The sequence below is a fragment of the Theropithecus gelada genome, chromosome 1 (genome assembly GCF_003255815.1).
Source record: "Theropithecus gelada isolate Dixy chromosome 1, Tgel_1.0, whole genome shotgun sequence".
NCBI lineage: Eukaryota > Metazoa > Chordata > Mammalia > Primates > Cercopithecidae > Theropithecus > Theropithecus gelada.
In genome coordinates this window covers 14,652,339-14,723,960 of record NC_037668.1, presented here as the reverse complement: position 1 = coordinate 14,723,960, position 71,622 = coordinate 14,652,339, and the positions used below count along the sequence as shown (strand labels likewise).

The following is a 71,622-nucleotide window of genomic DNA, read 5'->3' as shown; positions in this document are numbered from 1 at the left end:
CTCTCTAGATTTGAGTCCTTGCTTCTGGAATCCTCTCTAGAGTTGAGCCCTTGCTTCTGGAATCCTCTCTAGAGTTGAGCCCTTGCTTCTGGAATCCTCTCTAGATTTGGTCAGTCTATTATCAGCCCCTTCGTCATTCAGAGTTACCTGGGAGCCAGTAGCTTTTGCCTGTCTTCATTTTTCTTACCATTGTGATATTCTGCAAACCAAACTTAGAAAGAGCTGGTCAGAAATTAAGCAGGTCCCATTTCACACATTGCACACACGGGGCCTATATGATCAGGGACATAACACTTTACATGTGTGTTCAGAATGCTCTGTGAGAATTTTTGCAGGAGGCCTCAGGTTGTGTCTTTAGAGAAGTGGCCTGGCGGGCTTGCCTGGGCCCACTGGACAGGGTGTTCCTGATGTGGTGAATTATCACCATGACATCAGCTGCCTGAAGCAGAGCAAAAAGTTTAAAATGTCTTTTGTTCCCCAGCTCAAAGAATACTTGCCTGGCTGCCCTTTGGACTTCTCCAGTTGTAACTTTCCTTCCTGCCACAGGCTGGTTGCCAAGACCATGACTGTTTCTCCCCTTGCTATTCACACACAGAACCTGCTCCAGTCTCGGAGAGGACTAATAGCCCTGTCCTACCGCTACTCCAAAACCAGAGGACTGCCCAGGTGCCTTTAAGTCTGTCCCCGTTGTGCTTCCTCCAATGTTCTTGGTGGTAATTCTTTTTCTCTTCTTCTCAGTTAGTGAGAATTGGGGGTGATTCTATGAAAAATATTCCAGTATAAATCAACTTTTCTAACATCAGCTTCTACTATATCCAGTGGCTAAACTTACCCCAAAAGATTTGGACAGTTTACTGGGACTTGAAAATAAATAAATAACCCTAAAAGAGAAATACACTTATGAAAATTAAGACACTACTTCAACTGATCTGTACAGCAGCCGTGGAATTGTGATTTGACCCACTTTACAAATGAGGAAACAAGGCCGGGCGCGGTGGCTCAAGCCTGTAATCCCAGCACTTTGAGAGGCCGAGACGGGCGGATCACGAGGTCAGGAGATCAAGACCATCCTGGCTAACACGGTGAAACCCCGTCTCTACTAAAAAATACAAAAAACTAGCCGGGCGAGGTGGCGGGCGCCTGTAGTCCCAGCTACTCGGGAGGCTGAGGCAGGAGAATGGCGTGAACCCGGGAGGTGGAGCTTGCAGTGAGCTGAGATCCGGCCATTGCACTCCAGGCTGGGCGACAGAGTGAGACTCCGTCTCAAAAAAAAAAAAAACAAACAAACAAATGAGGAAACAGAAATTCAAGAAAGATCAATCACTTGCACAAAGTTAGTAAATACAGCGCTGAGGCTAGAGCCTAGGTAATTCTGATTCTTAGCCCAGGGGTCTTCCCAATCTAACAGGCTGCCTTCTCTCATACTGTTCTTTCTGACCACAAAGATTGAACGGAGACTTCAGCTTCTGGCCAAGTTGGAGTAATAGGGACCAGATTTGTCCTCCATCTTAAACAACTAAGAAACTGGAAAAAGTATTTTAAACTGTAGCTTCAACATTGGATATAGTGCAGTACAGTACAGTGATCCCTGAGAGAGAGAAAATAAAAGAGGTGAGTCCTGTGACTGCTCCAGTTTCCTGCCTGAGATTGTCAACTGCAGAGCAGGGAGGGAGGACTCAGGCAGAGCCTGGTAGTAAGCTTGAAGAAGTCAGGGTGGCTAGACATCACAGGACAGACTAGAGAATAGATTGCTGCACAGACAGAATGCCTTGGATAGCTGTCTTCAATCTTCAGCTAAGTACTCATTAGTACATGTATTTGAGGAAATTATGCAAAGCAGGGAAAATAACTTCCCAAAAGGAATAATCTCTGTAGCTCACACAGAGCTTGCAACACTTGATGTTTACATCAGCTAGAGTGAAAATCCCTTTTAGTAGAGGGAGCATTGGTTAGAACAGGAGTCCCCAATCCCCAGCACTGGTCCATGGCCTGTTAGGAACGGGACCGCACAGCAGGAGGTGAGCAGCCAGCCAGAAAGCATTACTGCCTGAGTTCTACCTCCTGTCAGATCAGCGCTGGCATTAGATTAGCATTGGAGCACAAGCCCTATTGTGAACTGTACATGCCAGGGATCTAGGCTGCACGCTCCTTATGAGACTCTAACTAGTGCCTGATGATCTGAGGTGGAACAGTTTCCTACTGAAACCACCCAACTCCCAACCTCTACCATCCCACCCCCACCTTGTCTGTGGAAAAATTGTCTTTCATGCAACCAGTCCCTGGTGCCAAAACTGTGGGAGATCACTGGCTTAGAACCTTCAAAAGAGTGTTGCCCCCAGTGTAAACTATGGACTTTGTGTGATAATGACACGTCAATGTAAATTCATCAACTGTAACAAATGTACCATTCTGGGGAGAGATGTTGATAGTCTAGGAGGCTATGCATGTGTGGAGGCAACGGGTATATGGGAAATTTTTGTACTCCCCACTCAATTTTGCTGTTAATCTGAAACTACTCTAAAAAATAAGGTCTATTTTCTTAAAAGGCATATTGCCCCCTTAGTGGGAAAAAAATAGCCATTGACTAATAGCTGTGCTTATCCTGCCTAAAAAAATTTAAAAGCCAGCTTGAAAAGATGCAAATTGTTTTTAAATAACTTTATTGTATATTAAAACAAAGCTAAAAGAATTTTAACACAAAATGCAGAGAAACAGAAAACTATATTCCATGATGAGAAGGAAAAAAATATCATCTACTTAAACTGACTTAGAAAGGACACATCAGGTGAGAACTAAAAAACAATAGAAAGGACACAGATGACAGAATCTGTAGACAAGGACATTGAAACAAATATAACTATATTCCTTGTATTAAAGAAGCTAGGCCAGGTGTTGTAATCCCAGCACTTTGCAAGGCCAAGGTGGGTGCGTCACCTAAGGTCAGGAGTTCGAGACCAGCCTGGCCAATGTGGTGAAACCCCGTCTCTATGAAAAATATGACAATTGCTGGGCACGGTGGCTCAAGCCTGTAATCCCAGCACTTTGGGAGGCCGAGACAGGTGGATCACCAGGTCAGGAGATCGAGACCATCCTGGCTAACACGGTGAAACCCCATCTCTACTAAAAAATACAAAAAAAACTAGCCGGGCAAGGTGGCGGGCACCTGTAGTCCCAGCTACTCGGGAGGCTGAGGCGGGAGAATGGCATGAACCTGGGAGGCGGAGCTTGCAGTGAGCTGAGATCTGGCCACTGCACTCCAGCCTGGGCGACACAGCGAGACTCCGTCTCAAAAAAAAAAAAGGAAAAATATGAAAATTAGCTGGGCATGGAGGCACATGCCTGTAATCAAAGCTACTCAGGAGGCTGAGGCACAGGAATCACTTGAGCCAAAATCTCACCACTGCACTTCAGCCTGGGCAACAGAGCAAGACTCTGTTTTATTCAAAAATAGAATAAAATAAAATAGATAGAGGAAAATATGAAATGATGAGGAGTTACATAGAAGACCTTAAAAAAAGACATACATTAAATTTAGATGAAAAATAAAGTCTGAGATGAAAATACACTGGATAGGATTTACAGCAGATTAGATGATGCTAAAGAAAGATTAATCAATTCCAAGACATGGAAATAGAAACAAAGAGAGAAAAAAAAGATACAACAAAAATGAACAGACCATTAGTCAGCTGTGGTAAAAATTCAAAGCAGCTAATACAAATATAACTGGAGTCTTTGAAGAAGAGGATAGAGAGAAAGAATAGAATGTATATTATACATATTTGATATATATGCCATATGTAATATATTGTATATGCCATATACAAGACGTATATGTCATTATTATTCAAATTTGATCAGAACTATAAACATGCAGATGCAAGAAACTAAAGTAAAACAATATGTAAAAGATAAAACTATATAAGGTCTTATCATAACCAAACTGCTTAAAACCAGTGATAAATAGAAAATCTCAAAAGCAGCCAGTGAAAAAAGACATATTATGTACAGAGGAACAAAAATAAGAATCACGGTAGACTTCTTGTTGTTAACAATGTAAGCCAGAAGACAGTGGAATATCACTTTTCAAACACTTTTTAAAAACAAAAACTGTCAACTAGAATCCTACATCCAGTGAAAATATCTTCCAGAAATGAAGGTGAGTTCTTATGCTCATTAAGATGAAGTAATCCACTATACTCTATCCCTCTTACTGATTGAAACTGAGAACTCTCAGGCCAGGCACAGTGGCTCACACCTGTAATCCCAGCACTTCGGGAGGCCAAAGCAGGTGGATCACTTTAGCTCAGTAGTTCAAGACCAGCCTAGGCAACATGGTAAAACACTGCCTCCACAACAATTACAAAAATTAGCCAGGCGTGGTGGCACACACCTGTAGTCCCAGCTGCTTGGGAGGCTGAGGTGGGAGCTTGAGCCCAGGAGGCACAGATTGCAGTCAGCCAAGATCGTGTCACTGAACTCCAGCTTGGGTAAGAGAGCAAGACTCTGTCTCAAAATTTAAAAAAAAACTCAGAACTGTTGAAAGAATATGAAACGCAATTACCTGAGTGCTCTAAAGAGAAAACAATAGAATGCAGATTAAGGACCATAGTCAAAACTAAAATAAAATCTACAATAAAGATAACTTTGCATTTTTTCTCCCCTCTTTGGGGCACTTGGGAGGAGCTAAGGGTCTTCAGAGCCTGTAGCCAAGTTACCTGTGGCAAGTTTTCTGACAAGGATCTCTGTCAGCTGGCTTCCTTGTACCATTTGCTCACAGAATCTCTGTCTCTGGTAGTAGGCAATGCCAGTGTTCCTGAGAAGGCCCTCAAAAGACTTAACTGTGTTCTTCACATGCTGGGTGAAAAGGTAGCAGACACCTCCCCCTTCCTGTATCTTCTGTTGTAAGTGGGTCAGTTCTTCAGCCTGAGCCTGAATTAAGGGATCATGTATCCTAAGGTGGGAAAGAAGAGTAAAATGTAAGAGGGAATGTAGTGAATAATAGGTTATAGAAGTTTCAGAGGAGAGATCTCTTAGAATCCCTGTAAAGAACTCCCAAGTTGAATTCTTTTTTTCTTCTTATTATTTTTTTTTGAGACAGAGTCTCACTCTGTTGCCCAGGCTGGAGTGCTGTGACATGATCTCAGCTCACTGCAACCTCCACCTCTGCCTCCGCCTCCCAGGTTCAAACAATTCTCTTGCCTCAACCTTCCAAGTAGCTGGGACTACAGGTGCCCACCACCATGCCAGCATAATTTATATATTTTTTGTAGAGATGGAGTTTTGTTATGTTGGCCAAGCTCATCTCGAACTCCTGACCTCAAGTGATCCATGCACCTTGGCCTCCCAAAGTGCTGGGATTACAGGCATGAGCCACCGCACCTGGCCCAAGATGAATTCTTGTACAAGTTGTGTGACTTGCCTTTGGCAGAAGGAATGAAGAAACAGCCTTTGGTTTGTCTGTTATTTTACTAACTTTGCTTTAAAAAGTTGCCCCTTTGATTCCCCACTTTAGCCTAAGTATATTTTCTTTTTTTTTTTTTTTTTTTTTTTTGAGACAGAGTCTCGCTTAGTCGCCCAGGCTGGAGTGCAGTGGCGCGATCTCGGCTCACTGCAAGCTCCGCCTCCCGGGTTCACGCCATTCTCCTGCCTCAGCCTCCCGAGTAGCTGGGACTACAGGCGCCTGCCGCCTCGCCCGGCTAATTTTTTGCATTTTTTTTTTAGTAGAGACGGGGTTTCACCGTGTTAGCCAGGATGGTCTCGATCTCCTGACCTCGTGATCCGCCCGCCTCGGCCTCCCAAAGTGCTGGGATTACAGGCGTGAGCCACCGCGCCCGGCCTAGCCTAAGTACATTTTCATATGATATATATCAAGCATTGCACAGTACTTGGCAAAAAAAAAAAAAAGCCAGGTTCAAAAGTGTTGGGCAGGTATCTCTGGTATTAATTGAAAATTAAAAAGAAAAATCAGTGGAAAGGTCAAGAAGGACAGTATTATTTTGCATGACATGAAGATAGGCCATAATCAATAAGTAGGCTGTCAAACCTAAAGTTCTGGCTGGGCACTGTGGCTCACGCCTGTAATCCCAGCACTTTGGGAGGCCAACGTGGGAGGATCACCTGAGGTCAGTTTTGAGACCAGCCTGGGCAATATGGCGAAACCCCATCTCTACTGAAAATGCAAAAATTAGCTGGCGTGTGCACCTGTACTCTCAGCTCCTTGGGAGGCTGACGTAGGAGGATTGCTTGAACCTGGGAGGTAGAGGTTGCAGTGAGCCAAGATCATGCCACTGTACTCTAGCCTGGACAACAGGGTAAGACTCCATCTCAAAAATAAAATAAAATAAAATAAAATAAAGTTCTGACTAGTAATTTCATTACTCTCTGTGGGATTTCATTGTTTTATAATTATTGTATAAATATATCTCATAGTGATATGGTTTGGCTCTCTGTCCCCACCCAAATCTCATGTTGGATTGTAATCCCCAGTGGTGGCGGAGGGACCTGTTGGATGGTGACTGGATCTTGGGGGCGAATTTCCCCCTTGCTGTTCTCGTGATAGTGAGTGAGTTCTCATGAGGTATGGTTTTTGAAAGTGTAGCACCTCCCTCTTTGCTCTCTCTCTTTCTCCTGTTCTGGCCATGTGAAGACCATACCTGCTTCCACTTCGACTTCCGCAATGATTGTAAGTTTCCTGAGGCCTGCCCAGAAGCAGAAGCCTGTACAGCCCACAGAACCCTGAGCCGATTAAACCTCTTTTCTTTATAAATCACCCAGTCTCAGATGCGTGTTTATAGCAGTGTGAGAATGGACTAATACACGTGGGTTCCAACGTGGAGTGTGAGCTCTGTGAGTCTAAGGACAGTGCCACCTATGACCCGACTTACAGCACCCAGTAGTATGTACACATGCAAGTAGTTATTCAGTTAATGTTTAGAACCATGTAGTCCCAGAGCTGGACTGAACATTTACAGTCATCTACCCCATCTCATGCTCGAGTTTTCTCCCTGATACTCTTCTAAGTAGTTATCCGCAGGTTCTCTTTCAAACTCTATTCCTTAGAGTTACTAGAAAGTGTCAGGGGAAGTAAAGACATGTACTGGTCCCCCCTTCAATCAACTATCTGTGCTTTGGTGAGTTTTACACATTTGAGCTTCTATGATTTCATTTCAACAAAGCATTAAAAGAAGTTTCAAATGCTACAATCTACCTTATGTCTGAAACCCTCTAAGGATAGTCAATGCTGGTCCTGAGCAAATAATTCATTTTCTAAACAACAGCTGCTCAATCATCTATCTATCCCATAGCCCTAGCAGTTAATACTCCACCTAGTATAACAGTTTCTTAAAAAGTTTGGAGGAGAAACATTCTTATCATGAAAGGCACTTTGGAAAGTTTGAAAATATCTCTTATAGAAAATGCTGACAATCACCACATCTATAAATGGGAACAAATATAATAGTAACAGAAAACAGTTGTTCAGAGTTTTTTATGTGTTAGAGATGGTTCTAACTACTTGCAATTGTGCATTTAATCTTCATAACCCTCTAAGGTAGATACTCTCAGTATTTCCATTTTATAAATGAGGTAGCCTAGGTTGACGACATGCAGAAAAGTGAAGTAAATTTGACCAAGGACACACAGATAGAAGCCACATTGCTAGTATTCCAACACAGGCAGCTGTCTCCATTTTACTAATATGCTATTTAACAGAAAACCCCAGACACCTAACTGGACCATAGCCTCATTGTGTCTTAGTCTAGTTCTGTGCCTGCCTCATACATTTCTGCCCTTCTCCATGCACAAATTTTCTCTTTGTTCTACCAGCCTGGGCTGCCCCACTTCAAACAGTATTTATACACTTCCCACAGAGGTACCTCCTTACTGGAGCCTTGCAGCTGGCCTCGGCAATTCGGCCAGCTCCCTCTCCTGAAACTGCAGCTCCTCCTCCAGCACAGATTTTATAAGGTCTTTGCACTCTTCACACTCTGAGAAAAGACAGACATGCCTGCATCACGGAAGGCCAGACGTGCTACTGTGGTCACTGCCTGCAGGACAGGAGGCAGGGTCTATCTCAAGGATAAAAGCATACCCAGCACCAGGCTTTACACTGGGATTTCCATATCTTTATTCCTCAGTCTCTCAACTACTCCCCATTTTAGAGATGAGGAAAGAAAAGCCCACAGGCTGATAAAATAACTTGACAAGATGATTCAACTGGAATGAGGCAGTCAGAATTCACATCCCCTGAGGTTTGACTTCAAATCTTTTTTTTTCTTTTGAGATGGAATCTCACTTTGTTGTCCAGGCTGGAGTGCAATGGCACGATCTTGGCTCACTGCAACCTCTGATTCCCGGGTTATTCTCCTGCCTCAGCCTCCCAGGGAGCTGAGATTACAAGTGTGTTCCACCATTTCCAGCTAGTTTTTGCATTTTCAGTAGAGGCAGAGCTTCACCATGCTGCCCAGGCTAGTCTCAAACTCCTGACCTCAAATGATCCACCCACCTTGGCTTCCCAAATTGCTGGGATTACAGTAAGTGTGCCAATGCGCCCGGCCATGACTTCAAATCTTAAGGCCAATTTACCAAGCCTTACAGCCTCTTAAGTAAAACATGAACATGAGGGCATGAAATAATGACTTCCTGTGTGTTTGGGAGGATACTAAGAACTATAGGACTGATATTTCTCCTGTTTCAAGAGTTTCAATAATCCCAAAATATTTCAAAGATTTAAACATTTATCTGTATACAACTGTGTAAAACTGCATATGGAGGAGAACGATCCAAATGATATATGCCCAAATGCTAATAAGTGGTGTTTTAAAGGGAGAACCAACACGTAGTGTTTGTCATGGTACTGTTGCAGTAGATTTTTAAGAATTATCATCATGTGATCATCACCACTATCCAAAGAGGTAGTTACTACTCTATTACCATTACAGATGAGGAAACTGAGGCACAGTGACAATAAGTTAGATTTGAACCCAGGAAATTTGGCCCTAGGGCATATGCTCTTTAATTACCACACAATAATACCTTTATACTAAGGTCTTAGGTAATATTTTTCTTCTTCTCTAGCTTTAGAAATTTTTTTCCTACAATTATAATGAATGAAGTTTATTTTTTTTAAATTAGTTTTTCCACACACCAAAGCTCATCTTATCCCTTCTTTAATAAGTGGGCTTTTGGCTTTACTTTTCTACGACAGTAAGTTAGACAGCAACTTTTAGCCACCCCCCACACAATGATTTATTTTAAAATAATTGTGGAAATTGGAAAGCAAACTTAATTTCAATGTTAACCAGAATCCTCTTCTAATATCCCTGTTCCTCTCATGCCCTTGTTCCCATGTTTCCTTGTCATTACAGCTTCCCCCTTCCCTGACTATTAGTAACAGGTTTGGGGTTTTATAGTGGATTTACAAATGTGAGAGCTGACTGTGGAGAGGAAAGGGTCAGCCCCTAACCTGGCCTGGCCTTCTACTGAGAACGGCGGTCTGCTCCACTTGGCCTTGTTCTCATTTTGGCCATATGTCTCATAGCTCTGATCCTGGACGTCCACCTGCAGTTGTTTGCTGTCTGTAAAGCTGATACTCAGAGAGAGACAGAAAGGGTGTTACAAAGTCTCTGATTTTCTGGAAATACCCTCAATCTAACCAGAGCATGAGGAATGGCTTATTTGAACTTATTTGAACTTCTGTGGGAAGAGAATCTTGATCCAGGTATCATAAAGACTTTTCTCCGTGTCTGCTATTGAAGTTCGCATCTCCACATATCTGTGACTCAGTTGAGAATAGGTAGTTTTAAGTTCCTTCAAGGCAGATAAGGTATATACCATTACCTCTTTCACCTCTGGCGCAGTGCTTTGCAAATGGGTGTTCTTTAAAAAGTTTAAATTGAATTCTGAGCTGTTTTAACCAACAGTGATGTTACATGTTTGTAGAAGCTGATACTCATTGCTGAGAAGGGAAAGACAGTTTCATGCCTAAACCAAGATTTTAGTCTCTATTCCTCACTACACTCGCCCTGCAAACTTTACACCTTTGTGCCTCAGTTTTTCTGTCCTTGGCAAATTGAGAGTAAAATGCCCACTTCTACCTTTTTGGGAGGGTAGTTAGGATAAAATTAATTTTGATAGAGAATAAAGTCTGCAGTGTTTCATTTCACAGAGGAAAATGGACAATCATTTATCACTTTGGTGACCTTGCCCCTATGGGACCTACTGTATTTCTGCAGGTGATTGGCCAGGGAGTAGGCAGTAGCTTTGGATGTCAGGAATTTCTCTGTGAGGTCTCGGAAGTTCTGTTTGCATTTTTCCAGTTCAGAGCACAAGTACTGATTGGTTTCCAGGATGCTTATTTCTGCGTTTGGACCAAAACAAGTGGTGGGAGATACGGCCATGCTGAAGCTTGTGGAGGAAGTGGAATCAGAGCCTAGGGAGAATAAACCCAAACAAATAATACATTAAAAACAAATGCATGGATTATGGTAATGGTTGCACTACTTGGGTAAATTGCTAAAAATTATTGAACTGTACAATTATAATGGGTAAATTTTATAGTATGTAAATTACACCCCAATAAAGTTTCTTTACATTAAACAAAGGATTTAAATGAGTAAAAAGAAAGCAGATCTGATTCACAACTTACTTTTGGGATAAACTTTGTCAGCATCCCACAACTCTGAGAATCCTCAGCCACAAAAACAAGGCACAAGGTGCCTGAGCTTAGAGTCTAAGGTACTGTCTGTGGTTCAGGCTCTGATAGGAATGCCAGAGGTAAGACCCAGTGCCAGGTAACAGTCTGGAGTCATGATAACAGAATTAGAAGGTGGGGGTGTCATGGAATGTTAGGATCTCTGCCTTCCAGATGTCTAGGCCATGTGGAAACACAAGGTATCTTCTGAGGGTCACCACCAATGGAGACCACTCCCTCAGCAGTCATTCTCAGTACTTGTATACCCTTGTGACAATACCACAGGCCTATCTCTTTCTAAAATGTAACCATATTTTCATTGTTTATTATTGCAAATGCATAGACAACATCAAGCAATACATATTTCCTCAAGTTCTATCGTTGTCTTAAGGACTGTCATGAAGTCATTTTCTTCCTAATGAAAAACTTAACACTTTTAGATAGTCTTGTTGTCCTTCTTTGGTTCTCCAGTTTTCCACATCATTTATATTATAAGAAAAAAATACTGAATATTCTGCTCAGAGTGTGAATAATTGATTTATATGGATTTAGAGGCCAGGTGCAGTGGTTCACACCTGTAATCCCACCACTTTGGGAGACCAAGGTGGTTGGATCACTTGAGCTCAGGAGTTTGAGACCGACCCGGGCAGCATGGTAAAACCCTGCCTCTACAAAAAATCGTTAAAAATTAGCCAGGCATAGTGGCACATGCCTGTAGTCCCAGCTATTCAGGAGACTGAGGTGGGAGGATCACTTGGGTCCAGGAGTTTGCTGCTGCAGTGAACAAAGATCACGCCACTGTACTCCATTCTGGATTACAAAGTGAGACCCTGTATCAAAGAATAAAAACAAAATAAGTAATAAAAGGATTCTGGTCAATGTCTTAATATACTTCTTGCTGCAAACCAATTTTATACTGTCATCTTTTCTCCCACTGGGGAAGCATGTTAGTTTCTTTTTTCTGTTTGTTTGTCTGTTTGTTTGTTTTGAGATGGAGTCCCGCTCTGTCACCCAGGCTGGAGTGCAGGGGCACGATCTCGGCTCAATGCAAGCTCCGCCTCCCGGGTTCACTCCGTTCTCCTGCCTCAGCCTCCCGGGTAGCTGGGACTACAGGCGCCCGCCACCACGTCCAGTTAATTTTTTGTATTTTTAGTAGAGACGGGGTTTCACCATGTTAGCCAGGATGGTCTCGATCTCCTGCCCTTGTGATCTGCCCACCTCGGCCTCCCAAAGTGCTGGGATTACAGGCGTGAGCCACCGTGCCCAGCCCCCGTTTGTTTGTTTGTTTGTTTGTTTGTTTTGAGACGGAGACTCGCCCTGTAGCCCCGGCTGGAGTGCAGTGGCTGGATCTCAGCTCACTGCAAGCTCCGCCTCCCGGGTTTACGCTGCCTCAGCCTCCGGAGTAGCTGGGAGTACAGGCGCCCGCCTAATTTTTTGTATTTTTTTAGTAGAGACAGGGTTTCACCGTGTTAGCCAGGATGGTCTCGATCTCCTGACCTCGTGATCCGCCTGTCTCGGCCTCCCAAAGTGCTGGGATTACAGGCTTGAGCCACCGCGCCCGGCCTGTTTGTTTTTTATAGACAGGGTCTAGCTCTACTGCTCAACCTGGAGTGTGATGGCGTGATCGCAGCTCACTGCAGCCTCAAACTCCCAGGCTCAAGGGATCCTCCTGCCTCAGCCTCCTGAATAGCTGGGACTACAAGCACATGTCACCACCCTCAGCTATTGTGTGTGTGTGTGTGTGTGTAGACAGGGTCTCACTATGTTGCCCAGGCTGGTCTCAAACTCCTGGGCCTAAGTTATTCTCACACCTTGGCCTCCAAAAGTATTGGAATTACAGGTTTAAGCCACCACACCTGGCCCATGTTGGATTTTCACTTAACTTGAGGATGTTTGATATTCATAACTTCTAACCCCACTCTCCTCTTCTATGTGTGGGGTGCTTTGTGTTATCATCTCTATATACATATTTTGTGCTTGTCACTTATGATTTTCATTCTAACTCCACAGGTTTTTTTTTTTCCAATTTGTCACAATCACTGAAATAATTTATGTATATCTCATGTAGTGGCCGCCTAATTTGGAATGACTTATAAACTGTTACAATATGTTTGAAGCAGTTTTTATGGAACACTAATGATTTGCATTGAGCCAAAGTCATTGGCCTGAGGATATATCCTCAGACAGAGCATGGTAAAAATCAAGGTCATGAGTCTGTGGTGGTTGGTGGTGATCAACAGCATTCCTGTGCAATGGGGTTTAGTGGGATAGAAACTGAGGTTTTAAAGACAGGCATAGATAGACAGAAGAGAAGTGATCCCTGATGTACCTCTTCACTTCCTATGTATCAATTCCTCCCTGGTTTTGTGAGACTGAGATAGGGAGACTCTTATGGAATATCTGTCCTTTCCCTTCAGCTGCCTGAATTTCCTGGGCTACTGGCCTACACATGTATAACCATGGTCACCTCCACATTCATGACAAACAGAAGGAAGCAGGACCAACAAACTGCATACCCTACATGCAAACCTGAAACTATAGTGTGTGATAGTATTAGTTTTGAGATATATCAGAAACTATATTATTTTAGTCCTTTTAAATTTATTAAGATTTATTTTAAGGGCTAGCATATGGTCTATTCTATAGAACATCCCATGTGTACTTGAGAGGAAGTGTATTCTGTTTTGTTGAGTGGAGTATTCTATAGATGTCTGGTAGGTTATATTGTTTAAATCTTTTATTTCTTTGTTGATCTTCTGCCTAGTTGCTCTATCCATTATTGAAAGTTGTGGTATTAAAGTCTCCATCTACTGTTGTTAAATTGTTTATTTCTCCCTTCTGTTTAGTCAGCTTTTGCTTCCTGTGTTTCGAGGCTCTGTTAGATGCATGTGTATTTATAATTGTATTCTCTTCCTGATGGATTAACCCTTGTATCATTACATAATATCCCTCATTGTCTTTGGTAACTTTTTTGTCTTAAAGTCTCTTGTTTATTTTGTCTGGTATAAGGATAGTTGTTACTGAAGCACCAGAGGTTTAAGTCTTGCTACTCACTGCACAGAAAGCCAATCACTCAGTCAACTAGTATTGCCAGGGAAGAAGGCTTTCGTCAGGTACTGCAACTTAGGAGATGGGAGATCAGTCTCAAATCCATCTTCCCGACCAATGAAAAGTCGGGGTTTAGATAGCAGGGAAGAAATGTAACTACATACAGAAAAACAGGAATTAGGGAGAGGTAAGAAAGAGGAATTGGTCAACAGGAAGCAGGTGCCCACTTAGGCATTTATGATGGGGTGAGGGGTCTGACATCTTATTGTGCAAATGTGGTACTCTGGTAAATTTCAGTTCTTTGCTGCTATCTGGAAGGCTCATGGTTGGTTTCCTGAGAAAGGAACTCACATAATACAAATGTAACTTTCTCAAATTTCAAGACTTGAGAGGGTCAATTTCTATGTTTATTCAAAAGAAACCGTAAACATCAGTTCCATGGGACAATTGGGTTGGTTTAAAAGTCACTTCAGCTTTCTCATGGTTGCTAATTACATAATTATGTTACATTGTATGTCAAAGGGATTTTGCAGACACAATTAAATTAATCTTAAAATAGGGAGATAAGACAGGTTGACTTATCTAATCACATGTGCCTTTAAAGTCTGGGTCTAGAGGTCAGAGGTCAGCGGTCTAGCAAGTCAGAGAGATCCAAAACATGCTAGTGATTCAATGAGGAAGAAACTCTTCATTGCTGACTTTGAAGACGGTGAGTGTCACAAATAAATAAAGTCCTCAGTCCAACAACTTCATAATTAGTGCTACCTGCAAATATGAGCTAACAATACTTTTAAATGCATTTACAATATGTGGTGAACAGATTCACATTGTCTCTGCCTGCTCTTCTCTTTCGCTTTGTCCCTGCATGCTACTATGTCTGTCTAGATGAGGGGACACAAACACCAGGGCTTTGTGCAGCCTTCTCTCTTCTCTTGGAATGCTGTGGCTCTCTAGAACCAGATAGCACTGCTGAAGGTGGTTGAGTACAGGCAACTGATGGTGTTAGAAGCCATAGGCCCTTGATTAATCCAGGCTCTAACCTTCACCCACCTCAAAGTCCTAAGAGTCCTCCTTATAGCTTCCTATCAGATTTATACAGATTATTACCCACAAACCTTGCTCTTTCTTGGACCCCTAAGGCCAGGACTTCTAATATCTTCATCACTTTTGAGGTATCTGGTAACTCTTCTTTCTGGAGTTTCAGTTACTTCATCACCACTGCCGAGTGAAAAATTACCACATGACCAGCCCAAAGCGTCATATGCAAGTCAGGGCTAAACAGTAGCTGGATGGTATTTTGTCTAGATCAGCCATGGGTGTTGTCAAATGTGACAAGAATATTATTTCTAAAAGTTCTACACTACAGAAACACACTAGAACTTACTTCCCACATTAAAAGACAACCTGGAGGAGTGGCTTTTATATCTCAGGCCAAGCATTAATCTTTCCAGGATTACAACTTGGCTCCCAAAGTTGCCAAGCTATTGCTTAGACAAATTATTTAATCTCCGTTATACCAAAATCATTGCCAGGTCCCCACAATTTTTACCTGGCTGCTACACCTCTATGAAGACTAGAATTACCTATGAGTAAGAGTCCAAAATAAGCTTTCTAAATCAATTCAGAGCTGTCTCACATAATTTTTGGTTTACAATTGATGACCATGAAGGAATTCTGAGTGGAGGTGCCCTGATCTTTGACAAATCTCCTATCGGTGCTTGGTACCAACTTGAGCTATCTTTATTGCTCAAACCAATAGGACAATTTGCTGAGGCCTCAGAGATCCACCCCGTCCAGAGAATCCCTGATTTCCCAAAATTTGGTTGAGATCTAAGGTTTATTTTGCTGTACAACTCATTTTCTGGAGTTTTACTTGCTTCCAACAATGAAGGCAGGTTTTCCTGCTTCCGTGATGATGGACAGCAGGCAATTCCTTTCTGGAGTTTCAGTTCACTTCTAACAGGGAAGGAGAGTTTGATTTTTTCCTGCTTCTAGGATGGTACAGAGCAGTCTTCAGCCTGGGCCGCATTCCTAGGTAAGTAACTGAATCTGTGTTTTGTCTTGGAAATTCTCCTAAATGACTAAAGTTAAGATTAACAACCAACTGGTCATAATTTCTTCTTACCATTACAGTGCTCAGCAATCATACAAATTGTGTGATCATTAATTTTCTTAACTTTTTTTTATTTGTTTGTTTCAGTTTTTGTTGTTGTTTACTTTTTTTCCCCATTGGATTTGACCAGTTCTATCTGACTTGATCAAATCCAAAGGAAAGTTCCAAATTATGGGGACAAGGCCTCTGAATTGGATACATCCCTGTAGAAAAATAAATAAATAAATAATAAAAATTTAAAAAGAGGGAGAGCAGGGGGAAACAAACAAAAAACAGAAAAAAAGAGGAAAAAAAAAGAAAAGAAAGGTTTTGACTACCTGAGTGGCCTAATTTATATAACAAGGCCACGTTTGCTAGCCAAACCAAACTAAAAGAGCAATGTTTGTCACCTCACACCCAGGCTGCAGTTCAGTAACTAAGGTTCTGCCCATTTTTTCACCATGACAACCTGGGCTCGGTTCCTAAATCAGTTTCTCTCCAGTTTGATACTTGTGTTACTTTTGAACATTTTTTCCAGGGAGCTTTCTTAGCAGGAGCTTTGTTGGCTTTCACCCCAACTGTTACAGAACAGCTTGACCGAATTCAAAATCCAGAAGGTCAGAGGGTATCCTGGGAAGATGGTGGAATGAGAAGCATCTGGAATCTAGACAACAACTGCACTGGCAGGATCTGTCTGATGTAAATATTTCAGAACTCTGGAGCCTACTGAAGGCTTGCAACTTCCAGAGGAAGGCCCAGATGGTAGACTGTAGGTAATTTCAGCCAATTTCAGCCCTTAGCACAATAGCAGTTACCCAACACTACCTCCAAGGCAGTCAGCTTGTGTTCCTACAGTAAGCTGCACACATCTTTCAGGATCCAGAATTGGCAAAAAGGATGCTGTCTCCAAATATTGGGGGTCTGGGCCGGGTGCAAGGGCTCATGCCTGTAATCCTAGCACTTTGGGAGACTGAGGTGGGTGGATTACCTGAGGTCAGGAGTTGAAGACCAGCCTGGTCAACATGGTAAAATTCCGTCGCTACTAAAATTAGCTAGGTGTGGTGGCAGGCACCTGTAATTCCAGCTACTCAGGAAGCTGCGGCACAAGAATCACTTGACCCAGGAGGCAGAGGCTGCAGTGACCTGAGATCATGCCACTGCCCTCCAGCCTGGGCAACAGAGCAAGACTCCATCTCAACACACACACACACACACACACACACACACACACACACATATTGGGGCGCTGTTCTCTAATGGCTGACTGCAGCACAGAGACAAAGAGGCTGGAAGCTACTGTTGTACCTCCCCCCATTGTAGCAAGCTCCTCAACCCAAGCTGAAGCAACTTCCAGAAAGTTTAAAGGGATGGTTCCCTTTTTTCACCCTCCCTCAATTTTCCTCTTTTTCCCCTTTTGGGAGTCAGACGTTAAAGGATAAAATAATCAAGAATAACTGCATATATAGGTAAAATGAGGGAATGACCACACACCAGGGAAAGGTTCAGGCTCAGAAAACATCTGTGAAGACCACAACTTTATACCTCAGGCTGATCCTTGGCATAGAGACAACCTACAATAATCAAAAAACAAAACAATAACAACAACAAAAAAAGCAAACCCTGAGGAAGGGGGAGAATCTAATTTCTAGAGTTAACCACACTAGTAGATTCAAATGTCCAGTTTTCAACAACAACAATAAAAATAAATAAAAATTAAAAATGAACCAACAGAAACTTTTACTGAAAAATGCCTGATAGTCAATTTAAGATTAGGTCATGGGGGGAAAAAATGGAAAGAAAACTAATAGATAATTAAAGGAAAAAAAAAAAATCCTGCCGGAAGTTCTACTTGGCAGACTTTAAAAGAGCTGTCTTAAAGGTGCCCAAAGAACTAAAGGAAGATGTAGTAGAAGACAAGAAAACGATACATGAACAAAATGAAATATAAATAAAGGATAAAAAATCAAAAAAGAAAGAAAAAGAAGTGCTGGATCTGAAAAGTAAAATAAGTGAAATAAAAAATTAACTAGAGGGATTCAAAGTCAAATTTGAAGAAATCTGAGCAGGCAGAAGAAACAATCAGTGAACCCGAAGATAAGGCAATGGAAATCATCCAGTTTGAGGAACAGAAATAAAAAAAGATTGAAGAAAAATGAACAAAGCCTAAGTGACCATCAAGTGGACCAACATATGCATTGTGGAATTTCTTTGTTGTTGTTGTCGTTTTTTTGGGGGGGTTAGGGGATGGAGTTTCGCTCTTGCTGCCAGACTGGAATGCAATAGTGCGATCTCGGCTCACGGCAACCTCTGCCTCCTGGGTTCAAGTGATTCTCCCACCTCAGCCTCCCAAGTAGCTGGGATTGCAGGCATGCACCGTCACACCTGGTTAATTTTGTAATTTTAGTAGAGGCAGGGTTTCTCCATGTTGGTCAGGCTGGTCTCAAACTCCTGACCTCAGGTCATCCTCCCGCTTCGACCTCCCAAAATACTGGGATTACAGGCGTGAGCCACCGCACCCAGCCTTGCATTGTGGAATTTCTAAGGAAGAGGGAGAGAAGGGCAAGAGAGAATATTTGAAGAAACAATGGCTGAAAACTTCCCAAATTTGATGAAAGACATGAATACAAACACAGTAGCCTAACAAACCCCAAGTAAGAAAAACTTAAAGAAACCTACACCAAAACACATTATAATCAAACTTTCAAAAGTCAAAAACAGAGAATCTTTAAATCAGTAAGAGAAAAGCAACTGGTCACATGCAAGAAATCTTTAATAAGATTATCAACAGGTTTCTCATCAGAAACTTTGGAAGCTGGAAGGACAGGAAATCAAAAGCTGCCAACAGCCAGGAGTGGTGGCTCATGTCTATAATCCCAACACTTTGGGAGGCCGAGGCAGGCGAATCACTTGAGGTCAGGAGCTCAAGACCAGCCTGGCCAATATGGTAAAACCCTGTCTCTACGAAAAATATAAAAATTAGCCACGCATGGTGGTGGGTGACTGTAATCCCAGCTACTTGAGAGACTGAGGTGGGGGAATCACTTGAACCTGGAGGCAGAGGTTGCAGTGAGCCGAGATGGCACCACTGCACTCCAGCCTGGGTGATAGAGTGAGACTCTGTCTTAATAAACAAACAAACAAGTGAATAAACAAAAGCTGCCCATGAAAGGGAAAAGGATCAATAAATGGGTATTCCAGAAAGTCAAAAGCTACGCCAATATCAAGCCAAAATAAACTGGTTCCCTGACTGGAAATTGAACCCAGGCTATGGCAGCAAAAGCACAGAACTTTAACTACTGAACGGCAAAGTAGTGCAGACTTTATTGTGAATCCTGGAAGGGATCCAGAGCAGGCAGTTTGAGCTTATGAAGAATTTTAACTTTGTTTTGGGTCAAATTTTGCTCTTCAATTTAGTCAAGAGAATTTTTTTCCCTACACAACACAGATAATATTGTCAAGAGAATTTTTAAGGTTAGCCATGACACTAGTACGTGCCTTTCCTTTAATCTGATCTTCCTATCAATTGTTTAAAATAAGAGATCTCTAAAATCTTTTTTTCTTTTTTAATTCAGGTGTCTAATTTAAGGGATCCATCTTCAGTCCACTGGCAACTAGAATATCCAATGGTGTAATTATTCCAATAGCAATTCAACCAAATAGCCTCTTTGTGGAAAGCCCAGGATGTCATTTTCCAGGTTAACTTCCTGGGAAGGTTATAGAAGAGGCAATCCCAAAGATTCCCCTCCAAGAAAAAAGTTCAATGTAAGGAGTAGGCCACAGATGGTTAAGGATGATGTTTGCCTCCAGTAACCCACAAATTTTGGGGGGCTTCCAGTCACAGACCTGTGAGTCTGTGATACCATGTAGGCCCTCTTGAGATTGAGCTTTCCTAGGACTAATCAGGCAACAAGAGTTGAGACGACAAAAGCCTCAAAGGGATGGGATTTCTTAAGACAAACCCCAAGAACTTGACATAGTCAGAACAAAAAGTGTGCTCAGGTTCTCAGCCATTTTCAGACAGGCCACCTACTATGACTTGAAAATTACCACCTCTTACCACATACTGAAAACCAAGAGAAAGAGCTCCCACTTGGTCACAAGTCAAGCTCTCAAGGACATCAAATAAGATGAGAAAGAACCTCAACCAGTACCCTCTTTTATGAAAGAATAACACATAGAGACAAAGACAAAGGAACAGACAATTTCTGGGAAGAAAGGGATTAAACAATATGAATTGGTACCACAAAGTACCAAAAAGCACACCAGAGTCACTACACCCAAGACTAGTCACACAAATCCTTTTCTCCCATTAATCAAGATTTTGGAGAGGGAAAAGAAACAGTGATTTTTCCTGTCCACTTGATCAGATTCCACATAGAGAAGGAGGCTGGGAGCCTGGCTGGTAAAAAGTTCTTACCCTTATGACAACCGATCAGATCCTGGGTTCTTTACTGCAGCTTCCAGAAGAGCAGAGCTTTGCTATCCTGCTTACAGCTCCAAAACTGTAGGGGTCAGTGGAATCCCTCCCTCTTAACCCTCTGAAATTTCGCTCAAAAATCAAGTCACAAAAGGCAGATTAACTGGAGAAAAGGCATAAAATGTACTGACATGTACATGGGGAGGGCCACAGGGAGATTACCCTACCCTATCCACAATGGGATGCATAAGCTTATATAACATCTCGAGGTAACAGAATGAATGAGGGCTCAAAGCATGGCCAAAACCAGGTACCATCAGAGTTAGAGGTATATCCATTTATTGTGGGCAAGACAGGTTATGGGAGGGAGAGAAGAGGAGGCTTGGCTAGCAAAGTTGGTCTTAATATGTAAATGAAACCTTACAGGTAGCAGCGCTCAGAGAGAATAAACCCTAAAAGTTTCTTTCAGACCTTTACAGGTGTCAGGATTTCAGTTCATCTTTCCTAGATCTGGGCAAGGAAAGACTTAGCTGCATCAATGCAGACTCCCTACAGATGCAAATCTCTCCAACAAAAGACAACTTTGCAGGGCTACTTCTGCAGCTGGCTCTCTGAACAGACATCTTAAAATATGTCAAAGAAATGTACTTTGGGGTAAAATATTTTTAATTCCTTCACATCTACAGCCTGATGCACCTGCCGTTTCAAAGCACCATTGTTGGTGACAACTCCATTCTTCCCTACACTCAAGCCAAAAAAACAGATTCTCCTTGAGGCTAGTCTTTTTCTCATAGCACACATACTATTTTTCAGAAAAATTCTGTTTCCTGTTTGGTTAATTACAGACTTTGATCTGCCCAATCTTTCTCTTTCTTGGTCTCTGAATTTTGGCAAAGGAGTCTCCTGATACAGGCGAGATTGATTCTAATGACAAGGCTCAAAACCGTCAGACATTTAAGAGCCTTAATCTCGGGGTCAAGTTTGGGCCGCCCTTGAACCTTTTCTTTGGCCCACTCGTCAAAATCAGCCTGGTCAGGCCTGTCTTCAAGGCCCAGGGTCAGGGCCAGGTCCTCCCGATGCTTCTTGAAGCTTCTCCAGCGGGTTAGCAGCCACCCTCCCCTTCCCTGTGACCTGCAGAGAAGCTTCAGGGGGCATTTATTCAATTTGCTAGGAGCCCATGAGGCGCAGGTGCGAGGTGACTCTGTGGTTCCCACCGCACCCGCCGCCCTCCTTGGTCCTCTCGCTGTCTCCGGCGGGCAGTAACGTTCGTGAGCCTGGGCTTCGAAGATACCCAGCCAGGGAGGGACCGGTAGGGAAGGGCACTGGCCCCTTAGGTCCTTCACAGTAGGGATCCAAAAAAGGTTTGAAGAAATAGAAAAGGAGAGTTGGGAGTAGATCAAAGGGAAAGAAAGAAATCCTAGGAGATTTCCTATCTGAAAGCACCACGAAGAGAAAGTCCGCTTCATCTGGGTCAGGTCTTCACGTCGCTGGTGAACCGAGTTCTGGTCTCTATTGGAGACCAAATCAGTTGACTTTGGCTTGACTCCTAGTGAAGAAGCCACGCTTTGTCCTCCCCTGTTTAGCTCTTGATCCTGAAGCACTTGATTTTCTCTCCTGGGAGACAATCAATCTTCGATGGATTCCAGGGGTGCAACTGAGAAGTTTGTTTTTAATGCACCTACTTGAAGTAAGAATATTTTAAAGTATTTTTGCAAAGAAAAACGTTTCCTTTTGCACTGAAGACATTCAGATGTGAGGAAAATCACTCGGCTGGGGAAAGCAAATGCTGTTGAGAATGTCTCACAAACATAAATTACACATCAGCAGGTAGGTTAGACCCTCAGGTTGGGCACATTTTAAGCGCACTGTTGGCGGAACTTAAGATGAATTAACGACATTCATGATTATTATTTTCAGTTTTTTAGTAAAATTTAGTATTTTAAATTTAAATACACATTCTGAAAATTATATAACCAGCACAAGAAACCGGCTTTATGCCATATTTACAAACACAGGAAAGAAAGATGATATTTTAAATGACTATGCTTCACAAATGGCAACATTTTAAAAGTACCTAGACAAAAAAAGTTAACCCAGAATTCTATGCAAAAATAAAATTTCAAAACTGTGAGTGAAATAAGGACATTGAAAAACATACAAAAGCTAAAAGAATTCACCAAACCACGCTACAAGAAATCTTAAGAGTCCTCCAGGCAGAAGCAAAAGGATCCTTGATAAAATTGTGGACCTATACAAAGAAACCAATATTGGAAATGGCATTTAGAAAGCATGTACTACACGTTTTCTTATAATTTAAATCTTTCTAAAAATATTTGATGTAATAAATAAAAGTAATAATAATGAATCCCAAAGCTTATAATGCATAAAGTAAAAATACATAATACTAGGATAAAGGCCAGAAGGGGAGGTATAATGACACTTGAAAGCAGACTGTGAGAAATTAAAGATGTATCCCAGAAACCCTAAAGCAGCCACTGAAATAAGAAAAGAGTTATAGCTAATAAAGCAAGAAGGAAAGAAAATGGAATGAAATAAAAGCTGTGTAAACACTATGCTGGAACAACTGCTCTCTAGGCCTCCACCCTATAGAAATATACCAGGGGGCAATGAGAAGTGTACAAGAATGATGACTGCAGCATTATTTGTAATCATAAAATAATAGAACCAATGTAATTTTAAAGATATATGAAAAAGGGTTTATTTATTTATTTAACAGACAATTGAACAAACAAACAATGGAAGCAAGTCCTTTGCCAAAGGGAACACAGAGGGTCATGATGATGCTACTCCTCCAAGGATTTCAGGGTTCCCAGACGCCTAGTGCCAGACCCTGCTCCTCGCAAGGGGACCCACGAGCGACCCTCGCCACCATCCCTGCCCTGGTGGAGCCCCCGTGCGGAACACAGGATCCGAAGATGGCAGCGGAAGCGCCACAGCGGCCTCGAAAGCGACTGGGCAGGGTGGGCACAGGCTCCCTCACCGGATGAAGGCGGCGAAAAGAACGGGAAGAACCATCCCGGGAGCCCACTGGGCGTTCAGTTTCATTTGGTACCCGAGGAGGCTCGGGCTGGGTCGCCGACTGGGGAGTTTCTGGGAGCTTCTGAAGAAGGAGAGGGGCAGGGCCGGCGAAGGCCATTCGGCTCTCCGTCTGGCTCCAGAATCTCCTAATACGCAGGTGTCCGACGTTGACCACGGCGACTCACCGCTCTAATCTCTCTGGTTTTCCAAGGCCTTGCTCAGTAGTCCTGCCGGGCGGGCCCTGAGAATAGAAGGGAGGGAGGAAATTTAGTGAGTGCGCCCTTCCCCTATTGCCCAGTAGAGTGAGTAGTGCTTGTCTCTGTAGCGCAATCGGTTAGCGCGTTCGGCTGTTAACCGAAAGGTTGGTGGTTCGAGCCCACCCAGGGACGCTCAGTTGGAACTTTTAAAGCATGCACGCATTGTCAATCACTACATAAGTGGGGAAGATTTTATCTTCCCGGAGTACCAAGCCACTGATTTATGACTGATCCATGTCAAGTGCCGGCCCACCTCCCCGACCAGATTTTTTTTTTTTTTTGAGAGGGAGTCTCGCTCTGTCGCCCAACCGCGCCCTGCTAATTTTTTGTGTTTTTAGTAGAGACGGGGTTTCACCGTGGTCTTGATCTCCTGACCTAGCGATCCGCCCGTCTCGGCCTCCCAAAGTGCTGGGATTACAGGCGTGAGCCACCACGCCCGGCTACCCGACCAGATTCTTAACCGGGTATCTCCCGAAATGCCGGGTTTCCACCAGTGTAACTCAGGAATCCTGAAACAGAGAACTAGGAACCCACTTCTGGCGTGATAAAATTCTAATTCAGTCCGTTCTACGCTTAAACGAGTAATTTATGTGCCTCCATTTTTTTCATATTTTAGTAATAGGAGTCCAGTAGTATCTCCAGGATATGCCTGGATTTACTGATTGCTCTATCAATAATGTGACCAGTGGAATCACTCATCATGTTAGTGATCCTCTCCATCATTTTTTGAAAACAGTATTTTTTCCTCAGTTTGTGCATGATTTATTTAACCCTTTTCAAAATGTTTTTGTTAGCCAGGCATGGTGGCATGTGCCTGTAATCCCAGCTACTGGGGAGGCTGAGGCAGGAGAATCATTTGAACCTGGGAGGTGGAGGCTGCAGTGAGTTGAGATCACTACACTCCAGCCTGGGCAACAGAGTGTGACTCCATCTCAAAAAAAAAAAGTATTTGAGATGAGGTTGGTTTCATGGTTTTAGGATTACAAAGAATGCTGCAGTCACTGTTCTTGTACACATATCTTTGGTCATTGTGGAAATGTCTACACCGCAGATATTTCTATAGTGTAGAGAACTGGATGCATCATTGATACATTATAGTGTTTAATGCTTCTAATTTGAGTACATTCTGCAAATGTCTCTTTCACGGGAGCAATACCTAATAACATTCCAATATGAATATTTATAAGAGGAAACATGTGCAGATGTGCAATTCAGCTTCGTGCCTCTCCATGGGGCCCATGTTCATAAAATGGTGGCATTAGCTATCTGAGAGTGGAGTTTGTGGCCCTCTGACGTCAAAAGTTGAAGCAGAGGACATGAAACCCCTCAATGCACATCCTCTGTAGTCTGGCCAGAATCATTCCTAGGTTGGTGGTCTCTTATCAGGAGGAAATGCTGCTTGCTTGCTTGGTCAAAACCACAAAAGGGAGGGAAAGTATTAGGCTGTTGGTTGATAACAGTAGTGAAGCAAGTGTTTCCAAAGGTAACCCTTCGGAAAAAAAAATCCTAATTCTTAACCAGATGGTGCCGTGCAGTTCTAGGCTCTTGGTGTCCCAAACAAAGAACTGTACATGGCACATACAAAGCAGCAAAGCAAAGCAAAAGTTTATTAAGCACAGTAACACTCTCAGAGTAGGGAGAGTGGGCTGACCTCTGCGAGATGAGATCAGTATTAGTTTGGTGTACTTTGGGTCTTTTTATGTGTGTTTATTTTTCTTCTCTTCACAAGGATGCCTCATCTTTAGCCAGTGTTTGCCTTTAGATTGATAGGTGGGTGGCTTACTTTGGCCCTTGTGTGCTTGCTTGCTGCCTCCATCCCATAATTTTTAGTACACACATGAGTTTTAATGAGCTGATTATCATATGAAGTCATGTTAAGGATACTTTTTTTCTCGAATGCACATGCCTATCTCTGAGGAGCTGCCCCTTTACTGGTTTGGATCTTGCCAGCCATGAGGTCCTTGCTTGCTGTTTTTTGGGGTTTTTTTTGTTTTTTCTTGACGGAATCTCTCTCTGTTGCCCAGTCTGCAGTGCAGTAGCACAATCTTGGCTTCCTACAACCTTCTCCTTCCGGGTTAAGTGATTCTCCCACCTCAGTCTCCCAAGTAGTTGGGAGCACATGCTCACACCACCACCCCCGGCTAATTTTTTGTATTTTTAGTAGAGATGGGGTTTTACCATATTGGCCAGGCTGGTCTCACACTCCTGACCTCAGGTGATTCACCCACTTTGGCCTCCCAAAGTCCTGGGATTACAGGCGTGAGCCACCACACCTGACCAAAAAAAGAATTTTTAAAATTATTCTTTTAGGCCAGGTGAGGTGGCTCACGCCTGTAATCCCAGCACTTTGGGCGACCAAGGTGGGTCAATCACGAGGTCAGGAGTTGGAGACCAGCCTGGCCAACATGGTGAAATCCCATCTCTAGTAAAAATACAAAAATTACCCAGGTGTGGTGGCTGGTGCCTGTAAACCCAGCTACTCAGGATGCTGAGGCAGGAGAATTGCTTGAAACCAGAAGGCGGAGGTTACAGTGAGCAGAGATCACACCACTGCACTGCAACCTAGGCAAAAGAGCAAAACTCCGTCTCAAAAAATAAAATAAAATAATAAAATAAAATAAAATATTCTTTTAGCCGGGCAAGGTGGCTCATGCCTGTAATCTCAGCACTTTGGGAGGCCGAGGCAGGCGAATCATGAGGTCAAGAGATCGAGACCATCCTGGCCAACTTGGTGAAACCCCTTCTCTACTAAAAATACACAAATTAGCCGGCCGTGGTGGCAGGCACCTGTAATCCCAGTTACTCAGAAGGCTGAGGCAGGAGAATCGCTGGAATCCGGGAGGCGGAGGTTGCAGTGAGCCGAGATCACACCACTGCACTCCAGTCTGGAGCAAGAAAGAGACTCTGTCTCAAAAAAAAAAAAAGAAAAGAAAAGAAAAAGAAAAATTATTCTTTTAAACTTGTGTCATGGCCAGCACAGTGGCGCACGCCTGTAATCCCAGCACTTTGGGAGGCTGAGGCGGGCGGATCATGAAGTCAGGAGATTGAGATCATCCTGGCTAACATGGTGAAACCCCGTCTCTACTAAAAATACAAAAAACTAGCCAGGTGAGGTGGCGGTGCCTGTGGTCCCAGCTACTCGGGAGGCTGAGGCAGGAGAATGGTGTGAACCCGGGAGGTGGAGCTTGCAGTGAGCTGAGATCCGGCCACTGCACTCCAGCCTGGGTGACAGAGCAAGACTCCGTCTCAAAAAAAAAAAAAAAAAAAAAAAAAGAAAGAAAAGAAACAAAAAGAAAAAGAAAGAGAGAAAGAAAGAGAAAGGAAGGAAGGAAGGGAGGGAAGGAGGGAGGGAGGGAGGGAGGAAGGAGACAGAGAGAGAGAGAGACAAAGAGAGAAAGAAAGAAAGAAAGAGGAGGAAGCTACTGATAGTCCAGTATGGTACACTGTGATAGACTGAAAAAAATGGTGGTTATATTTTGCAGCTTCTCTCAAGAGAGTCTATTTCTCCTCTGTCTGAATCTGGGATTGGCTATGTGACTTCCTTTGGGTAAATGTTGGTGCCTTCGCAAACCTGGCAGAAGAGAGGCTTGCACATGGGGGGATTGCCTGCTTTTTGCTTCATTTGAAATCCTGAGACCATGATCTGAAGACCGCCCCCAAGCAAGCCTGCTGGAGAGATCACATGAAGAAAAAGATCCATGCATCCCACTTGTTCCAACCTATCCAGTGATACCCCACATGTGTGAGTGAGGCCATCCTAGACCATCCAGCCCCAAATGAATCAGCTTGGACCAGAAGAATGTCCAAGCCAACTCACAGAATCACTAAAAATAATAAATTATTGTTATTCTAAGTCAATAAGCTTGGAAGGGTTTATTATGCAGCAAAAAGTCTATCAAAAGGGTGATGGTAGCTGCAGGAAATAAATATATACCTTTAATTTTATATGCATAAACATCTTTGGGATGATACCTCCAAAATATAAATTCCTATATTGAAAGAGCACACTGAGTACCCAGCATGGCGGATGAAAATAGATCATGAAATTTCAAAATAGTAGGAACAGGTAGAAGATTCTATAAGCTTTTGGGAGGGGAGATGGGAGACCAGTTTAAGGCAAACAACAAAGAATCAGAATGGCATTACACTACAGTGTTGATGTGCTCCAGTCTATAACCATCAGGAACAAACTTGTAGTCAAACCTGAGTATACTGGCTCATTGCAACAGAGGAGACAGCAAACACTATGGGGAAATTGTGGGACAATTCTTCCTTTGGGAATCTTGATATTTTTATCTAGAAAGTGGGAGGAATGATTGCAGGACTAAACACATAATTGGTAAAGAATCAACAGTCTGGACAGGCACAGTGGCCCACGCCTGTAATCCCAGCACTTTGGGAGGTCGAGGTGGGCAGATCACGAGGTCAGGAGATCGAGACCATCCTGTGAATGGTGAAACCCCGTCTCTACTAAAAATACAAAAAATTAGCCAGGCATGGTGGCAGGCGTTTGCAGTCCCAGCTACTCGGGAGGTTGAGGCAGGAGAATCGCTTGAATCCGGGAGGCAGAGGTTGCAGTGAGTCGAGACTGCGCCACTGCACTCCAGCCTAGCCACAGAGCAAGACTCTGTCTCAAAAAAATAAAAAATAAAATAATTAACAGTGACTGTTAGTAGCTGGGAAAAGGGGATATTTGATCATATTATGATATTATGGTTTGGACAGTGTTCTGTTTGTGATCAAATATGATTGTGAAATAGTCTTTCTTTCATCTTGGTGAGAGGGTAACTTTGTCTGATATTGGTGTTGTGAAATTTTTAGTTTTAACCGGAGAACATCATGGCCTAGGTGTTTGTCAGACCAGCTCTAGCTGACAACAGAAGAGGGTTACTTTTTTCTTTCTCAGAAACAACTATGGAAAACAGTAAACAGCAAGGGTCCGGTGCGGTGGCTCATGCCTGTAATCCCAGCACTTTGCAAAGCCAAGGGAGGAGGATCACTTGAGGTCAGGAGTTTGAAACTGTAGCAGGAGGAGTCCTAGACAAAATCCCTCAGACACCTGATCGTGGAAGGTAAGAGCTTTGTTCAGGTGAGAGCATCGGCAGACTCATGTCCTAGAAACGGAGCTCCCCGAATAAGTAATTCCTGTCCCTCTTAAGGGGCCGTGTGAGGGGGTCATGATTGATTGAGCAAGCGAGGGGTACGTGACTGGGGGCTGCATGCACCGGTAATCAGAATGAAACAGAGCAGAAAAGAGAGTTTCATAATGCTTTTTTATACAATGCTTGGAATTTATAGATAGCACAAGTGGTGAGATCAGGGGTTGAATTTTAACAACCAGGCCCGAAATGTGGCGCCCGGTTATCTGACCGTGATTTTCACTTCTACCCATTCTTTCAACCTCCACTTTTTCAGCAAACAAGAAATTAATAAGACAATATGAGGAGTGGTCTCCTCTCTCAAAACCAGCTTGGCCAACATGGTGAAACCTCGTCTCTACTAAAAACAAAAAAATTAGCGGGGCGTGGTGGTGGGTGCCTGTAATGCCAGCTACTCGAGGCCAAGGCAGGAGAATCGCTTGAACCCGGGAGGTGGAGGTTGCAGTGAGCCGAGATCCCGCCACCCCACTCCAGCCTGGGGGACAAAGAGAGGCGAGACTCTGTCAAAAAAAAAAAAAAAAAAAGCAATGCCTTTAAAAATCTGAGAGAAATTATTTCAGCCTATCTTTTTATATCTCTATCTAGTAAAATATCAGTTAAGTATATGGGTAAAATAGATGTTTTCAGACATGCAGTGTCTCAAGAAGTTTATTTCTAAGGTAACCACTTTATAGGAGGTTTTGGAGGATATGCATCATCAAGAGGAAGGAGTGAGTGAGGAATGAACCGCCTTGAGATCCATGAAGCAGGGGATCTAACAAAAGAGAGAGGCAATGGAAATCCCAAGATGGTGTAGTAAAGAGAGATATTATGATAACAGCTCTGAGATAAGCCTGAAGAGCAAGTCATCCAGAATGGAGCAGGTAGAAACATGCTAGGAAAAATTTCTTTCTTTCTTTATTTTTGTTTGTTTGTTTGAGAAGGAGTCTCACTCTTTTGCCCAGGCTGGAGTGCAATGGCGCAATCTTGGCTCACTGCAACCTCTGCCTCCCGGGTTCAAGCGATTATCCTGCCTCAGCTTCCCGCGTAGCTGGGATTACAGGTGCCTGCCAGCCTCAGTTTCCCTAGGAGCTGGGAGTACAGGTGCCCGCCACCATGCCCAACTAATTTTTGTATTTTTAGTAAAGATGGAGTTTCACCACGCTGACCAGGCTGATCTCGAGTTCCTGATCTCAGGTGATCCACCTGCCTGGGCCTCCCAAAGTGCTGGGATTACAGGCATGAGCCACCACGCCCAGCCAGGAAAAATTTCTTGAACAAACATACAAGCAAGCAAACCAACAAAAATGATTGTGTGTTTCTATGTGTTGACGGGAGATTTACAGAAATGAGGAGAAATTGGCTAATATTAAGTAATAAATACATGGAAAACTAACCAAATGGAAAAATAAGATTATTATTGCCAAGGTAAATACTGTAAAAAAAAAAAAATCACTATCTAGAAGCTAGGAAGAGGACTCTCACCAAGAGCCAAACTTGCTGGCATCTTGGACATCTCAGCCTCCAGAACTGTGAGAAGTAAATGTTTAAGTCACCCAGTAGATGGTATTTTGTTATGGCAGCCTGACATAACTAAGACATCCAAACCTCTGAAAGAATCAAAATAAGACTTTACCTATATCTATTTGAGAATCCATCCTCTATTTCTGTTTTCTTAGCTTTAAAGAAAACTTGAGGGGTGCTACGGCAATAGATGTAGGGACCACTGCAACAGAATCTTGCAGTGCAGGAGAGAGATTGGACTCAACTCCTATTTCTGTTTCTTACGACGTTTTCTTTAGCTACTTGCCTATCCAGTTCACCAGACAGTGTTTCATAGCAAGTACCATGTACCAGCATAGACCAAACAATTCCACAAAAGCAGTAGAATAGCCAATATTATTAAGTTCCAACAATAAAAACCTAAGAATGCAATCTCTCCTCTTGTTGCCACAATAAAATAAAAAGATCTATTATATAAAGTCTCAATTAGATGAACATTTAAAATCTCCCCTTTTCAATTTTTATTTAGCTAAGGACCAACTCTGTGCCAAAGTAAAGGTCCCGCTCTGGAGGGTTAGGTCCGAGTTCTTCTTCAGCAGCTGAAGTCCAGGCTCTCTGTCACAGGAACGGTGGAAACACCCATTGTCAGCACTTTTACAGTGAACCACTTTCCCAGAATTCCCAGGGGTCAGGAGAACAGAGGAGAACAGCGTAGCACCAGCTCCTTACCTGTAAGATTCAGGGCTATGTGTGAGACCAGCAAGCAATAACATTCCCCAAACAAAAGTGAAGAGTTTGTGCTGCTATTAAATGTCAGATAGTGTGGCCAAGGAAGGAGCATTCTCTTAGGGTGTGGGACTATGACTAGGCCCAACTTCATTAGAGGTCAATTAACCATCAGTTAGAAAAATTGGAAAGGCACAAATACTCTGACCAGGCAAGTCCATTTCTAGAAGTCTGTTTTAAGAAATCCTTGCACAAATGATGAAAAGTATTTGTAAAAGGATGTTCTCTGAGTTATTTTTTATAAGAATAAGCATTAGACACAATTTTGTGTCCATTAACCAAGGGCCATTTAAATATATACTGATTCATCCATACCATAAAAAGATAAGCAGTTGTTTAAAAGGCTGAGTATGAAAGTTGTGATGATGATGCCACTGAAAATAATTACAGCAGCTAACGTTTAATGAACATTTATTAGGTGCTTAAATGCTTTATGTGTATTTCTCATCAAATGTGTAAACCAAAAGTAAAATTCTAAGGTCCCCCAATCATCTGAATGGACCTCTCCTCTAGGTCAAGGGTATTCCAAAGTTAACCTGAAAAACTAGTTCAGGCCATGATGGGAAGGAGAGGTTGGACATGCCTCTGTATACCCTCCTTCCTTTTGGAACTCAGGAAAAGCCAACCAGCATTAACATCAACACAGACCCTAAGTCTCATAAGAAACATTTACAATCTATTTTCTCTGAAGCCTGCTACCTGGAGGCTTCATCTGCATGATAAAACCTTGGTCTCCACAACTTCCCTATCTAACCCAGAAATTCCCTTCTGGAATAATAACTCTTTCAACCAATGACTAATCAGAAAAATTTTAAATCTGCCTATGACCTGGAAGCCCCCCACCCTCTGAGTTGTCCTGCCCTTCCAGATTGAAGCAGTGTAAATCTTACATGTATCAATCGATGTATTCTGTCTCCCTAAAATGAAAAAAAGCAAGCTGTACCCAACCACCTTGGGCACATGTTGCCAGGACCTCCTGAAGCTGTCACTGGTGTCTCCTTAACCTTGCAAAGTAAACTTTCTAAATTTATTGAGACCTGTCTCACATACTTTTGGATTCACAAATGTTAGATTAATCCATGAGGGAAGCATTATTTATTTATTTATTTATTTATTTATTATTTGAGATGGAGTCTGCTCTGTCTCCAGGCTGGAGTGCAGTGGTGCAATCTTGGCTCACTGCAACCTCTGCCTCCCGGGTTCAAGCGATTCTCCTGCCTCAGCCTCCCGAGTAGCTGGGATTACAGGCACCCACCACCACACCCCACTCATTTCTGTATTTTTAATAGAGATGGGGTTTCACCATGTTGGCCAAGCTGGTCTCAAACTCCTAACCTCAGGTGATCTGCCTGCCTTATCCTCCCAAAGTGCTGCGATTACAGGCATGAGTCACCACGCCCAGCCAGGGGAAGCACTGCATTTTTTTTTTCTCTTTTATAAACGAAGAAGTTGAGGTACAGAAAATTCAGTAATGTTTTAAAAGTCATGTCATGAACGAATCAAGATTTCAACCCAGAAATTGAGGCTTCACCACCAGTGAAGATTGGGGTTTTCTTGAAAGTTTTCAATTATTGGGAGTTTTGGATTTCCAGGAATGTGCAATTGTAAAAACCCAGCTTCAGGAAGTGATGAAATAGGTGCAGTGGATATGGGGTAAGCTCTGAAGCCCCAGGCTCAGGCTCTATTGAAAAATTACTTTTGCTGAAATATTCCAGTTTTTAGGACCTTCCATGGAACTTAAGCCTTTGTGCAGCATATTTTGGCATCTGATTTAAAGCTAGTAGAGGTCCGGAGGATTCCCAGGATTAAAGTCTTTAAACAGAAAGCGTGAATCTTACCTAAGTAAAAGCTGCCTGTCCCTGGGTGGGCTTGAACCATCAACCTTTCAATTAACAGCCAAATGCGCTAACCGATTGCACCACAGAAACTCTAATGGGTTGTGTCTTAAACTCATTTGCTGATACCAGAAATGGCTTTTTAACCTCTGGCTGCAGATAATCTCATATGTTTGTGGCCTGTCCAATCCCGCGCACTCCAGAAACCCAGAACGCGGGAGACAATGAAGCCAAGAGTCGAGTCTTTGGGCACGTTTGGACATTCTACCCGGCCAGAGTCAGCTGGGGGACTCCAACGGCCAAACGGCCGCCTGCTCCTCACCGTCTGCTCCTCACTGCTTCCCCCGCCTGCTCTTCACTGTCTCAAAAGTCGCCGGCCCCTCCACAGGCGACAACTGCAGCCTCTCCGGCGGAAGTCACTCGCTTTCCCATTCTTAGCCCCGCTTCACACCTCGCGCTCACAGTCATTTCCTCCCGGCCTGGGCCAGTGGACGTGCGCGTGGGAAGAACCAGAACCCGTGATGTCCTCACCACGCCGCCATTGGGCCTTCCTAGGTGGAATCCACCACCCAGGGACCTGGAGTTTGCACAGGCTGCAGCCCAGAGCCCAGGGCCCGCCTAGCACCTAGTAGGCGCCCAGTAAATGCTCGGTGAAGGAAGGCATTCCACAGCAGGGGTTTAGGAGAACCATGAATTCCTGTGTGAACATTAAGCGTTTAGTCCTACTAGGAAGTCTGGAATATGGAGACCTGAAGTGTTTCTCAAAGGCAGCTGTTCTTGTATTCCGAGAGCTAGTTTAGAATTCAGCAAAGGTCCCTGCTCTGTGGATCCCACCTCTGGAGACCAGAGGATGGTGCGGTGCGGGGCACTGCGGGTTATTATCCTTCCCACGCTCACGTCCACCGGCCCAGGCCCAAAGGAAATGGCTGTGAGGGCAAGATGTGAAGATAGTTAAAAATACCAGCTAGGGCCAGCGACAGTTGCAGAAATGAGGACTTGTAATAGTTATGAGTATTTCTTCATTATTTTGAGATGAATACAATACTTTTCTTGAGAATTCTCCTCTTCCATCATCCTAGCTAGGGTATTCATTAACAGTTAACTTTTAGAAATCTCAATATTTAGATTACAGGATAGCAAATATGGAATGTGATCTATCTAAAAAAGGAGTGAACATCATTCAAAGACAAATAAAGGACTTCATCCTGTTGGGGAAAGGGTTGGCATATTTTCACTGAATGAGAAAAAGTATGATTTTCCTATTGTCTTTATATGAACCTTAAGTATGGTTTTACAAGGAGGAAAAAAGAGGAGGAAGAAGAGAAAGAAGAGGAAGAGGAGGAAAAAAGGAGGAGGAAGGTGTACATTGATGCCACCTTGAGAAGAAGTGAACTGTGGTGGAATTGTAATGTATCAGTTTTGCTAAGCTTAATGCACGTTTCCCAGATTTGCCATCTTTAGATAGCTCTGGGTTAGCCTGGGCCACAGGAGACATTTGGAAGATAGAATTCAAGTGGCTGTTATAGGCTTTTGTATACTGGGAAGGGCGTTGTTACAGCTCAGGCATGATCTTCAGCTTCTCTGACCCTTGGACTGGTGGGTGTTTTGCTTCTTGATCTAACATTAAGGTTAGAAATTGCAGGATTCCAGCTGGGTTTTGTTACATTCAATCTGGTTTAAGTTCCCATATTATTAGGAAAGCCTTAGGGCGCTTCAGGAAAACAGTTTTTAAAAAATCAAATTTGGAAAATATCAAATGGAATTATAGGCAATAAGCATAACCCAGTGGAACCATGAATCAAACTCTCTAAAGCAGGGTTGTCTACATTTTGGCTTCCTTGGGCCACACTGGGAAAAACAAAAACAAAAACAAAAAAACAACAAAAAAGAAATGAACACTAACTGCAATTGAACTGTGCCTGTAAAGCTTGTAAACAAAATGTGTCTGTAAAGCCTGCAAACAGGCCGGGCGCGGTGGCTCAGGCCTGTAATCCCAACATTTGGGACGCCCAGGCAGGTGGATAACTTGAGGTCAGGAGTTCAAGACCAGCCTGGCCAATATGGTAAAACCCTGTCTCTACTAAAAATTCAAAATATAAGCCGGGCCTAATTTTTTGGTGGCCTGCGCCTTTAGTAATCTCAGTTACTCGGAAGGATGAGTATTCTCTGACTGAGGCAGGAGAATAGCTTGAACGCAGGAGGAAGAGATTGCAGTAAGCCGGGTCCCGCCACGCATTCCCATGGACTGTTTGCTGTTAAATATTTACAGTTGGCTCCCATAGGGAAAAGCAAAGCTTAGTTTTATTTCTATAGAACAAAAAGCTTAGTTCAGACGGATCCACCATATTTGCCCGCGCTGACAGACTGTTGGGATTACAAACGTGAGAAACACTACCGGACAATATCTTTAGTTTTCATATTACAGATGGGAACAAAAATCTGTTTGCTAGCTCATTGCCTACGCTTCCACAACAAAGAAAAAACCTACTCTTAAAACAACAATTCAGGGCAAAGCGCGAACGCAGTCCCCCACTACCACAAATTATGCAGTCGAGTTTCCCACATTTGGGGAAATCGCAGGGGTCAGCACATCCGGAGTGCAATGGATAAGCCTCGCCCTGGGAAAACCACCTTCGTGATCATGGTATCTCCCCTGCCAGGTAAGTATGAGTTTCTGCACCTCCGCCCCGCCACAGCCTCATACGTCTCACCCTTTACACACAAGGTCACTTGCCCCGCGCACTCCCGAGCCCTTCTAGCCCTGGCACACAGCTGGGACTCTCAGGTCCGACCAGCGGTCCTCAACCCGCTCCCACAGCACGGGAACTCCTTCGTGGGAAGCAGCAGCCCCTGCGCTGCCTCATCTACATAGAAGTCGCCCTATCTGTGATGTCACCGACAGTGCCTTTCCCAGTCCCTGCCTTTCTGCCACTCAGCAGACCAACCCGCTGTCGGAGCCCACAAGAGGAAGTGACGTCTGCCTCTCCCTTTTTCCCTCCCGCCCCCGCATCTGTTCTCTTCCAAAGAAGCTGGTCGTTAGCCTGTGTTGAGTAGCAAGCTTTCGGCGGCCAGATGGAGCCTGGGAACCCTACTTCAAATACTGGCTTTTAATTCGCAGACTAGAACGTTTAGGATTACAAAAGAAACCGGTTCTCTTCACATCCTTATCTTTGGGATGTAGCATTCTGCTTGAAATTGGAAGCCGCTTAATATCAGAGAGAAACCATATTTATGAAAGTAAAGAGGCTGCTCAGATGACTGCAAACCAGCCTTCCTTACTGATTTTATCACTGGTAATGTTATAAAGACAGTTGTCCAGTTTCATGAATCTTGTAGTTTTTTTTTTTTTCGTATTGTAGCAAAATATGAAATTCACTTCATAACATCAAAACCAAAAACCCACACTGATGGAAAAAAAAAAAAAAAAAAAAAGCAAAAATGAGAGACCTGTCCTATAGCCATACTTAGTGGGTAAAAGCTAAAGAGTTCAATTTCTGCTCATGATACTTAATAGAACATAGGGAACATGAGCCAATAGCTCAGTGGGTTCAGATCTGCACCAAGTACTTGTTGGATGCAGGATTCTACTGTCTCCAATAATATGTCTCAGATGGACTAATTTTTTATTTTATTTTATTTTATTTATTTATTTTTTGAGACAGAGTCTCGCTGTGTCTCCCAGGCTGGGATGTAATGGCGCGATCTCGGCTCATTGCAACCTCCGCCTCGCGGGTTCACACACACCACCACGCCCGGCTTTTTTTTGTTTGTTTTTTTAGTAGAGACGGAGTTTCGCCATGTTGGTCAGGCTGGTCTCGAACTCCTGACCTCAGTTGATCAGAAGTAGGTGAGGTCAGAAAACACATCCTGGGAGAGGCTGGCACAATGCCCAGAACCGCCATCGCTAGGCCTGGGATTTTCTTCTGTAGTGGATGCTAGTATTCATGTGGTGCAGGGACAAAACCAATTAGATACTTCTGGGAGTTAAAAAGAGATGAATTTACAGTGCCATTTGAGAAGGGGTATTAAGGAATTTGCCAGGGTACTGACGCGTGTCAGGTGTAAACCGCAGGTTGAGAGAGAGCTAAGTATTTTCTGTCCATGAAGGTGATCAGCCGGGGCCTGAAGAAAGAGGGAAGGGGGAGGACGCTGGCGCCAGAAATGGGAAAGGGCTGCTTGGGGGCGGGAAGGATGGGTGGGATGCTATCTAGAAAGCTGCCTGGCAATGGATGTAGGATGTGGAAGCGAGACATCAAACAAGAAGCTGTCGCTTGAATAAAGTCTGAAGAAAGATCAGATATGTAAATGGCAGGAAATAGTAGGGAAACTGGACCCGGCTCCTCGTAAAACTTCCTGCCTTACATTTCAGGGAGGATCGCAGCGCATTTCGGCCAAGACATGTGAGACTGCGGTTCTGACCTGCGGGCCTCAATGAATATGCACTAGGGACCTGGGCGCTGGGAGAGCCGTTCCCCTACACAAAGTAAGCGTGTTATATATACAACCTAGCGGGGACACTAAGAGCCCCAAAGGCCCTGTTTTCTTCCCAGAGAACAGCGCCCGTGTGCGTAGTTTGTACCTGGCTCTATGAAGTGAGAAGGCATTCCCCCCAGCACAGAAATCCTACAAACTACTGTGGGGGCTGCAGTTAGAAGCAGAAGCTGTATAAAAGGTGACTGGGGGCTAGGGAAAAACACGAAGATTTTTACAGATCGTGAGAACCCAAGACACTGGAGACCATGGACCAATCTCTGCAGAAGGCAGGGTAAAAGCTGTGCAGCCTTCACGGTAGTTACCTTACGTTGCAAGGGCTGACGCTTCTTATTTCTCTTCTGACAGAGAATCGATATGTTACTTACCATTCTGCAGCCTTCCACAGTAAGAACAACATTTACACGCCACACAAGACATAAACTTCAGTACGCAACCTATTCTTTTGACAACGAATTTCAGGGGAAAGCGCGAACGCAGTCCCCCACTACCACAAATTATGCAGTCGAGTTTCCCACATTTGGGGAAATCGCAGGGGTCAGCACATCCGGAGTGCAATGGATAAGCCTCGCCCTGGGAAAACCACCTTCGTGATCATGGTATCTCCCCTGCCAGGTAAGTATGAGCTCTGGCATCTCCGTCCCGCCACAGCCTCATAGTCTCCCCTTTTAGACGCACGGTCACTTGCCCCGCGCACTCCCGAGTCCTTCTGGCCTTGACAGACAACTAGGACTCTCAGGTCAGACCAGCGGTCCTGAACCCGCTCCCACAGCACGGGAACTCCTTCGTGGCGAAGCAGCAGGTGGGGAAGCAGCAGCCCCTGCGCTGCCTCATCTACATAGAAATCGCCCTCTCGGTGATGTCACCGACAGCGCCTTCCCGTCCCCGTCTGTTCTTCCGCTTCACCCTCCGCCACTCAGCGGACCAACCCGCTGCCGGAGCCGGGGGAGGTGACTTATGCCTCTTCCTTATTTTTCTCCTGTCCCCGCCCCTCGTCTCCTCAAAGAAGCGGGTGCTTAATCTGTGTCCTGTGGAGGTCCCCTTTGGCGGCCAGCTGGAAGCCCGTGCACCCTTCTTCAAATAATAGCTTTCAATGAGCAGACTAGAACGTTTAGGATTACAAAGGAAACGAATTCCTTTCAAACCTGGTTATCTTTGCGATGTGGCACTGTGTGCATATCTTCGTTAAAACGCATCAAAGGCCACTGCACTCCACCCTGGGCGACAATAGGTGACTGAGTATCAAAAAAACAAAAACATTTCCCCCTCGCCCCCAAAGCATTAGACGTCAAGGCTGACCGCGATGTCTGTTCTCTTGAAAGTTCAACATCAAAATACTTGGAAATTAAACTAAAATAGTAGAAGCAAGAACAAAAATTAAGTTGAAGATAATGTCAAGAATATTTCCCAAGAACCAAAATAAGAATGTAAAAACAGGAGAGAAAAGTTCGGGAAGGTAAATGTCCAAGGTCCAAACGCGATTAGCATGCATTTCAGAAAGAGGATAGAAAAAATCAGTACAATTCAAAACACTTTCCATACCAATAGGTTGAAACTACAGTGAATTTAAACTATTGAATAATGATATTGAACTTTCAAGAAAATCTCCATCCCTTCCTAAGAAAAGCATGAATATTCCTCCCCTTGCTCATTCCCTTCACTAAAGGTGCTCTATATTTGTAACTTCCTGGTTCTCAGTAGCTGAGAAGGTGATTTGCAAACTATACTACTTCTCCAATTCCATGCTATGCTCCTAATCCTCCAGTGCCATTGAATAGAGCCTGCGCTGCTTGACGCTCACTCTTGCTTTCATACATTGGCTTTGCAATACTAAACAGGAAAGAGTCCTTTTTGGGGTGAGACCCCTTAGTAACCTCTGCAGCCCCTCTAAATAGCCATCTCAAAGTATGCCAAAGAAGTGTATTTTGGGGTGGCATATTTTGGGTTTCCCGCATGGCTAAGCCAACATAATAGGATTCTTGCTGAACGCAGGGTGATCAGACATCACCTAGCGGATGGTGAAGGATGAGGAGCCCTATTAGATATTATGAGTGATCAGCTATTGAGGATGGGGAGTTCTGGCTAAATTGACTGAGGAGGATTCTTGCTGAGATTGAACAATGCAGAGAGGAACACAGAAGCTCAATAGTTGAGGCCTAGTGAGAAGAGGACTCAGAAGAGCCTGATTAGAGTTTGACCAAGGAGATGTCAACCCGAAATAATTGAAAGGTTCAGAATTCAGTGTTAAAGATTTTATTCATTCTGCTTATGGGAACTAATGGTAAATATTAAAAGAGTTTATTCAAATGAAAATTGGGGAATAGCCAATCAAGGCACATGGACTCCAGATAAATGGGGTCAGTGCTGCAAAGTCAAAAGTCAAGTTCTTGCTCACACAGAAAGAAAAAAAAAATTTAATAGGATCACAACATTTTCTATGCAAGGCTGCTTTAAGAGTTCAACAAATTAGTTGCAGAATTTTTTGTTTGTTTGTTTTTTGTTTGTTTGTTTTTTGTTCTGAGATGGAGTCTCATTCTGTTGCTAAGGCTGGAGTGCAGTGGTGTGATCTTGGCTCACTGCAACCTCTGCCTCCTGGTTTCAAGTGATTCTCCTGTCTCAGCCTCCTGAATAGCTGGGATTACAGGTGCCCACCACCATGCCCAGATAATTTTTTGTATTTTTAGTAGAGATGGGATTTCACCATATGAGCCAGGCTGGTCTCAAACTCCTGACCTCTAGTGATCTGCCCGCCTCGGCCTCCCAAAGTGCTAGGATTACAGATGTGAGCCCCACTGTGCCTGACCCTTTTTTCTTTCCATACTGCTTGTTTTCTTCTTTATAGCTGGCTCACATTTCCTTTCCAATTTAAAGGAGTGTGTTTAACATTCCATCTTAAGACAATGCAATAGCCATGAAGTCTTTATGTCAGCAAGGTAAGAAGGAAGTCCATCTATAATGAAAATCAGCAGTGAAGAGGGAAGCAATCTTCCCTGGCACCCTTCAGCAATTTATATAGCATGTTAGAAAACAATACATGTAAGGAAGAAGGCCAATCTATAATCGGAGAAACAAAGGTTACAACTCCCTAGTTTACAGGTAACTCTCATGTGACTTAGGCTTCATACTCACTTTTTAAAATTTTATTTATTTATTTTTTGAGATGGAGTTTCGCTCTTGTTGTCCAGGCTGGAGTGCAATGGCATGATCTCAGCTCACTGCAACCTCTGCCTTCCTGGTTCAAGTGATTCTCCTGCCTCAGCCTCCTGTGTAGCTGGGATTACAGACATGTGCCACCACACCCGGCTAATTTTGTATTTTTAGTAGAGATGGGGTTTCTCCATGTTGGTCAGGCTGGTCTCAAACTCCTGGTCTCAGGTGATCCACCCGCCTTAGCCTCCCAAAGTGCTGGGATTAGAGGTATGAGCCATGGTGCCTGGCCAATACTCACATTTTTTAAAGGCTCAAAATAATTTGGAGTTCCAACAACTTACATTTTTAATTACTTATTTTCACAGAAAGAATCTTTGTCAGTTGTCACTCACTGATTCCTCCAAAGACCATAGCCCTGTCCAGTGATCCTCCTCAAGGCAATAGGTCTCTCTAGTAACTACTGGTTTCCTTTCCCATTTCAATTTCCACTCCAGTTGACTGAATTGTGAACACCAACTCCCACACTTAAATGTTGAAGCCCTAACCCCCAATGTGATGGTTTATGCAGCTGGGGCCTTTGAGAGGTAATCAGGATTAAATGAGGTTATGAGAGTGGGGTCCTCATGATGAATTTAATTTCAGTATAAGAAGAGACACTAGAAAGCTTGCTCCTCTGCCTTCCCCCTGGTGCACAAAGAAATGGTCACATGGGCACAGAGTGAAACTACAGCCACTTACAGGCCATAGAAAGAGACCTCAGAAAGAAATCCGCTTTGCTAGCACCTTTATCTCGGACTTCCCAACTTCCAGAAGTGTGAGAAATACATTTCCATAGTTTAAGCCACTTGGTGTATGGTATTTTGTTATGGCAACCTGAACAGACTTATACAACAATCCAGTCCTACAGGCAATACAACTTCTCCACTGATTCTAGATTCTGAGCGCCTCTCAGTCCTTTGTTGGGTTATTTTGATCCTGTCCATATGTTTATAAATATTCTCTTCATAAAATTCTCTTTAAATCACACATCCGAGTGTGCTCCTTGTTTCCCATCAGAGCCAAGACTGATTTGAGATGATTTTTCAAGGTCAGGTTGATGTCTTAATCCAGTTGTGCTGCTGTAACAAAATACCACAGAGTAACTTATAAACAACAAAAATTTATTGTTCACAGTTATGGAGGATGGGCAGCCCAAGATCAAGTTGCCAGCAGGTTCAGTGTCTAGTGAAGGCCCATTCCTCTGTCACCCAGGCTGAAGTGCAGTGTTGCAAGCTTGGGTCACTGCAACCTTCACTTCCCAGGCTCAAGTAGTCCTCCCACCTCAGCCTCCTGAGTAGCTGGGACCACAGGTGCTCACCACCATGCCTGGCTAATTTTTTTTTTTTTTGGTAGAGATAGGGTCTCACCATGTTTCTCAGGCTGGCCTCAAACTCTTGGCCTCAGGCAATCTGCCAGCCTTGTGAGGGAGTGCTGGGATTACACCCATGAGCCACTGTGCCCACCTCCAAAATTCTACTAATATGTATGCATAATTAAATAGTTACCAGCCATTATTTTCTGATACTTTGGTTAGCAATTGGTTGAAAGAGTTTATCTAAAGACCTGGAATCCACAGAAGGGAGTCTCCTGTTAAGGGGTTGTTCGTATTATGCAGATGAAGCCTCCAGGTAGCAGGCTTCAGAGAGAATTGATTGTAAATGTTTCTTATCAGACTTTAAAAGGTGCCTGGATTAGGGAAAAGACCTGGAAAGGGATTCCCTATAGCATGTAGACTTTCCCACAAGAGACAACTTTGTAGGGACATTTCAAAATATGATAAAAAATATATTTTAGGGTAAAATATTTTTTTTATTTCAGGGCCTGCTATCTGTCATGTAATGCTACACTAGAGTCAGGCTGGAATTTGGTGTCTTATTGCTACAAAAAGTCTTAAGGTCTCTGTTGTAATGCCTGTTGGGCCTGGTCAGATGTGCTGGTCAGTTGTGCCTAAATTCCAAAGGAAGGAGGGTATAATGAGGCATATCTCACCCCTACTTCCCATCATGGTCTGAACTAGTTTTTCAGGTTAACTTTGGAATGACCTTGGCTGAGAGGAGGCATGCATTCAAATAGTTGAGGGGCTTAGAATTTTATTTGTGGTTTACACTATAGAAAGTATTTTTCCAATATTACCTGGACAATGGGTCTCCCTGTCAGTATCCAGGGAATGGCATCTGGATCAAGCATTTAGTATTCAGTTGCTACCCTCTCACCTAATCCCTCATTTTCAATATTTTGCCGTGTTTTCCAGTGACCTAACTGGCCACCATGTCACAGACTTTATGGTCTCCAAAGGAGACCCCTCCATTTCATGTTTTGTGATTTGAGCAACACAATAGAATCTACTTGTAAATGTTCAGTGGTGTTTGACTTGAGCTTTCCAATTTTGCTCTACTTCACAGTGTTTTCTGGGTTACATACAAGGAAGATGATCCAGTCATTTGTTAAGTGTCTCAAATAAGACATACCCTAGAATTTTTTTTTTTTTTTTTTTTGGTCTAATTAGGATTATTTGGTCTTTGGAGCATATAAAACACTAATATGAGGTAAGCACTAAGGTTCTGAGATGGCCATGGAAGAGATGACAAAGTCCATCACCATGCTTGAGAGTGCCCAATCATCTCTGCAGGGGCCACATATTTTTGTATTACACCGCATTTGAAACAACAACAACAACAAACACCCTTCAAGATTCATGAAATTGGACAACTGTCTTTGTAACACTTCTAGTGGTAAAACCAGTAAGGATGGCTCGTTTGTACCCATCTGAACAGCCTCTCTGGTTTCATAGATATGGTTTCTCTCTGACATTGAACGGCTTTCAACTTTAAGTGGAATGCTACATTACAAAGACAAACAGGTTTGAAAGCAACCGGTTTTCTTTGCAATCCTAAACGTTCTAGTCTGGCAGGGCCAGCTTCTCTCGACGCGGCTTCTCCCGCCAGGTCGGCAGCCACCTTCCCTTTCCCTGTGACTTGAAGAGAAGCTTCAGGGGGCGTTTATTCAATTTGCGAGGAACCAGCAAAGCGCAGGCAGCTGCGCCGTGACTCTGTGGTTCCCACCGCGCCCTCCGCCAGGTTGTGGCTGGCCTGTGTCAATTAAACTCTTTACTGGGAGATAAGATCAGTATTAGTTTGGTGTACTTTGGTTTTTTTTTTTTTTTTTGAGACGGAGCGTTGCTCTGACACCCAGGCTGGAGTGCAGTGGCGCGATCTCGGCTCACTGCATGCTCCGCCTCCCAGGTTCTCGCCGTTCTCCTGCCTCAGCCTCCCCAGCAACTGAGACTACAGGCACACGCTGCCACGCCTGGCTAATTTTTTTGTATTTTTAGTACAGACGGGGTTTCACCATGTTAGCCAGGATGGTCTTGATCTCCTGATCTCATGATCCACCCGCCTCAGCCTCCCAAAGTCCTGGAATTACAGGTGTGAGTCACTGCGCCCAGGCAAGGATGCCTAATCTCTAGCCAGTGTTTGCCTTTTGATTGATAGGCGAGTTGCTTACTTACTTTGGCCCTTGTGTGCTTGCATGTTGCCTCCATCCCATAATTTTAAGTACATGCATGATATGCAGTCCATATGCATCAGCTTTAATGAGCTGATTATCATATGAAGTCATGTTAAGGATACTTTTTCTCTCTAATCCACATGCCTATCTCTGAGGAGCTGCCCCTTTACTGGTTTGGATCTTGCTGGCCATGGGGTCCTTGCTTGACTTTTTTTGTTTTTGTTTTTTAAAGACAGGGTCTTGCTCTGTTGGCCAGTCTGGAGTGCAGTGGCACGATCTTGGCTCACTGCAACCTCTGCCTCCCAGGTTCAAGCAATTCTCCTGTCTCAGCCTCCTGAGTAGCTGGGAGTACAGGAATGCACAACCATGCCCAGCTAATTTTTTGTATTTTTAGTAGAGAAGGGGTTTCATCATGTTGGTCAGGCTGGTCTCCAATTCTTGAACTCAGACCATCCACCCACCTTGGCCTCCCAAACTGCTGGGATTACAGGTGTGAGCGGCTGCACCTGCACTTGCTTGTTTTTATAATCTTACTTTTTGTTTTGGCTGCTCAACTTCTGCTTTTTATCTTGCTTCTTGCTCTCCCGCCCCATCACCTTGCTTCTGTTTCTGCTTTTACTAATTCTGCCTTTTATCCAACTTCCAGTTCCCTCTGCTGTTCTCCTGCCTCATAACGGTGGTTAGTGAGGGAGGAGTTTTAAGTGGGTATGTCTGACCTCCTATCCTGTCACAGCCAGAAACAGCTTTCAAGGGAGTCCGTTCAGTTGGTTGTAGGGCCTAGGGCTTATTTTTAACTCTCAATCCTGACAAGGGAAGGCTGGATTAATGCAGATTCTCTGCAGGTATAAATTTCCCCTACAAAAGACAGTTTTGCAGAGTTACTTGTTTGCTGGCTCTCTGACAGCCATCTTAAAATATGCCAAAGACACATATTCTGGGGTAAAATATTTTGATTTTCTTTATCTACATCTTCACCATGCTGACAGCCTCCAATGAACATACCTGAAGCCTTTCTTTTTAAAAAGCTTTCCCACCCTTCTGCCTGCCTTCAAGTTTCTGCCAAAACACAAGTAACAGTGGCTGACTCTGTGCTATAGCAAGCTCAGAATAAGTAGCCTTTGCGTTTTTCCATTCCATTGGTCTTCGTTTATTTGCAGAAGCTTCAATGTAGAGTTGACAAGGACTCCACCTTTTACCAAACGTTAGACCGTTTCCTCTGAGCCCTTTTCTCTATTAGTTCTTGGCCTGCCAAGTCCAGTTTTAGAAAAGAATACCGTTGAGCCTAGTTTAGCAAGAGTCCTCCCAACCACCTTTGGTAGCTAATCAAGTTCCTCTTAGTAATTTTCCATCCACTGACTTTCATCTTGATGGGTTTCTTTAACCAAGGAGTGGAATATTCATGACAATTCCTGGGTAAAGGTGGATATGTCTCGGAACTGTGGTGCCATCCATTTTTACATCAAATACTGGTCTCAGAACTGTCATGGCACTGGTGGGTATGTGATTTAGTATGTTAATGAGCATATAATGAGGGCCTAGGTAAAACCTCCATCAAATCAAGCACCACATTGGGTCCAGTCAGTCTTAGACAACTTGGTCCACACCCTGGTTTTTCAGTGTCTTATCAGCCCATAGCCTCAAGTCAGGTAAACCTGCTGCCTAGAATTTGTTATCCTGTGACCACCCTGTATTATTCCTGTCTCAAATCTACTTGGAAATATTCAAATGGTCTTTGACTTGGGCATGCCAACTTTGCTTACTTCACAGTGTTTCTTGCTTTATAATCCAATATAAGAAAAGATGATCCAGACAAATGGATCCCAGGTATTTGTGTCAGATTTGGATTATTTTGGTTTTGTCTTTGCAGAATATAAAAAACTAACATGAGGTAAGCACTAAGGTCTGGAGATGGCTGTGCAAGAGATGACAAAGTCCAACACCAGGCTTGAGAGTGTCCAATCATCTCTTCAGGGGCAGCATATTTTTCTACAGTACTGAATTTGGAAAAACAGTAACAACAACATTAAAAAAAAAAAAAGGGATCAGGGTTGCAGGCTATGGCTCCGAAGGTTCTTCGTCAGTACTGGGATATCCCCGATGGCACCGATTGCCACTGCAAAGCCTACACCACCACCAGCATTGCCAGCGTCGCTGGCCTGACCGCCGCTGCCTACAGAGTCAGGCTCAATCCTCCGGGCACTTTCCTTGAAGGAGTGGCTAAGGTCGGACAATACACGTTCACTGCAGCTGCTGTCGGGGCAGTGTTTGGCCTCACATCCTGCATCAGCGCCCAGGTCCACGAGAAGCCCGACGACCCCCTGAACTACTTCCTAGGTGGCTGCGCCAGAGGCCTGACTCTGGGGGCACGCACGCACAATTACGGGATCGGCACTGTCGCCTGAGTGTACTTGGGCATAGCGGCCTCCCTGGTCAAGATGGGCCGGCCGGAGGGCTGGGAGATGTTTGCAAAAGCCAGGGTGTGAGCCCTGTGCCAGCCGGGACCTCCAGCCTGCAGAATGCGTCCAGAAATAAATTCTGTGTCTAAAACAAACAAATAAAAAAACTACAAGATTCATGAAACTGGACAACTGTCTTTATGTCTTTATAACATTACCAGTGATAAAACCAGTAAGGAAGGCTGGTTTACAGTCATCTGAGCAGCCTCTTTACTTTCATAAGTATGGTTTCTCTCTGATATTGAACGACTTCCAGTTTCAAGCGGAATGCTACATCACAAGGTTAAGGATGTGAAGAGAACCGGTTTCTTTTGTAATCCTAAACGTTCTAGTCTGCGAATTAAAAGCCATTATTTAAAGAAGGGTTCCACAGCGCGAGACTCCGTCTCAAAAAAAAAAAAAAAAAAAAAAAAAAAAAGAAGGGTTCCAGACTCCATCTGACCGCCCAAAGGTTGCCTCACAACACAGGCTAAGTATCAGCTTCTTTGGGAATAGAACAGATGCGGAGGCGGAAGGAAAAAAGGGAGATGCTAAACGTCACTTCTCCTTGTGGGCTCTGCAGCGGGTTGGTCTGCTGAGTAGCAGAAAAGCAGAGGGTGGATTGGGAAGGGCACTGTCAGTGACATCACGGAGAGGGCGACTTCTATGTAGATGAGGCAGCGCAGGGGCTGCTGCTTCCCCACCTGCTGCTTCGCCACGAAGGAGTTCCCGTGCTGTAGGAGCGGGTTCAGGACCGCTGTTCGGACCTGACAGTCCCAGTTGTCTGTCAGGGCTAGAAGGACTCGAGAGTGCGCGGGGCAAGTGACCGTGTGTGTAAAGGGTGAGGCGTATGAGGCTGTGGCGGGGCGGAGGTTTAGGAGTTCATACTTACCTGGCAGGGGAGATACCATGATCACGAAGGTGGTTTTCCCAGGGCGAGGCTTATCCATTGCACTCCGGATGTGCTGACCCCTGCGATTTCCCCAAATGTGAGAAACTCGACTGCATAATTTGTGGTAGTGGGGGACTGCGTTCGCGCTTTCCCCTGGCTCTTTCTAGTTTAAACAGATTGTCCGCTGAGGGTTACATTTTTTTCCTACTGTTTTTTGTATTGGTTGTTGGTGTTACCATTATAGTACTGAACCCGGGCAATAGGAAGAAACGTGTCGTTTCTCTGGCGAAGGAAAACAAAGAAGCATTAGGCTTACCACAACCTAGCTACCGCGAACACCAATGCTGCACAGTTCCACGTGGGGCTGCGTTGGTCCATGGTGTCCAGTCTCTTCCGCTCTCACGCTGTGTGAAAATCTTCGTGTTTTTTCCTAGTCTCCAGTCTCCTTTTACACAGCCTCCGCTTCTAACCGCAGCCCCCTCAGGAGTTTGTAGGATTTCTGTGCTAGTGGGGAATGTGTTCTCACCTCATAGAGCCAGGTACAAACTACGCAGACCGGCGCTGTTCTTTGGGAAGAAAGCACGGTCTTTGGGACTCTTAGTGTCCCCGTTTGGTTGTAGACATAACACGCTTACTTTGTGTAAGCGAACGGCTCTCCCGGCGCCCAGGAGCCCTAACGCATATTCATCGAGGCCCGCAGGTCAGAACCGCAGTCTCACCTTTCTTGACCGAAATGCGCTGCGATCCTCCCTGAAATATAAGGCGGGAAGTTTTATGAGGAGCCGGGTCCAGTTTCCTCACTATTTCTTGCCGTTTACATATCTAGTTTTTCTTCAGTCTTTATTTAAACGACATCTTCTTGTTTGATGTCTCGCTTGCATATTCTACATCCAATATCAGGGAACTTTCAAGGTAGCACCCCTACCCATCCTTCCCACCCCCAAGCAGCCCTTTCCTATTTCTGGCGCCAGCGTCCTTCCCCGTCCCTCTTTCTTCAGGCCCCCGCTGATCACCTTCATGGACAGAAAATACTTAGCTCTCTCTCAACCTGAGGTTTGCACCTGACACGAGTCAGTACCCTGGCAAATTTCTTAATACCCTTTCTCAAATGGCACTGTAAATTCATCTCTTTTTAACTCCCAGAAGTATCTAATTGGTTTTGTCCCTGCACCACATGAATACTAGTATCCACTACAGAAGAAAACCCCAGGCCTAGCGATGGCGGTTCTGGGCATTGTGCCAGCCTCTCCCAGGGTATGTTTTCTGACCTCACCTACTTCTGATCAACTGAGGTCAGGAGTTCGAGACCAGCTTGACCAACATGGTGAAACTCCGTCTCTACTAAAAATACAAAAAAAAAAAAAAAAAAAAAAAAAAAAAAAAAAAAAAAAAAAAAAAAGCCAGGCTTGGTGATGTGTGTCTGTAATTCCAACTACTCAGGAGGCTGAGGCAGGAGAATCTCTTGAACACAGGAGGCGGAGGTTGCAGTGAGCTGAGATTGTGCCATTGCACCCCAGGCTGGGTGACAGAGTGAGATTCTGTCTCAAAACAAAACAAAACAAAACAATCTAGCCCATCTGAGACATATTATTGGAGACAGTAGAATCCTGCATCCAACAGGCACTTAGTGCAGATCTGGACCCACTGAGCTATTGGCTTATGTTCCCTATGTTCTATTAAGTATCAGGAGCAGAAATTGAGCTCTTTGGCTTTTCCCCACTAAGTATGGCTATAGGACAGGTCTCTCTCTCTCTCTCTCTCTCTCTCTCTCTCTCTCTCTCTCTCATTATTGCATCATTATTTTTTGCCATCAGTGTGGGTTTTTGGTTTTGATGTTATGAAGTGAATTTCTGGGGACAATCTCTGATGGGTGGTGTTGACAAGGATCCAGTCCCTGTTTGGTGATACATGACAGCTAATCTGCTCTGTGAGTCTCTTTTATTGTCTAATTATTGTCCTGAGAATAATGGTATTTCCTGATATTTGAGACCGCAGCAATGATAAGTTGTTCATATCTTGTCTTTCCAAAGTTTGGTAAAAATTTTATGGGCCCAGTAGTTGTCAATATCTGCAAGAGTGGCATCACTATTACAAGAGTGATCTTACTACTCAATGTCCCCCCTCCCACCCAACTTCATTCCATAGGAGCTCTTGGCTTTAACAAATTTGCTATATCTAAAAGACATCTTAGTCCAGGAGGAAAACTAAATCTGTAGCATGTAAGGAGCAGTTTTCTTTGATTGGTATATTCGGGTTTCTAACCAGCTGAAAAATTCAAATACATGTCCTTTAAGGATTAAGTTTGAACCACACTACAGAAAGGAGAGAAAAGATTTATATGATCACATATAAGCAATGGAATCAGCAATATGAGCACTTTTCACAGCTATACAAATCAAACGTAGTAATCTCCAGAACGTTAAGGAAATTCAGCGATTAATGAAAATGAATGAAAAGAAGTTATTCACCCACTGTTCTATGCCCTGGAAAGAGAATGTCCTGCCAGACTCAAAAGGGTGTCACAAAATCACTCAGATTTTCAGCGATGAAGGCCCTCCAAGGATCTAATGATGCTAATATTTTCAGTTTATTTCCTTCACTGATGAACATTGTTAATAGATACCATTGCCTCTGTTTTCACCTTAAGTGATGTTACTTAGTACAATTCGTTTCTTTAGAATGCCCCTTAGTTTGGTGGAAGGAATTTTTCTGCTTTATAAATATAGGATATTTTCTCATGAAACAAACTGTCATACTCTTTCAGTGAAGTGAATAGACAAATTAGGTCTCTGAAATTTTAAAGGAGTCACTGCCCCAATTATCTTAGGAACAATAATAATCACTAATATAAAATTAAAATAAGAATATTAAGCCAGGTATGGTGGCTCATATCTGCAATCCCAGCACTTTAGAAGGCTGAGGAGGGAGGATCAATTGAGGTTAGGAGTTGGAGACCAGCCTGGGCAATGTAGTGAAACCCCTGTCTCTACAAATTTTTAAGTATTAGTTAATATTTTAAAGTTGGCCAGGCATGATAATGCATGACTGTAATCTCAGCTACTAGAGAGGCTGAGGCAGGCTGCAGTGAACTGCCTGATTGCACCACTGCCCTCCAGCCTGGGTGACAGATTGAGACTCCCAACTCAAAAAAAAAAAAAGAAAAAAAGAAAGAAAGAAAATTAAGAATTTCTTGAAAATTGTTTTACTACAATGCTAGGCTGCATGTCTTGTGCCTGTACTCCCAGCAACTCAACAGGCTGAGGCAGAAGGATTGCTTTAGGCCAGCAGTTGGAGACCAACCTGGGCAACAGGGCAAGACCCCATCTCTAAAAATATACAAGGCAAGCTGAACCAGGAGGATCTCCTGAGTCCGGAAGTTCCAAGCTGGTCAGCTATGATTGCCCCGCTGCACTCTAGCCTGGATAACAGAGCAAGACCCTGTGCCTTATTTTTTATTTCATTTTATTTTTTTTACTACTTATGCTTATTTATTTATTTACTTTGAGACAGAGTCTTGCTCTGTAGCCCAGGCTGGAGTGCAGTGGTGGGATCTCAGCTCACTGCAAGCTCCGCCTTCCAGGTCGAAGCTATTTCCCTGCCTCAGCCTCCAGAGTAGCTGGGATTATGGGCGAACGCCAACACGCCCAGCTAATTTTTATAGTTTTAGTAGATTTGGGTTTCACCATGTTTGCCAGGCTGGTCTCAAACTCCTGACCTCAAGTGATGCACCTGTCTCGGCCTCCCAAAGTGCTGGGATTACAGGTGTGAGCCACCTCGCCCAGCCTACTTATGCTTGAAATGTGAGGTTTCATCAGGGAAAAATTTTTTGTTGAATTTCTAACATGAAAAAATAATAGATTTAGCTGTAGATTAAATGAATGGTCTTGATAGTTTGGTACAACAAAATAAATGAAATGAAGTTGATAGCAGAGAGGAATCTTTGATGCTTTTGAACAATTTAAATAATGTAAATATTTAATATATAAAGAGATGAAAAGGTTCATTACATTATTTATTTATTTATTTATTTATTTATTATTTTTTATTTTTTGAGATGGAGCCTCACTCTTTCGCCTAGGCTGGAGTGCAGTGGTGCAATCTTGGCTCATTGCAACCTCTGCCTCCTGGGTTCAAGTGATTCTCCTGCCTCAGCCTCCTGAGTAGCTGGGATTACAGGTGCACACCACCACGCCCTGGCTAATTTTTGTATTTTTAGTAGACACGGGGTTTCACCATGTTGGTCAGGCTGGTCTCGAACTCCTGACCTTGTGATCCACCTGCTATGGCTTCCCAAAGTGCTGGGATTACAGGCGGGAGCCACCGCACCCAGCCCATTACATTATTTTTTAAACATCAGTGTGACTCTTCTGACAAATTAGAATGGTTTAATAATCTTGGTTAGGCTGGGCGCGGTGGCTCACGCCTGTAATCCCAGCACTTTGGGAGCCCGAGGTCAGGAGTTTGAGACCAGCCTGGCCAACATAGTGAAGCCCTGTCTCTACTAAAAATACAAAAGTTAGCTGGGCATGGTGGCAGGCTCCTGTAATCCCAGCTACTCAGAAGGCTGAGGCAGAAGAATTGCTTGAACCCGGGAGGCAGAGGTTGCAGTGAGCCAAGATCGCACCACTGCACTCCAGTCTGGGCGACAGAGTGAGACTATGACTCAAAAACAAAAACAAAACAAAACAAACCCAGAAATTTGGTTTTAAAAGCAGACAAATTAAATGGCAGACTTCCAATGAGACCTAAAAGTTTCTAAATTTCTAACATTTCTGAAAGAACTGAGAAAATTGCCTCCACTGAGGAAGTAAGCTGAAGGAGGTAAACTGACACGTTTTCTGAATTGAGAAATATTGAGGAGGCTTTGTCTCTTTCGCCTCCAACTGTTCCTTCTCCTCCTGCCCCTGCGCCTGCGTAGTCTTTCTTACCTGAGCCTTCCTGTCCTGCCTTGCCTCTTCTTCCATCACCATCACCTGAGGAAAGTCCCCAGGGCTCTGGTCCCTTCCCTGAAACTTCCGTTCTGACAGCCCCTTTCAAGGTAAAACCCAAACCCACAGGAAGAGGGGAGCCTACCATTGTGTATACCGCTTCACCAAAATGTGAATTAAGAATATTATAAAGGACTTCCCTGATCTAAATTTAAATACATTTCACTGTTTCTAAAGCAGGCTCCAAGATCCTATAGGGTTTGGCAGAAAATTTGACTTAACTGTTGAGTTGGGAGCAAGCCTCCCAAAATCTGGTGATAAACTGGCCCCAAAACTGTCCATAAGCAAAATCTCTGCAGCACTATAACATGTTCTTAATGGCCCTAACGCCCAAGTTGGAGGGTTGTGAGTTTACGGGAATGAGGGCAAGGAACACCTTGCCCACCCAGGGTGGAAAATCACTTAAAGGCAATCTTAAGCCACAAACAATTAGCATGAGTGAACTGTGTCTTAAGGGCATGTTCCTGCTGCAGTTAACTAGCCAAACTATTCATTTAATTCCAGCCATCCCTTCGATTCCCATAAGGGATACTTTTAGTTAATTTAATATCTATAGAAACAATGCTAATGACTGGTGTGCTGTTAATAAATATGTGAGTAAATCTCTGTTCGGGGCTCTCAGCTCTGAAGGCTGTGAGACCCCTGATTCCCCACTTCACACTTCTATATTTCTGCGTGTGTGTCTTTAATTCCTCTAGCGCTGCTGGGTTAGGGTCCCCCCGACCGAGCTGATCTCAGCACTGTTGAAACCTTTGAACCCAAATATTCTGACCTTTATCAATTAATTCACATGCTGGCGAGAAAGGCAAGGCCACTAACTGGTTGCAAAAGGCAAACTGGAAGGATTTTCAAAAAGAGACTGAAACAGAACATGAAAGTTTCACATTGTAGCCAAATATCTCCATGTTGCCATTCCCTAGGCCATTCCTAAAAATATAGATTGGAGAATAATTCAGCAATGTACTAAAAAGCCAGACAAATCTGTCTTTGCTTACTTAGAATGGTTTGAGAGCCAGGCATAGTATCTCGTGCCTGTAATCACAGCACTTTGGGAGGCCGAGGCTGGTGGATCATTTGAGGTCAGGAGTTCAACACCAGCCTGCCAACATGGTGAAACCCTGTCTCTACTAAACATACAAAAATTAGCCAGGTGGCTACTCAGGAGGCTGAAGCAAAAGAATTGCTTGAACCCGGGAGGCGGAGGTTGCAGTGAGCTGAGATCTTGCCAGTGCAATACAGCCTGGGCGACAGAGCAAGACTCCATCTCAAAAAGAAAAAAAAAAAATTTAGCATGGTAGTAGAAATATAATGCACATGAGAATGATACTCATGAAGATAATCTGTATTCCAGAATAGCAAAGAAAGCTATTCCGTTAGGGAGCCAACTGAAAACATAAAATCCCAGTTCACACCCCAGGGTATAGTGTCATGCACCTGTAGTCCCAGCTACTCATGAGGATTAGTAAGGAGGTTTGCTTGAATTCGTGAGGTCAAGGCAGAAGTAAACCCTGATTATGTAACTGCATTCCAGCCTGGGCGACAGTGAGACCTTGTCTCAAAAACAAACAAACAAACAAACAAAAAACCCCACAAAACCAAACAACAACAACAAATTGTCACCTCACTCTGAAATGACAGTGGCAAACATCACTTTGCTTCGGAAAACTAAAAGAAAAATATTCCCTCTTGCTATCAACCTGCCCTCTTGCTCTAACATGTCTGACTCACGGTTTAAAATGCCAAAAGCTATACTCAAATTATAGTACATTTACCTGCACCAGCATTTATTTTTGTCTGGAGGAGATCACCATCCATGGTCCTATAAATGTCTAACAACATGGAATGATGGAGGGACGTGTCTTTTAGGATATTTGGATACATACATATATATATATATCTATCTGAAGAAACCCAACATTGGGCGAGTTCCCTCAAACTTTTCACGAGGCATGACCATTTCTCTATTTTAGATAGAGATTCTGTGAGGCAAAACCTGAGAATTATCTGCCTGGCTATCAAGAAGATAGCTCCTTGCATTTTTTGGGGAAGAACACTTTTGCTTCAAGCATTTCCTCCCAGGATTACAAATCTTTCTGTAGCCACAGGAAACACTGCTGATGAAAACCAGGCATGTTGGCTCTGGCCTGTAATCCCAGTGACTTGGCGGCTGAGGCGGGAGGATCTCTTAAGCCCAGGAATTCGAGGCTGCAGTGAGCTATGATGGCACCACTGCACTGTAGCCTGGGCCACAAAGCCAGACACTGTCTCTGAAAGAAAAAGAAAAAGAAAGAAAAACATTGCTGATGGAACTGCGGCCTCTTTTGCAGCTCAGCAAAAGCTATTTATTCACTGGCTAAGGTTGTAGTAGATAATCACATCACTTTAGATGATATATTTAGCTGAGCAGGGAGGATGTATGTGTGGTGGCAAATACCTTTTGTTGCATATACATAAATATTTCCCATGCTGTAGAACCTTCTCTAGAAGAAATCAGAAAAGAAATCACTTGGCTACAAGAAATCACTAAAGAAGAAATGGGATTTGATGTTTTCCCTGATGTTTTCAGTTGGCTGCCTAATGAAATAGGTTCCCCTACTGTTCCAGGATACAGATTCTCTTTGTGACTATCATTCTTCTGTGCATTGTATTTCTACTACTCAAATTATTAATGTTTTGTATTTCTCATTGTTTTACTTCTTTTGAGAAAGTAAATTCATTGTACTTTGAAGACTAGAGATGATTCAGCAAGTGACAGCAACTATAGGATTGGCCGAGATCGCCCCTTCTCTCTCTCTGTCTCTCTTCCCCCCGCCCCCATTCTGTGATGCCACACCAATTCAGCTTTTGGGCACCGTTAAAAATTCCTTAGTGAGAGGGCTCCTTTCCTCCCCTGCCCCCAATGTGGGACAGGACTATCTGGGAATGAGCCTTTCTGGCAAGGAGGGACACAACTTTTGATCGACAAGGCTTTCAAGAAAGACTTTTTATCTAAAGGGAGAATAAGGAAAGAAGAGAACTTTTATGAGGAGTGTGAGCCTTTTCAAATTCTCAGGCCCAGAGAGGCATTACATTGAGACAGCAACCACATTCTGCTTCCTTTTTGTACAATATTGTATTTGAAAAACAACAAAGCAAACCTACAAGACTCATAAAACTGAACAACTTTCTTTATAACACTACTATTGGTAAAACCAATAAGGATGACTGGTTTGCAGTCATCTGAGCAGCCTCTATAGTTTCATAGATATGATTTCTCTCTGTTGCTGAAGGGCTTCCAATTTTAAATGGAATGCTACTTCACAAAGATAACTAGGTTGGAAAGGAACTGATTTTCTTTGTAATCCTAAATGTTCTAGTCTGCAAATTAAAAGCCATTATTTGAAGATGGGTGCACAGGCTTCCAGCTGACCACCAGGAGTGTCCTCTGCAGGACACAGGTTAAGTAGTCACTTCTTTGGGGGAGACTAGATGCGGGGTCTTGGCACACCTCCCCAAAGGACAAGAGCGGGACAGAAAGGAGGGACAGGCAGACATCACTTCCCCTGCCGGTTCCGGCATGGGTTGGTAGGCTGAGTGGAGGAGGGTGGGGCGGAAGAGCAGAAGGGGACTGGAAAAGGCACTGTCGGTGACATAACCGACATAGATACCAAAACAATAGGGCGTTTCTATGTAGATGAGGCAGCATAGGGGCTGCTGCTCCCTCAGGAAGGATTTCCCATGCTGTAGGAGCAAGTCCAGGACCGCTGGTTGGACGTGAGGGTCCTAGCTGTGTGTTAGGGCTAGGAGGGTTGAGGATTGGATGGTGCGGTGCTTGGGGCAAGTGATTGTGTGTGTAAAGGGTGAGGCATATGGAGCTGTGGCGGAGCGGAGGTTCAGGCACTCACACTTACTTGGCAGGGCAAATGCTTTATGGTCACCAAAGTGGTTCATCCTAACGCTGAGGCTCATCCATTGCACTCCTGATACGCTGTTTTCTGTTATTTCCCCTAATGTGGGAAGCTCTGCTGCATAACTTGTAGTAATGAATCAGAAGTTAAAAGGAAGAGACAGGTTTTCTTGCACTTAACAGACTCCAAGGCCAGCAGTAGATAGAGCCCTAGCAGATCCTTGATGACACTGTGGGAAAAGCCAGAGCCCTGAGGAATGAGTTCCAGATACTCTCTCAACACAGTCCGCCCCAGCAAGCATAAGAGAAAAAAACAACAAATGCCTTTACTACCTTCTCTTTCCCCCTTACCATTTCTCATTATTCCAGTTTCGTTAAGTTCCTGATTTCCCTTCAGTGCAGCTGCAAGGTCACCAGCTACGCTTAAGTTGCAAGACCTGTCACAGTTTGATTAGCTGCCTTCGTTCTGCTTTTGTAAGCCCTCTTGCTTACCCTACGAGTTTTACGCCATCAAATTCCCGCTGTGCCATTCAAACTAGCCAACCCCCTTTCAGAAGAGTGTATAAAAGTCAAGCCTTGTCTTTGATCAGGGCTCAGCCTTTGGATTTTAATCTGCTGGGCCTGAGTGCACGCAATAAAATCCTCGTGTTCCACCCATTGGTCTCTTCGTTATCCTGATTCCTGCAACAGTAGTAGGGGACTGCATTCAAAATTTCCTCTGGTCCTTCATGGTATGAATAATAAACAGCATTTTTTTGTTCCTTTGTTTGTTTGTTTGTTTTGCCTATAGTTGCAGGCTGGGTCTCAGTGATTGTATGGTGTGGTCAGCTGTTTTTGTTTTTGTGAGACCTTGTTTTCTTGTCTACTGTCCTGGGACAGATGTCTGCAGTCACTTGTTTCCTCGGAAGGCAAATTTCAGTCCCTGTGGGGGAGGTCTCTCATATTAGCTGCAGTGGTACTTGGCAGGCAGAGCTCAGGGATCTAGGCTTCCCTGCTTTGTAGATTGCTGAATGGTCCCCAAGGCCTATTGGCTTTTAACACCACTTGAAAACCTTAGTGTTTTTCCCCTGTCCCTAGAGTCACCTCTTACACAGCCTCTTCTTTATGTTTGTCTTTTTCCCTGAGACCGAGTCTCATTGTATCTGGTGGCATCTTGATTCAAGCAATCCTCCTGTCTGAGCCTCTGGAGTAGCACAGGCATGAGTCACCACAGCCGGCTAATTTCTGTTCTTGTTTTTGTTGTTGTTGTGGTTGTTTTGATTTTTTTAAGAGTTGAAGTTTTGCCATGTTGCCCAGGTTGATCTCCAACTCCTGGACTCAAGTGATCCACCCTGCCTTGGCCTTCTAAACTGCTGGGATTACAGGTGTGATCCATCACACCTGGCCGGCCCTGCTTTTCACTATAGCATTCATGGGAGTTTGTAGGATTTCTGTGCTGGGGGGAACGTGTACTCAGCTCATAGAGCCAAGTAGAAATTGTACTTGGAACTGGTGCTGTTGGGTTGTAGACATAACATGCTTGCTCTTTGTATGGGAAGGGCTTTGCTGGTGTCCTGGTGCCCTTGTGCAAGGCATCGAGGCCTGCAGGTCAGAACAGCAGTCTCACCTATGTGTTTGTGTAATACGAAACAATTCTCCCTGGAATATAAGATGAGAGGTCTTGTGAGGTTCCTACAAGTAAGATGACAAATTTCCCTGCAGTTGGTATTGACAAAATTCAAAATTAATAATAACAGCCCAACCTCTTGGATGACAAATCCAATGAGGCAAGCTGCCCTGCTTGCCTCAGCTCCTCCATGCAGGTGCAGCCCTCGATTCCCTCCACACAGGTCATTTCCTCCCTGCTTTCTCCAAAAGAGGGAGACAGTGGTTCTGCAGGACCACAGGGCTCAAGGCCTTCCAGGGCCAAAAATCTCAGAACAAGTTGCCTCGTCCTGCCTGTACCTCACCACTGACCTAGAAATGGCCTTTGCTAGGAGCAAAGTAGGGGGAAATGGTCACTGGAGCTGGGGCCTGGGTACTGGGCCAGGTTGCCCTGCAGGAGGGGAAGTACTCAGGATTAGAGGGGGCCAAGCACCAAGACCTTAAAAGGTCCAAAAGGACTCAGAGATATGCAGAAACTGAGACGGGGTCCTCTTTCAAGGAAAGAGACTTTCGAGGAAGACCCCAGGGCTCTGAACCAAAATCCAGATTTTTCCCCATCTGCAACTTAATTCCACCTTAGTTGGTGCAACTTCATCCTTCCCCTATGCTCAGGACAAAAAACAGTTTTTCTATAGGCTGTTCATTCTCTGGCCCCATACATCCTATTGGTCAGAAAATTATGTTTCTTCTTTGGTTAACTGCAGACTTGGTCTGCACAGTCTTTTTCTTTCTTGGTCTGAAAACCACCCTATAGTCCCATATGTAGCATTTTTGGATGAACCTAGAAATGGACCCTTCTGGTCTTAAAGCATGAAACTTAATATTTGTTTTATCTGAGTTCTGTCATCAGGAAATGACCTTCGGGCCTCTCAAAAAAGCTGTCAAGGAACTGAAATTCATCCATACAATGAGATGCTGGGACCCCTCATTTGTGATGGTTGCTTCCTTGCTCCTCCCTAGTTCTTGTTTTCTTACACATTGTTACATTTCTTCCCTGCAATCTAAACCTCTGGTTTTGGTTGGTCAGGGAGATGGATTTGAGACTGAGTTCTCATCTCCCCCACTGCAGCACCCTATTAAAGTTCCTTCCTTGGCAATAATCATCTTGGTGATTGGCTTTCTGTGCGGCAAGCAGCAGGAATCCCAGATCTCTGAATTTTGGCAAAGGAGTCTCCTGAAAAGGGGGGTGGATTCTACTGAACAACATCAAAACGATCAGACATCTGAAAGCCTTAATCTCAGGGTCAGACTTTGGGTCACCCTTGAGCCTTTTCCTTGGGTCTACCCATTAAAATCAGCCTAGCCAGAAGTGTCTTCAAGGTCCAGGGGTTGGGTCAGGTCCTCCCGATGCTTCTTGACGCTTCTCTCACCGGGTCGGCAGCCACCCTGTCCTTCGCTGTGACCTGCAGAGAAGCTTCAGGGGATGTTTATTCAATTGGCTAGGAGCCCACGAGGCACAGGTACATGGTGACTCTGTGGTTCCTACTGCACCCGCCACCCTCCTTGGTCTTCTCACTGTCTCTGGCAGGCAATAATGTTCTGGGTGAGCTTGGGCGCTGAAGACACACAGACAGGGAGGGTAAGGAAGGGCACCAGTCCCGTAGGTTCTGCACATTAGGGATCCAAAAAAGGTCTTGAAGAAACAGAAAGGGAGTGTTGGGAGAAGATCAAAGAGAAAGAAAGAAATCCTAGGAGAGATTTCCCATCTGAAGGCACCATGAAGAGAAAGGCCGCCTCCTCTGGGCCGCGTCCTCCCGTTGCAGGTGAACCGAGTTCCGGTCTCCATTGGAGACCAAAGCAGATAACTTTGCCTGACTCCTAGTGAGGAAGCCACGCTTTGTCCTCCCCTGTTTAGCACTTGATCCTGTAGCACTTGATTGTCTCTCCTGGACTTTCTATGGATTCCAGGGATGCAACTGAGAAGTTTGTTTTTAATGCACTTTTACTTGAAGTAAGAGTATTTTAGGCCCAGTGCGGTGGCTCACGCCTGTAATCCCAACACTTTGGGAGGCCGAGGTGGGCAGATTACTTAAGGTCAGGAGTTTGAGACCAGCCTGGCCAACATGGTGAAACTCCGTCTCTACCAAAAGTACAAAAATCAGCTGGGTGTGTTGGCGCAGGCCTGTAGTCTGAGCTAATTGCGAGGCTGAGGCAGGAGAATCCTGTGAACATGGGAGATGGAAGTTGCAGTGAGCTGATCTCGGAAAAAAAAAAGTATTATAGAATCTTTTGGCAAAGGAAATGAATTCTGACAGGTTTTGCACTTAAGACATTCAGGCGTGAGGAAAACAAGAGAACCACTATGCTAGGGATGCTGGGGAAAGCAAATGCTGTTGAGAATGTCTCACAAACACAAATTACATGTCAGCAGATAGGTTTTACCCTCAGGTTGGGCACATTTTACTTTAAATGCACTGTTGGTGGAACTTAAGATTAATCTAGGATATTCACGATGTTTGTGTGTGTGTGTGTGTGTATATATACACACACACACATATGACAGACAGAGAGATAGGGTCTTGCTACCTTGCCCACACTAGTCTCCAACTCAGGGCCTAAAGCCATCCTCCTGTCTCCCCCTCCCAAAAGTGCTGGGACTTCCAAAGCCTCCCAAAGTGCTAGGACTACAGGCGTGCATCACCTTGTCCAGCCCATTTTAATGTTTTTAATTTAAGTACACATTCCAAAAATTATATAACAAGTACAGGAAGCCCACTTTATGCCAGTTTTACAAAAACAAAGTGGCAACATCCTAAAGTACTGAAAAAACTAAAAGTTTTCCTAGAATTCTATGACAAAATCAAAACTCTTTCAAGAATGTGACTGAAATAAGGACATTTAAAGACATACGAAAAATGAGAGAATTTGAGCCGGGCACGGAGGCTCATGCCTGTAATCCCAGCACTTTGGGAGGCTGAGGCAGGCGGATCACGAGGTCAGGAGTTTGAGACCAGCCTGGCCAACCCAGCCAGGCCAATGTGGTGAAACCCTGTCTCTACTAAAGATACAAAAAATTAGCCATGCTTGGTGGGGTGCACCTGTAATCCCAGCTACTCAGGAGGCTGAGGCAGGAGAATCACTTGAACTCGGGAGGTAGAGGTTGCACTGAACCGAGATTGAGCTATTGTACTCCAACCTGGGCAGCAGGGCGAGACTCCGTCTCAAAAACAAAAACAAAACCAAACCAAAACAAACAAACAAACAAAAAACAGAATTCAGCAACCCACACTGCAAGAAATGCAAAAGGAGTCCTCCCGGCCTAAGGATAAGGATACCAGACAGAATCTGGATCTACACAAAGAAATGGAGACTACTGGAAATTGGTATGGACATAGTTAAATATGTATGTTCTTACTATTTAAATGTTTTAAAATAATTTGACTGATTAAACAAAAGCAATAATAATGGATTCTGGGGTTTATAACATGTCTAAAATCAAATTACACAACAACACTAGCATAATGGCCAGAAGGGGAGGTAGAATGTCACTTGATGGCACCGATGAAGATGTATTCTGGAAACCCTAAAGCCATCACTGAAAAAGTAAAAGCAGCGAAAGAAGTCGGAGAGTGGTGGACCAGAAGACAGAAAGAATTGTAGCTAATAAACCAACAAAGGAAAGAAAATAGAATGATTAAAAAAAACCCATGTAATCACTATGCTGGAGCAACTGCTCTTCAGGCCTCTACCCTATAGAAATACACCAGTGGCCAATGAGAAGTGTACAAGAATGACGACTGCAGCATTATTTGTAATCATAAAATAACAGAGCCAATGTCCTTTCAAAGACATAGGAAAAGGGTTTTATTTATTTAACAAACACACACAATTGTACAAACAAGGGAAGCAAGTCCTTTTGCCAAGAGGAACACAGAGGGTCATGATGATGCTACTCCTCCAGGGATTTCAGGGTTCTCAGAAGCCTAGTTTTCTGTCTAGTTCTTCTGGAAGATGTTATTCTTGGGGAGTTATAGGTCCTGGCGTTTGGAGCTCTTTCATGTTCTCTCTGAATTTTCCCCAGTTCCTCCCCATTCTGCTTCAACAACAACAACAACAATAACAACAACAACAACAACAACAACAACAACAAAACAATTCTCACCTCCAGAAGATCCAGCCTGTGCCTCTGCACGAGCCTTTCAGGTCTGGATGTCTGTTCCACGGCTCCCCGGCTTCTTTCCCTGCTTTTGCTTTTCCCCTCCCCCGCTCCTACCCTCCTGCCCCACAGCCTGGCCACCGCCCATCTGAGTCCCTGCGGCTTCACCGCAGAAGGTGCACCGGAGGCCCTGCCCGTTGCCCTCCCCGGGGGATGCCTAGAAATCCATGTGAATAAAAGCTTTGAAAAAAGAACTTCCCTATGGAAAAAATCTCATGATTTCTATTCTTGGGGTTCTTCAAGGGACTAAAAGGTAAAGGCGACGATGGCCCCGGGAGGTCGAGGCTGCAATGAACCGTGTTTGCACCACTGCACTCCAGACCAAGCGAGACGCTGTCTCAAAAAAAAATAAAAATAAAAATAAATAAAATAAAAAACTAAAAAATTTTAAAAAATCAAAACTTCCCCATGGTAAAATATTTCATGATTTCCATTTTCAGGGCTCTTCAAAGGACTAAAAGCTAAAGGTGACGATGGATTCATTCAAGTCCTAGTCGTGCGCCGTGGTGAGGGCCAGACCCTGCTCCCCGCGAGGGGCCCCACGAGCCACGCTCACCACGATCCCTGCCCCGGTGGAGCCCCCGTGCGGGACACAGGATCCGAAGATAGCAGCGGAAGTTCCGCAGCGGCCTCCAAAGTGACTGGGCAGGGTGGGCACAGGCTTGCTGACTGGGTGAAGGCGGCACAAAGAATGGGAAGAGCCATCCCGAGAGCCCACAGGGCGTTCAGCGTCTCTTGGGCCCCCAGGCGGCTCAGGTCTGGGTCGCGGGCCGGGGCTTTTCCAGGGGTTTCTGAAGCAGGCGAGGGGCAAGGTCGTCCTGGTTCCAGAATTTCCCAACCTGCGGGTCTCCGACGAGACCAACACGATTCACCGCTCTAATCTCTCCAGTTTTCCAAGGCCTTGCACAGTTGTACGTCTGGTGGGCTCTGAGGATGGGAGGGTTGGGGAGTGTTTGGTGAGTGCACCCTTCCTATAGCGCCCTGAAGGAGGTAAAACTACGTGTCTCTGTGGCACAATCGGTTAGCGCATTCTGCTGTTAATCTAAAGGTTGGTGGTTAGAGCCCACTGAGGGACGCCTGCTTCAGGTTGTTTGTTTGTTTGTTTCCTGAGACAGAGTCTTGCTCTGTCACGAGGCTGGAGTGCAGGGGTGTAATTATGGTTCACTGCAGCCTCAACCTTCCCAGGCTCAGGTGATCCTCCCACCTCAGCCTCCTGAGTAGCTGGGACTACTAGCATACACCTCCATGCCTGGCTAAATTTTGTATTTTTTGTACCGACCGAGTTTCGTCATGTTGCCTAGGCTGCTCTCCAACTCGTGAGCTCAAGTGATCCTCCGGCCTCCGCCTCCCAAAGTGTTGATATTACAGGCATGAGCCACTGTGCCCAGCCTGTAATTGTTTCCTGTGGTGACCAAGTCACATTGGTCTGGAGAAGACAGGTCACAGTGACCTCTTTGATAGCTTTCTATCAAGTTGCTTATCCAAAAGTAGCAAAATCACAATAGTCCCAGTCATTTTTTTCTCTTCCCCTTTCCTCTTTTCTTTTTTTTTTTTTTTTTTTTTTTTTTGAGACGGAGTCTCGCTGTGCTCCCAGGCTGGAGTGCAGTGGCGCGATCTCGGCTCACTGCAAGCTCCGCCCCCCGGGTTCACGCCATTCTCCCGCCTCAGCCTCCCAAGTAGCTGGGACTAAAGGCGCCCGCTACCGCGCCCGGCTAGTTTTTTGTATTTTTAGTAGAGACGGGGTTTCACCATGTTAGCCAGGATAGTCTCGATCTCCTGACCTTGTGATCCACCCGCCTCGGCCTCCCAAAGTGCTGGGATTACAGGCTTGAGCCACCGCGCCCGGCCTCCTCTTTTCTTTATAAATCTTGATTTTACTTTTATTTGATGAAAACAATCTAATGCTAGTTTCCCTTCTATATTAATAGAGAATGAGCATGTAGATAAGTGTCTCTATGTTATTCCTCAACTGATTTCTTTCAGGGGCTATGTCCATAAAAATTAATCCATCTGAGACCCATCATTGGAGCCAACAGAATCCTGCACCTAACAGGCCCCTGGTGCAGACCTGGATCGTTAGAGATATTGGCTCTTGTTCCCTCGGTTCTTGCTTTCATGAGCAGAAGTTGAGTTCTTTTGCTTTTATATACTAAGTATGGTCACTGGGCAAGTCCTTCCTCTCTCTATCTCCCTCTCTCTCTTTCTCGCATCATTGTTTTCTGCCATCAGTGGCATCAGTGTGCATTTCTGGTTTTGATGTTATTAAGTGAATTTCTGAGGACAATCTCTATTGGGTGTTGTTTGACAAGGATCCATTCCCTGTTTGGTGATACATGACAGCAGATCTAGTCTGTGAGTCTCTTTTGATTGTCTATTCATTGTCCTGAGGATAATGGTATTTCTTGATATTTGAGACTGCAGCAATGAGAAGTTGCTCATATCTTGTCTTTCCAATGTTTGGTAACAATTTTTTGGGCCCAATAGCTGTCAATACCTGCAAGAGTGGCATCTCTATTACAAGGATGATCTTACTACTCAATGTTCCCCTCCCACCTAACTTCATTCCATAGGAGCTCTTGGCTTTAACAAATTACTATACTAAAATAAATCTTAGTACAGAAAGAAAACTACGTCTGTGGCATGTAAGGAGCACTTTTCTTTGATTCGTATACTCAGGTTTCTACTAGCTAAAAAACTCTAACCAGCTGAAATACATGTCCTTTAAGGATTAAGTTTAAGTCACACTGCAGAAAGGAGAAAAGAGATTTTCTCTTTATACACTTATAATCACAAATAAGCAATGGAGTCAGCAATATAAGCACTTCTTACAAGTATACAAATCAAATTTTTTTTGCTTAAGACAGAGTTGCGCTCTGTCACCAAGGCTGGAGTGCAGTGACATGATTTTGGCTCACTGCAGCCTTGGTCTCCCAGGTTCAAGTGATTCGTGTGCATCAGCCTCCTGAGTAGCTGGGATTACAGGCATGTCACACCATGCCTGGCTAATTTTTGTATTTTTAGTAGAGATGGGGTTTCACCATGTTGGCCAGGCTGGTCTCGGACTCCTGAACTCAAAAGATCTGCCCACGTTGGCCTCCCAAAGTGCTAGGATTACATGCTTAAGCCACTGCATGTGGCCACAAATCAAATTTAATAATCTCCAGAACATCAAAGAAGCTGAGTTCTTAATGAAAACGGATGAAAAGAAATGATTTACTCACTTTTATATGCTCTGGAAAGAGAATGCCCTGCCAGACTCAAAAGGGTATCACAGAATCACTCAGATTTTCAACAGTGAGTGTTTTCCAAGGATCTAATGATGTTCATTTCTTCAGTTTGTTTCTCTCACTGATAAGCATTGTTAATAGATACCACTGCATCTGTTTTCACCCTAAATGATGTTACTTAACACAGTTATTTGATTTTGAATGCCCCCTAGATTGGTGGAAAGAAATTTTCTGATTTATAAATATATTTTCTTATGAAACCAATTGGCATACTCTTCCAGTGGAGTGAATAGATAAATTAAGTCTCTAAAACTTTAAAGAGATTACTGCCCCAATTATCTTAAGTAATATATGTAATAATTACGTATATAAAATTAAAATGTGAAAATTAAGCAGGGTGTGGTTGTTCACACTTGTAATCTTAGCACTTCAGGCAGCTGAGGAGAGAAGGATTGAAGCCAGGAGTTCGATACCAGCCTGGGCAACATGGTGAGACCCCTGTCTCTACAAATTTTAAAAAATGAGCTAACTTTATAAAACTAGCCAGCACAGTGGCTCACGTCTGTAGTCCCAGCTGCTTGGGAGGCTGAGGCAGGAGGATTGCTTGAGCCCAGGAGATCCAGGCTGCAGTGAACTATCATTGCACTCAGAGTAAGACTTCAACTCAAAATAAAAATAAAGAATAATTTCTTGACTTTTTTTTTCTTTTTCTTGCACTGCCAGGCTGGTTGACTCACACCTGTAATCCCAGAAAATCAGGAAGCTGAGGTGGGAGGATTGCTTTAGGCAAGGAGTTGGAGACCAGCCTCAGCAACAGGGCAAGATGCCATCTCTAAAAAATTGCTTGAACCTGGGAGGCGGAGGTTGCAGTGAGCCGAGATTGTGCCACTGCACTCCAGCCTGGGCAACAGAGCGAGACTCTGGGAAAAAAAAAAAAAAAAAAAAAAAGCATAAGTGGGAGCTCCCAAGCAGGAGAGGGGTCTCTGGAAGGATAAAGGAGGGGTCTCTGGAAGGATAAAGGGAACAAGTTTCTTCCAGAAACACGCTTATGATATGGGCCCAATGATACAGTGATCCACCCCTTTGGCTTCTATACCCTTTTTTACACTACTTCATAAGCTGACTTACTAGAAGTCAGATAAAATGTTAGCAGGGGGAAAGCAACGGTATTGAAAATCATTGCCTATGATTGCAGAAAAGAAAAGGTTTATTCTTGCGGTACTGTTTGTCCAATCACCAATCAATGATATTTATAGCCAATCACCAATCAATGATATTTATAGCCAATCACCAATCAATGTTATTTCTGTAAACCAATGAGAATTCCTGACAGGCAGCTTTCTATCAGCCCACTGTCTGTCCCCGCTTTTGACTTTTAAAAACCTGCTTGTGGGCCGGGCGTGGTGGCTCATGCCTGTAATCCCAGCACTTTGGGAGGCCAAGGCGGGCGAATAATGAGGTCAGGAGATCGAGACCATCGTGGCTAACACGGTGAAACCCTGTCTATACTAAAAAATACAAAAAAAAATTAGCCAGGCGTGGTGGCGGGCGCCTGTAGTCCCAGATACTCGAGAGGCTGAGGCAGGAGAATGGCGAGAACCCGGGAGGCGGAGCTTGCAGTGAGCAGAGTTCGCTCCATTGCACTCCAGCCTGAGCGACAGAGCGAGACTCCATCTCAAAATAATGATAATAATAATAATAATAATAATATAAATAAAAAATAAAAACCTGCTTGTGACAAAGGCCATAGGGAGCTCAGATCTAAAGTTCCTTGAGTGTGAGTTGTCCAGGCAGCTGTCTTCATGTTGGCTCAAGTAAACTCTAAATTATATTTTGTGCTTCAGCCTCCTTCTTTTAGGTCAACATGTTCAACAACAGCAGAATAAATAAATAAATTAATGTGTATTCATACAAAGAAATACACATAGAAACAACCATATGAATAACATGAAAAATTCATGGACATAAGACTGAGTGACAGAAGTCAAACCTATGCCTCGGCTTCTGAAACCGCCTTTGCAAAAATTACAACTGGGACAATTATCATAGCGAAAGAGATCTGACCTGACGCCATCTTGTTTCTAACGTCCAAGCTGTCCTTGTTCATTCCTGGCCACAGGCCGAAATAACTTTAGGAGGAAATTAGTTTATGGTTTAGCTGTGAAAGAAAGATGACAAAATCCGTTTCCCAAAGCAAACCCCCTTCCTGCCTGAGGACTAGACTGCCTTTGCAGGACTAACAAATTAGCCATGAGATTAGAAATTATGGTTTAGGAGTTACATTAGCCTCTGGCTGCAAGATTCTAAACCTCCCCAAATTGTTCCTGGAGATCACGTCATTATTGGAAAACCTAAGATGAGTGCTTGAGATATTTTGCTGACCCTGCACTCAGTGGATCAGGTGACATTAGCTAGACTGATAACATGGCTCATCTGGTCTTGTGGCCCCCACGCAGGAACTGACCCAGCACAAGAGGACAGCTTCAGCTCCCTGTGATTTCATCTCCGACCTGTCCAATCAGAACTCCCAACTCACCAGCCCTCATCCACCAAATAAAGAGTGCGGCTCTTCATTGCAATTCTCCTGTGTCAAAAAATTGGCTCTGTCTAAGCAGCAGGCAAGGTGTACCTGTTGGGCAGTAACACTACCCCCAAAACCCACTACACACGGAATGACTCAGTTTATAGGAAAGTAAAGGGCAGGAAAAACTTGCCTGATAGATTTGCAGAAATGGGGGTGGAAACCATTAATAAGTCTGTGGAGTATTGTCAGAGTTTGGTGTTGTAGTCTACATATTAAAAGTAATCAGTTAAACACCTGAAATAAAATTTCCCCCAAATATTTTTGCCGAATTTAGATGACTTTGTTCCTGTCTTTGCAGAATATTAAGTGTTAACATGAGGTAAGCGCTAAGGTCTAGAGAAGGCAGTGGAAGAGATGATAAAAGGACTCCAGCACCATGCCTGAGTCCAGTGTGCTCTGCTGGGGCTGCACATTTTTGTACATTGCTGTATTTGAAAAAACCCTACAAGATTCATGAAACTGGACAACCGTCTTTATAACACTCCTAGTGATAAAACAAGTAAGGATGGCTGGTTTGCAGTCATCTGAGCAGCCTCTCTAGTTTCATAGATAGTTTCTCTCTGATATTGAACGACTTCCAATGTCAAGCGGAATGCTGTATCACAAGGATAAACGTTTGTCAAAAGAACCGGTTTTCTTTGTAATCCTAAACTTTCTAGTTTGCGCATTAAAAGTCATTATTTGAAGAAGAGAGCACAGACTCCAGCTGGCGGCCAAAGGGGTCCTTGGCATCACAGGCTAAGAACCTACTTCTTTGGGAGAGAGCAGGGGCGGGGAAAGGAGGGGAAGGAGATAGAGGCAGGCGTCATTTCCTCAGCCGGCTCCGGCCGCGGGTTGGTCGGCTGAGTGGCAGAGGGTGGGGCAGAAGAGCAGACGGGGACCGGGAAAGGCGCTGTCGGTGACATCACAGATAGGGCGATTCCTATGTAGATGAGGCAGCGCAGGGGCTGCTGCTTCGCCACGAAGGATTTCTTGTGCTGTGGGAGCAAGTCCAGGACCGCCGGCTGGACGTCATCGTCCCAGCTGTGTGTCAGGGCTAGGAGGACTCGGGATGGCATGGTGGAGGCGGTGGGGGGGAGGTGGCATGCGCGTGGCAAGTGACCGTGCTTGTAAAGGGTGAGGCGTATGGGGCTGTGGCAGGGTGGAGGCATACAAATTCATACTTACCTGGCAGGGGAGATACCATGATCACGAAGGTGGTTTTCCCAGGGCGAGGCTTATCCATTGCACTCCGGATGTGCTGACCCCTGCGATTTCCCCAAATGTGGGAAACTCGACTGCATAATTTGTGGTAGTGGGGGACTGCGTTCGCGCTTTTCCCTGATTTTATTGTGTTGCAAAAAGCAGAATATATGCGAAGGGGTGGTTTTTGCTTTTATTGCTTCATTATGAAGTAACATGTCGCTGTCCTTCTCGCTGGAGAGTTATGAAGCCCTTGTGATCACGTTTACCACAAACTAACTAGCGCGAGGGTTGCATAGCTCTTCCTTTTGTACATAAGGGTGCTAGGCTGAGGGAGGCGAATCGCCTGAGGTCAGGAGTTTGAAACTAGCTGAGCCAACATGGCGGGCGCCTGTAATCCCAGCTACTCAGGAGGCTGAGGCAGGAGAATCTCTTGAACCCGGGAGGTGGAGGTTGCAGTGAGCTGAGATCGTGCCACTACACTCCAACCTGGGTGACAGAGCAAGTGATGCTGCTCTTAAAAAAAAAAAAAAAAAGAAAGAAAAAGAAAAAGGCTGGGCACTGTGACTGAAGTCTGTAATCCCAGCACTTTGGGAGGCCAAGGCAGGCGGATCACAAGGTCAAGGGATGGAGACCATCCTGGCCAACATAGTGAAACCCCATCTCTAGTAAGAATACAAAAATTAGCCCATCTGTAGTCCCAGCCACTTGGGAGGCTGAGGCAGGAGAATCACTTGAACCCGGGAGGTGGAGGTTGCAGTGAGCCCAGCCTGGGCAACAGAGTAAAAAAAAAACAAAAAAACTCCGTCTCAAAAACAACAAAACAAAACAAAACAAAAAAACCCACTGCAAAGCATAATGCATTCTACTTGATTTAATCTATGTTTAGCTTTAGAGGATTCGTTTAGAAAAGTGTCTCTCTAAATGTGATTGAGAGTTCAGGAATTCCTTCATTTCTGTTTCTGTCTCTTTGTCTTCAGTTAAATTCATGCACTATTAAATGGAATATTTGTAAAATAAAAATAGAGCCTAAGCTCAATTTTACAAAAGCATATACATATATACATGTGTATATATAAAATATATAGCTCCCATATATATGTATATATAACATATAGTTCATATATATATCTTTATTGTTCTGTTTTTTTCTTTTGTGGGGGCGTGGGGGGGGGACAGTCTAGTTAAAATATGTATTCTTCTCTCTGTAGATATACCAGAAGAACATGACTCTATCAGTGTTGCCCTGATGTTAACAAAAGTTATTTTGAACTTAGGATGATCAGAAATTTTACATATCTGTACTTTTTATGTATTGCTGGTATGGTCTATGCTAAGCATGTATATATATTTTTTTTAAAATGAGAGTAACTTTAAAATGATTTGGAAGAAAAAATATGTACATATATGAACAGTACTTAATTCCAGGTGGTGGGAATATGGATGACTCATTATCTTCTTCTTTCTGTATCTTTTATATTTTTAAATGGAAAAACTCAATGACCTGGAATTGAAAGAAACAATTTGGAAGGGGTGTAGGGCAGGTGAGAGGAAAATGCAAGGAAAGGACAAACCCAGTTCTTGCAGGACCGTGTTTAAGTTGAAGGTTTCTGGGGAGCAGTTGTTGGGATAAGAAGGATATGGGGGAGGCAGGAGAATCATGAAAATATTTGGGACAGTGTATTGCCTGTCATATCATTCCTCCTCCTTTTGTGTTTCTTCAAAAGAAATATACAGACTTAGTTTCTTTTCAAGCATATGTGCTATTTGTGCTTCTCTTTTATTAATGTAACTGGTGAGTTTATCTTGCTGGTTGCCCAGAAAAGCCAATGGGGCTGAGAACAGCAAGCTTTCTGCAATAGAGAAAGAATCTAATAAATACAGAGACAGCTAAGTGACCAGGACAGAGGTTTATTGTTACTCAAATCTGTCTCCCCCCAAATTCAGAGGGTACTTTTTTTTTGGATAGTTTGGTGGGCAGGGGGCTAGGGAATGGGGAAAGCTGATTGGTTGGGTTGGGGATGAAAATCACAGGGAGTCATAGCTTATCTTCCTGCACTGAGTCAGTCCCTGAGTGGGGGCCACAGGACCAGATGAGCCAGTTTACCAGTCTGGGTGTGCCAGCTAGTCCATCATAAGGCATAAGGCAGCCGGGCGCGGTGGCTCAAGCCTGCAATCCCAGCACTTTGGGAGGCCGAGACGGGCGGATCACGAGGTCAGGAGATCGAGACCATCCTGGCGAACACGGTGAAACCCCGTCTCTACTAAAAAATACAAAAAAAAAAACTAGCCGGGCGAGGTGGCGGGCGCCTGTAGTCCCAGCTACTCCGGAGGCTGAGGCAGGAGAATGGCGGGAACCCGGGAGGCGGAGCTTGCAGTGAGCTGAGATCCGGCCACAGCACTCCAGCCTGGGTGACAGAGCAAGACTCCGTCTCAAAAAAAAAAAAAAAAAAAAATAAGGCATAAGGCAGGGTCTGAAAAATACCTTGAACACCAATCTTAGGTTTGACAGTAATGATGTTATCTATAGGCACAACTGGGGAGCTTAGGAATCTTGTGGCTTCTGGCTTCATGGCTCCTGAGCCATAATTTCCAATCTCCTGTCTAATTCGTTAACTTTGCTAAGGAGGTCTGAT

The 71,622-nt window shown here is 44.0% G+C and overlaps 5 non-coding genes and 3 pseudogenes across 6 annotated transcripts; 5 read left to right on the top strand and 3 right to left on the bottom strand.

Annotated features, from left to right (window-relative positions):
• The window catches only part of LOC112618416, a 21,553-nt pseudogene extending 10,787 nt beyond the window's left edge, over positions 1-10,766 (bottom strand).
• A 12,835-nt stretch (positions 10,767-23,601) lies between these two features.
• Positions 23,602-23,675, top strand: TRNAN-GUU. The gene has a single exon. It is a non-coding gene; the product is annotated as a tRNA-Asn (tRNA).
• Positions 23,676-35,309: 11,634 nt separating this feature from the next.
• LOC112614779 lies at positions 35,310-35,473 on the bottom strand. Its single transcript, XR_003117136.1, has one exon. It is a non-coding gene; the product is annotated as a U1 spliceosomal RNA (small nuclear RNA).
• Positions 35,474-37,755: 2,282 nt separating this feature from the next.
• On the bottom strand, positions 37,756-37,919 carry LOC112614728. The gene has a single exon (XR_003117120.1). It is a non-coding gene; the product is annotated as a U1 spliceosomal RNA (small nuclear RNA).
• Positions 37,920-46,036: 8,117 nt separating this feature from the next.
• LOC112618788 lies at positions 46,037-46,535 on the top strand (annotated as a pseudogene). The gene has a single exon (XR_003118126.1). The product of XR_003118126.1 is annotated as an NADH dehydrogenase [ubiquinone] 1 alpha subcomplex subunit 11 pseudogene (transcript).
• Positions 46,536-47,311: 776 nt separating this feature from the next.
• On the top strand, positions 47,312-47,475 carry LOC112614767. Its single transcript, XR_003117130.1, has one exon. It is a non-coding gene; the product is annotated as a U1 spliceosomal RNA (small nuclear RNA).
• An 8,714-nt stretch (positions 47,476-56,189) lies between these two features.
• Positions 56,190-56,336, top strand: LOC112614863 (annotated as a pseudogene).
• Positions 56,337-68,963: 12,627 nt separating this feature from the next.
• On the top strand, positions 68,964-69,127 carry LOC112614760. Its single transcript, XR_003117129.1, has one exon. It is a non-coding gene; the product is annotated as a U1 spliceosomal RNA (small nuclear RNA).
• The last annotated feature ends 2,495 nt before the right edge of the window (positions 69,128-71,622 follow it).